Below are 72,089 nucleotides of genomic sequence, written 5' to 3' on the forward strand. Positions count from 1 at the left end.
TTAATTTTCTTTCTGTAATATTATTATCATCAGGCAACATTATAACAGTGGTTCATTTTGATTTTGTAAGCAAATTAACATAATCTATGTTGATTGCCTTTTGATTATTTTTAAACATTTTCTAATTATGTTTTCACCTCATTCTATCTGTCTTGGGAAGGTTTATTAATATCTTAATATCAACTGGTAAGACCATCTCTAGTGAACTACCACAAGCATTAGGCTTTGACCATTGCATAAATGACAAGCTTATCAAATTTACACTTGATATGAAGCTAAAGCAGCTACTTAACATGATGAATAACAGTGAGAACAGTAAAAAAAAAAAAGTCATTAATTTGATAGAATGTTTGGTCAAATAATTACTGAGGTGATATATAATAAAGATAAATGTAATCACTCAAGAATTTGGTCTAAAAATCCACAAAGAAAAAATATTTAAACATAAATAATACCTGTTGTTCAGACTATAATTTCCAAGACCTATTTTAGATGTATATTAGTTCACTTCACTTTAGATGGATATTGATGTTTCTGAGGATTTCAAGTATCTTGCTGAAACAACTTTTTTTCAGCGATATTCCATTAACATAGGGAGAAGTCTGAATAATTGATAGAGCCAACTTTAGAATCAGGAAAACCTAGTTTTATACTTGTTCCACCTCTGACACATAATGGTTTTAGTTGCCTGGTAAAAATATCAATTAGCTTTTCACAGTTAGGAGCAAATCTCTAACTATAAATTGCTGATCACGTGCCAATGTACTTTAATAAAAAGTTTTCTCAATTTGAATGCCCTATGATGATAAAGTCACAAGCTTTGGTCCAATCAAAGAAACAAATAAATGATTCTCCAAACTTATTCTGTGTCTATCTTCTGGTATCAAATATTCCAAAAATTATAATTCCAAATTTCCCAAATAGCAATCAAAAGAGAGATATAATTATAATTTATTGAATGACCAATTTCATTCAAAAGTTGAATAACTGATGTGATTAAAATTTTAAAATAGGAAAAGAGATTGCTAGTTCAAATAGTTTTAACAAAAGTAAGAGTCAATGCATGGGGGAAATGCATATAATATTATTAACCATATAATGAAAAGCACTAGAAGTTGATGCCCAACACAGTGGATGAGTCCTCTATGAAGTAATTATGGGAGTATATGAGGAATAATATTATTGGATCAGAAGTTGTGTATGTGTAAATTTTATATGTTTTTACTTAATTTGTGAAAAGAGCTCTCTTTAAAATTAGAACTGTTATCCATTAAAGAATTAACTATACATTTTTACACTTATATTCAAATAATTAACTATACCCCCCAAAAAGGTGAAGAATGGATATATATATGTATGTATACACATTCATGTATATATATTCACATGTGTGTATATATGTATGTTTGTGTGTGTGCCGGAATCTCAATTTAAACTAAGAATATGGTAGGCTAACTGAAAAAACTAACCATCTGACATTAAATTGAAGAGACAGTGTTCTGAATTGGGGAGATGCACTCTCCCTCAGAAAATGATAACTCAAAATGAGTGTGTGCCATTGTAACTGAGAAATGATAAAAATATGCCATTATGGAACAACCCTGGAATAATCCTGCTGCATCACTTTTAATATGCTCACCAGTGATGTACTTTATGTATATGTACATAATTCTTATAAACACTTTTCTAGAAAGGGAGTAGGCATGTAGATTAAATATTATTGGTATTCTCTTGCTCGTGATTTTTGAGGTAATATTATAAACTGATGCATGTGGGGTGTTTGGTGTTTTGGGATTTGGCATTCTCTCTATTATATTTCTTTCAGAATTTCCAACCCTCAAAATCCCATAGCATGAGCTTCCTCTATGGGTGTATTTGGTCTAGTCTAGATTCTCTTACTGTATTTGTTTAGTGCAATGCCATTTTTATTACCTTCAGCAGTTCCTCCATTAGAGTTTAAAGGAGGTTGCTTCACTGTTCTCAATAAGAGATAGAAAATTTTAAATAAATATCTTTACATATCTTTTCAATTTATTGGCTATCCTTCTTTAATTTGTATTCTAAACATCCTTGGGATGATGATACTTTGTTTCACCATTCGCAAAACTTTATTTTTTTGTGTTTCCTCTATTGCTTTTTAAAATTTTCTAAGGTATTTTGATCTATAATCTACCATGCTTTTTTGTAAGATATTTTGTAAATGAGTTTATGGTTTCCAGGGATGGAATCAAGATGGCAAAATAAAGTAAGGAAGCTGCTCAAGGACTCCCAGTTTTCCTTTAAAACAACATGAAACCAAGACTCTCAACAAAGTCTGTTGGAATGAAACCACTCTCTAGATCAAGATTGACTGAAAAAACATCAAGAAACCTGTCTCATTGGGCTGAAAAAGGTGTTCAACCTAGGTCAAATATACTCTGGGAATGATTATTGACTCTAGCAAATGAGCAACTAAGACCCCCATTTCTGTATCAGTAGAGGAGTGGAGTAGCTTCCAATCCTAGCTCAGAAGTCAAATTCTGGGAAATCAGACTATTTACTGAACAGAACAGTCAAAGTTACTCTCGACAAACACAAAAAGCCCCTGTGCTAAAAGACAGCACAGAACTGCAAAGGAAATTTGGGACTGCATCACCTTTACCCTAGGAGCAGAGTTCAACCTTAAAAATAAAAACAAAGAGGAAATACCAAAAGAAAAGGAAAGAAAATGAGCAAGAAACAGAAGAGAACCTTGAAGATAGAAAGCTACTATTGTGACAGGGCAGACCAAAACACAAATTCAGAGAAGGAAAGAATATCCACAGAAGAATTTCCAACAGATCAATTGGTCTCAAGCCCAAAGAGGCTTCTTAGAAATGCTGGTAAACAATTTCAGAGAAGGGGATTGCATGGACTCAGGGTGTGATTGTGAATGGTACCTGATGTGATGACATCAAAGAAAAAAATATTAAAGAGTGGGAAAAAAAATCTGTTGTGGTGGGCCTGAACTCTGAAAAGGTACTTAAATTAAGGACAGCATTGAGCTTATAGTTAAGCACCTACTCAGTGTGAGATAATAGTTCTCTAAACATGTACTTAATGTGATGGTAATGTAATGTGCGGTAGGCATATGCTCAGTTGTTGTAGTGATATAATCATACTGAAGTATTTAAGGGCTGGAAGAACTGGGAACAAGTCTCTTAGCCACAGGCACAGAAGACTCTCTCAGACAGAGACACAGAAGAAGTCTCTCAGCCACAGATACAGAGAAGACTGGAGACTCCAGATTACAGACTCTGGACTTCATCTTTGACCAGCCTCGTGATGGCTGTCCTGCTTTCATCAATTCTTCACCTAAAGACCAAGGCCTGTCCAGAGATACTTCAGAAAGCTAGAGTATTCACTCAGCCACGGACACAGAAAAGATTCTGGACTTCATCTTTGACCATCCATCCTGGTGTGTCTTCTGCCTCCTTCACACCTCCACTAAGACCAAGCACTCAGGCTGATCCTGAGGTCCTCCAGAGAGCTAATCCAGACATTACAGTCTGTGATGTAAAAAGAGGAAAGGGGGAGGCTTAATGGGACAATTAATTCACATGAAGAGGTGCAAAAGAATTATTGCAATGGAGGGAAAGAAGGAAGGAGGATGAACATTGTCTGAAGCTTGATCTCATCAGTTTTGGCTTTACAAGGAAATAATTTAATCAGTCAGTTGGGTATAAAAATTTATCTAATCCTATAAAGAAGCAGAGGAGAAAGAGGAAAAGAAAAGAAAGGGGAAAATAGAAGGGAAGGCAGAAGCATCAGGGAAAAATAAAACAAGGGAGAGCTATTGAGAGAAGATAAAATAGTGGGTCGAATGGGTTAAGAAAAACACTATTAAAAGTGAGTGGGGTGGTTAAAAATCACAGGACTAAGAACTGAGTAGAAAGAGAGAACAAAAGTACATATAGGGAAGAAAATAGGATGGAGGGAAAAACAGAGCTGGTAATAATAGCTGTTAATGTGAATGGAATAAATTCTCCCACAAAACAGAAGTGAATAGCAGTGGATTAAAATAGAATCCTAAAATATGTTGTTTACAAGAAACACATTTGACACTGAGAGACACATACACAGTAAAAGTATTATGCTGTTTTTTATAAAGCAGGAGTAGCAATTCTGATCTCAGATAAAACAAAAGTAAAAATAGATTTTATTAAAAAAGATAAGGGAGAAAGTACATCTTGATAAAAGGTATTGTAAATAATGCTAGATATGTATTCACCAAGTGGTAGAGCAGGCAAATTCCTAGGTATTTTTTAAGCTAGTTACAGGAAGAAATAGACAGTAAAACTATTCTAGAGGGGCACCTAAACTTTCCCCATTCAGAATCAAACAAACCTAAACAAAAAACAAACAGGAAAGAAACTAGGGAGGTTAATAGGATCATAGAAAACCTAGATATATGGAACTTGGAAAAAATTGAACAGGGACAGAGGAATACACCTTTTTCTCAGCAGTACATGGCACCTCACAAAAACTAACCATGTATTAGGGCATAAAAACCTCACAATCAAATGCAAAAGCAGAAATAATATATGCTTTCTTTGCAAACCACAATGCAATAAAAATCATATTCAATAAAGGTTCAGGGAAAGATGAACTAAAAATTAATTGGAAATTAAATAAGCTAATTCTAAAGAATGAGTAGGTCAAACAACAAATCACAGAAATAACACATAATTTCATTAAAAAGAATGACAATAATGAGAGAACACACCAAAACCAATGGAAAGCAGCCAAAGCAATTCTTAGAAGATATTTTAAATCTCTAAATAGCTACAAAAGTAAAATAGAAAAAGAGATGAATGAATTAGGCATGAAACTAAAAAAGCTAGAAAAAGAACAAATTTAAAACCACCAATTAAATACCAAATTAGAATTTTTGAAACTCAAAGAGAGATTAATAAAATTGAAACTAAGAAAACTATTGAACTAATTTTTAAATAGTTAGCTTTATGAAAAACCTAACAAAATAAATATCTGGTTAATTTTATCAGAAAGAGGAAAGAAAAAAAATCACCAACATCAAAAATAAAAGGGGTAAGCTTATCACCAATGAAAAAGGAATTAAAACAATAATTAGGAGCTATTTTGCCCAACTCTAGAGCAGCAGATCTGATAATGTAAACAAAATGAATGAATATTTACAAAAAAATATGAAATACTTAAATAGTTCCATTTTAGGAAAAGAAATTGAACATGTCATTAATGCACTCCCTAAGAAAAAGTCTGTAGGGCAAGATGGATTCACAAGTGAATTCTCTCAAACATTTAAAGAACAATTGATTCCAATACTATCTAAACTATTTGGAAAAATAGTTAAGAAGTGCTGTTAAATTCCTTCTATGAGACAAATCTGGCATTGATATCTAAACCAGGAAGAACAAAACAGAAAAAGAAAATTACAGACCAATGAATATTGATGGAAAAATTTTAAATAAAATATTAGCAAAGAGATTAAAGCAATTTATCAGCAGGAATTGGGCAAAGAGTGGGTGCCTATCAGTTGGGCAATGGCTAAACAAGCTGTGGTACATGAAGGTAATGGAATATTATTGTTCTATTAAAAAATGATGAACAAGGTAATTATAGAAAGGCCCATAAAGATTTACATGAACTGATGCTGAGCAACACAAACTGAACCAGGAATACATTTTACATAGTAAGAACAACAATGTGTGATGATAAGCTATAAAAGGCTTTTTTTTTTTTCCTCAGTAGGTTAGTGATCCAAACCAATTCCAATAGACTTTGGACAGAAATTGCCATCTGCATTCAGAAAAGGAAATAAGGAGATTGAATGTAAATCAATATATGCTATGTTACCTTCTTTTTTTCTTTTTCTTTTTTTTATCCCTCCCATATTTTTCCCGTTTGCTCTGATTTTTCTCTCCTAACATGATTCATAAAGCAATGTGTATTAAAAGTAAAAAAAATTACTATAATTAAAAAATTAATTTCTGCCCCAAATTTATTTTCTTTTTATACATCTCCATTTGGTCAAGAAATCAAATATTTGCCAGCTCAAATCATCTCCAGACTCTTTCATACTACCTTTTATGGAATGTGATTTACATGAATTTAATTTATTCATACAATTGTTTTAATCACTATTGATGTTCTCTCTACCTTTTTCTACCTTTTAGTATAAATAGCTTATTTAAATAGGTTAGCTTGGAGTAGCTCATTGTATACAGTATCTTTTTTTTTTTTATCATTTTCATTCTTCAGGCTATTTATTTTTCTTTATTTAGTCAATAGTTTGACTAGACATAGTTGAATTAGAAATACCACTCACAACTGATACTTCCTATCTATTAAAATGCAAGTTATTTTGTTATTTTTTATATAATTTTACCAAATCTAGAACTCTGATTCTTTTGATCATATTTGGATGTTTTTGTGTAGTCTATCAGGTGTTGGCTTCATTTAGGTTGTACAAGTCAATCATGCACTTCAACATATCCAGATTTTTAGGGATGCTACTGAAAATCAAATAATATGATGAATTAGTTTATTACGTTTCTTTTGAGATTTTTCTCCTTCCTCATTCTCTGCTTTTAGTAACTGTATAACCTGCACTTGGCAGTATGACAGAAATTGGACATATATCAGTATCTTATGTCATTTACCACAATAAGGTCAAAATTGATACATGATCTAGATATAAAGAAAGATTTTATAAGAAAATTAGAATAAAAATCACATTACTTATCAGACTTATGGGCAGGCAAAAAATTTATGAATAAATAAGAGACAGAGCAAAGTTAGGTATAAAATAAATTGTTTTGACTACATTAAATCAAAAATGTTTTATACAAATAAAACAAATGTAGTCAAATAACAAGACAGCAGAAAATTGGTCAAGAATTATAAATGTTTATCAGTTAATGTTCTCATATCTAAAATATCAGTAAATATCAGATCAGTAAATATAAGATATGTCATTAATATATATATAAAGAACTTTGTGAAATATATAAGATTACAAGTTATTGTACAATTGATAAATGGTCAACAGATAAAAATATGCAATTTTCCAAAAAAGAAATAAAAATTATAACATGAAAAATGCTCTAAATTATTATTGATTAAAGAAATACAAATGAAAACAACTCAAAATATTATTTTAATCAGATTTACCAAAACACTGGAAGAAGGAAGTGACCAATGCTGGAGGGAATACGGAAAATCAGGATGTTAATTCATTGTTGGTGAAACTGTGAATTGATCTAATCATTTGGAGAGCAATCTGGAATTATGTGGAAAAAGGTATGAAACTTCTAATAGCCTTTGAAGAAGCAATATCACTACTTGGTCTATTTCTGAAATTAATTTGGTAAAAAGGAAAAGAACTTATATATTCTAAAATGTTTGCAGCAGTTTTCTTTGTGGTGATAAAAAAAACTGGAAATTACGGGAGTGCCAATCAATTGCAGAATAGTTGAATAAGTTGTGGTAAATTGTATTTAAATACTACTGTGCTATATGAATTTGATGAACTCAATGCTTTCAGGAAAAAAAAAAACATGGAAACACTCGGATTAAATAATGAATAATGAAATGAGCAGAATGAGGAGAATATTGTGCACAGTAACAGCAATATAATATTAAGAACAATTTTGAGTAATTGAACTATTATAAAATCTTAGATTAACTAAAAAGAAAATATGAAGAAAGATGTCTACTGTATCTAGAGAAAGAACTGATAAATTTAAATATGTATGGAACAATTTTACTTCTCTTTGTGTTTTATGGTAACTATCTCTAGGGTGGGGGAAAGGGCTGAAAAAAGAAATTTATGTGATAATTTGGTTAATAGTTTAAAGGAATAGAAAGTTGTATATTGTTAGGGATTCTTACAAGGTGCTAAGTCACTGGACTTCATAGCCACTCTGGGAAATTCACAAGTCAGGATTTAGTAGAAAATATTCACAAGTCACAGCTCCCCCAATCCCACTCTTGGAGGACAATCAACCTTTGAGTTCACACTTTTAAGAGATCATATATAAGGAGCTCTCACAAGCCAACTAGAGACATTTGGGAGATTGAGAAGCCAGGATTCAGCTGGGCAGAATGAAGTTATTCAGAGAGAGTAAGAGGCTGAAGCTGGCAGAGGCAAAAGACTAGCAGCAAGAGCTCTTGGAACCAAGGAGAAAGATAGGCCTCTAAGAAAACTAACCGGCCTGGTTTGAAGGAGACAATAAAGGATCTGAACTTTTAACAGCTGGTTGCATTTGAGGTGATTATTATACTGAACAGAAAGGAAAGCTGCCTCCAGAAGCCCCCCCAAGAGAATGATTATATTTTTATAGAAGAACATTACATTTTGGTGACTGAACATGGGACAGACACAATCCTGATTTCAGTGGAAAAGCCTCCAATCTTGATCTCAGTGGAAAAGCCTCTGATCCTGATCCAGGGGAAAAGTCTCCTCAACCCAGAAATTAGGGTGAGTACAATAAGGAAACTTTGTTAAGAGCTAAAGTAATATTTCAGCTGAAATGGGACAGATGTTTAGAAAACAGCCTTCTCTTCAAGGAAAATGTTTAGAAAGCATTGTCAGAGTTATGAAAAACCAAGTTTGATTATAATTTGGGAGGAAATCACTGAACTTTTAGAAACTGTACAGTACATATCTCCTTGGTTCTCTATGGAAAAAGAATTGAATCTAGAGGAGTGGTAATTAGTAGGAGAGCAACTTTGTTTCCAAAGACACACTTAATACATATAATTTAATACAATTGGCTTTAGGAAATCATATAAGTATTAGAATAATGAAAAAGAAGAAAGAGCAGGAGGGGCAGGTGGCAACTAAACTGGGTGAAAAGGATGATATCAGATAAGAATTCACAGCAAGAGAAATTAGATCATTCCCCATCTCATGAACCTCCCCCCTCAATTAGCCCTTCGTGGAGGGAGAAGGAGGAGGGAGAGAGGCAGTAACACAATCAGTACCTCCTATGAAGCAGCCCGTGACAAGATTAAAAAAGGCATTAGTTAAGGCAAAAAATGAAGGACAGGATGTATCTGATTTTATAAATGCATACCCTGTGATTGAAGAGATTGATTCTTCAGGTCAAAAAAGGAGAAGATACACGCCTTTTGATTTGAAAAAAAAAGTTTCACTCTTTATGGGGCTACATCATCTTATGTTAATATGTTAATAGATAGTTTGGCTTATGAAATCTTAACCCCCGAGTGATTGGAAATCCATAGCTAGGGCATGTTTAGAACCTGGACAAAAGTTGTTGTGGCTTTCAGAATATCATGAATTATATAGGATTCAAGCCAGATGCAATAGGCAAACAGGATTGATGTACAAATCACTTTTGACCAACTAGCTGGTGAAGGTCAGTATGGAGAAAATTCAGAGCAGATTAATTACCTCACAACAGCTTATGAGCAGATCACAACTGTGGCAATAAAAACTTGGAGTTCCCTCCCCGGACAAAAAGATTGAGGGGAAGCCTTCACAAAAATAGAGCAAGGTCCCAATGAATCCTTTGTGGATTTTGTGGGACATTTGCAAACAGCTGTAACAAGAACCATTGGAGAAAATGCAGCTACAGAAATAATGACCAGACATCTGGCTAAGGAAATGCCAACGAGGTTTGCAAAAGATTATATGGGGATTACACAAAGATGCTCCTTTAGAGGAGATTATAAGACACTGTGCCACAGTGGGCACAAATACTTATTATACCCAAAATATGATGGACATGGGAAGACAGAGTCCTTCTTGACAAGGGACTTCTAGAGAAAATCGTCAATGTTTTCAGTGTGGAAAAATAGGACATCTGAGAGCCCATTGCAGATATGGAGACAGAGTGAAAGGATAGGGTGAGAGAAAACCCAAAACCCCATGTTCAAAATGCAACTGAGGCTTCCACTGGACCTCAGAATGTAGATTGACCCAGAGAAATGAGAGGTGGGGCCCAGCTCCAAGACCTCAATCAAAATATAAGCAATCAGATGGCAGAAAGGGATTACAGTTGGGGAGAATACAGGCCTTTTAAACCAACAGGGCAGTGTCCAGTGCAAATAGCTCCAATGCAATTGCCAGATAATGAGAGATTTAGAAAGTGGTAAATAGAAGGGAATTAGATAGGTTAACTGCCTGGGAGAGAGGGTTTGTTTGAATTCCTACAGATGGAGAAGGAAACAGATGGGTGGCAATGAGCATCTGGAAAGAGACAGAAAAGGAGAAAAACCTCAAAACAAAGGAGAAGATCTAAGAAACATCTGACATCTAAGAAAGATCTGACGAAACATGAAAGAGCATGGCTGATAATCAGACTGTTGAACTTTTAAATCTGAGGAATCATTGGATTTCCTAGATGAGACTGTTTCAGGACTTGAAAAACCAGCAGCAATCATTGGATTCCTTGAGATGAAAAATTGTTGATGAGACTATTGCAGGACTTGAAAACCAGCAGGAATTATTAAATTCCTGGCACATGAACTAATGGACAATAGATTACTTTTGGACTATTTCTAGGACTTACAGATATGTATAAATTCTCATGTTGATTCATGTTATTTGTTACATCACTTCTAGCCTGTGTTATATTGCTATGTGCTTATGTAATTTATGTAATTATGTGTAATATCTCCCATATTGATGGATTTATATTTCAAGTGAGGCCCTTCAAAAACTCGCTAATATGATTTGATTTCCCATTTCCTTTGGTGTTTTCATCTCCCTTCCTGAGAAGTCAGGTAGGGTGTGACCACCTTCTTTTTATGGTGTTTTCACTCCTTTTATGATCAGTCAGGAAAGGCATAATAACCTTCTTTTTTGGGGGTTCTCACCTTCTTGAGAAGTCAGGGAGGTCATGACCACCTATGTTCTAAATCAAAAGAAAGTGGAGATGTTAGGATTTTTACAGGGTGCTAAGTCACTGGAATTGATAGGCACTCTAGAAGATTCACAAGTCAGGATTCAGTCGGAAGATTCACAAGTCCAGGAGATTTACAAGTTCAGTGGAGGAGATTAACAAATTGCAGCTCCCACAATCCCACTCTTGGAGAAGGAGTCAAAATTTGAGTTCACACCTTTTAGATATCACATATAAGGAGCTCCCACAAGCCAACTAAAGACTTTTGGGAGATTGAGAAACCAGGATACAGTTGGGCAGAATGAAGGATTCAGAGAGAGTAAGAGGCTGAAGCTGGCAGAAGCAAAAGACTAGCAGCAAGAGCTCTTGGAACCAAGGAGAGAGAGAGGCCTCTAAGAAAACTAATCAGCCTAGTTTGGAAGAGACAATAAAGGACTGAACTTTTAACAGCTGGCTGCATTTGAGGTGATTATGGTCCAATATTCTTTTATAGTAAAAATTTATCCTACTCAATCTACATTGAGATTAATGACTTTGGACATACAAACACATGAATGTGTCACAGAAACATCTTTGCTATTAAAGAGTTAAATTTCCATAAATATTTTGTTGAATAACCCTAATCCAAAAGAAGGTATTTATCCAAAATAGGTTATATTGTCATAAAAAAATTCAATTATAGTAAGATTGCTTTTTAATACTCTCTTATTTGCTGAGAATTCTGATCATCATGTGATGTTCTATTAGATATTATAATCTAATACATAGGCAAAGGAGCTGATATCCTAAACTATATAGTACCTTTTAAATGACAGAAAGCAATATATACAATTGCAATATTATTGACTACTTATATCTGGTTATATTTTTGTAAGTTTAGAAATTTCTGATTAAAATACAAATCCCTTAAGCAGGATGGCTGGACAAAGAATAGTTCCTAACACATTATTACCTTTAACAAATAAAGATAAATATAATAGGGGCCATTTTGTTATTCTTTTTTTTCTTAATTATTGTTGAGTATAAGGAACCATGGTGGCAAAACTCAAGTGATATGAATGTGACCCTTTTTGATCAATAGTATCAGGAGCTAAGATGTGAATGAATAACTGCCGTGATGGAACAGCAATGGGAAGCTGATATGAGAGGAGATATATCCTAAAAAAATGTAGAACAATCCCTGAAAGAGAAGATTTGAAGAGAAATCTTGCAGATTTAACCTTTATTTAGGTAGAAGTGGCTCTACTTTTAAGGTTTTCTTGAGAGCTTGAGAACAAATTATTTTATTTGACTTATAGAATCTATTCTAGGAATTTGAAATACACATCTTAGATTTGCAGATCATTATTTGGTGTGCTTATACTTGGTCTGGTTTTTAGAATGCTTTTAACAATAGGGAATTTCTTTCCTCACTATATAATACACATATAATTGTTGGTATCAAAATTATCATTACCTTTGTTTTGTGACATATTGTAGAAAAAAGAAAGGAATGATCTGAATTTGTGAGAAGCATGAAATAGTGAATATGATAATGTACTTGTAGTGAGAGGTTACTATTAGTACATATGCTTACTAGATAGTTAATACATGTATGTTACTAAACCATTCTATGCCTCCATTTTCTTATATCAAACTGCACTAGAGAAAGAGTACAAAACTCGATGACTTCTAAAGTTCAGCTGTAAATGTATGTGCTTAGAATTTCAATAATCCTTTATTAATATAAAAACTACTCTGAGACAATGCCATACAATCTTTGCAGCATGCAAACTACAGAAATACTAAAAAATTGGAAGAAAATAAAAATATATTCCCAAAGAGAAAGTATGATTAAGCTTTGTATTCAGAAAACCATTGCTTAATGACAGACAGAATCAAACTTTAAGTAAAACATGTATCTTGAACTAAAATTTTAGGTAATGTAATGAAAAGAAGATGAAAGAAAAAGTTAGAGAGACACTGGTGTAGCTTAAATTTGTTTTTTTTCTTCATCTCTCATTTTCAAGGACCAATACTGTGTTTATTGCTGTCAAAACAATTTGTTCTTATCCAGCCATTTTGCTGAGGGAAGTCTTCAACTGCTTGTTTTAAGTACACACCTAACTCACTGATGGGTTTGAGCACTGTTGGTTAGCTACCTTCAACCATTTTTTAACCCATTTCCCAAGGCAGTTTTCCCAGTGTGTGGCTGCTTCTCATTTTACTTATGGTAGTGTCTTATAGCCAGAAAACTGCTTAACAAGCCTTCAAACCAAAGGTGATAGTCCTTGAATATCCTGTATACCTTAAATTTATGGTTACTTAGTGGCCAAAGGAGTTAGTTAGTAATATCCAGCTAATTTTCTTATTTTACAAAGCTTTTTAACTTTTAGGGGGATACTCCTAAAATTAATGTTCAAAATTATACTTTTAAATATATTTTCCCTTTAAGTCTGCTCTTACTTCTTATTTCTTGGATTACACATCCTGTCTTTGAATGAAACTTCAATAATTGCCATTAGTTCTAGGTTAATTCTATGTAATTTTCCATGGTAAGTCTAATTTTATGTACAAGATGTGCTTTAGGGATGATCAGTCTTGAATATTTTGCTAGATGAAGAGTCATTTAAATTCCTCCTTCTATGAATAATCCAACAGTTGGGCAATCCCAAAACATGCATATGCAATATTTCATTGGATGGTTAACTCTCAAAGCATCTAAATTGTTTGTAGAAAATAGGATAAAATAATATTCAAACCTAAGAGTTCCAAATAAAATTATGAAAATAAAAAGAACCTTTTTATTAACTTTCCATCATTACCCTCACCATCATCATCATCATCACCATCATCACCATCGTCTCCACTCATTAGCATCACTATCATCACCATTATTATCTTCACTCATAATCATATAGTTGTTTGATATTTTAAAAGCTCTGTCACTATTACCACTATCATTGCTACTACTACTACTATTATTATTACTGCTACTACTACCATAACTGCTGCTGCTGCTGCGGCTGTGGCTGCTGCTACTACTACTACTAGTTTTCTTCCTCCTCCTTTTATTTACCAAGAACTTACATTTATATAGCATTTTTAAATATTGCAAGTATAGACATGTACTTTCCCATTTGATCCTTACAACAAGCCTTTGAGATGGGTGCTTTTATTATTTCTGTGAGAGATGTAGAAGACCCATACCCAAAATGACTACTCAGAGACTTCTCAAAGTAAAAAGCAAAAAAACTGTTTATTGAAAACCTCTGGAGCATGAGCCATCCTAGAATGAGATAACAAAGAGAAAGCTCGTGGTAGGAGGGCTAAAGAATTAGTAAAGTTACACAGCTTTTATACAAGAGATTACATCACAAGTAAGAGAGAATTGAGAAGAAGAAAGGAGACATCTAATTGGTCGTTGCTATTCGGAGAGATTGGAATGTAAGGTTTCTGTTACAAAGGATTACATCATAAGTTGGGGAGCATTAAGAAATAGGTGCCCTATTCCCTAATTGCATGTTAAACTTGGTGCCAAAGGCAGATTAGAATGGAATGCTTTTTTCACTGATTCCGAGAAGAATCATCAATCAGACTTTCAAACTTCAGATTACTGAGCTGACATCATTTAAACTAATAGGGTAAACATTGATAACATTGAACAAGGATAAATGTCATAATTTCTGGTTAAGTAAATATATCTAAAGTTTTAAGTAAATATTTGTTTATACACACTGTACTTATGTAGGTCACAGAGAGAATTTAAACATTCCTGTAAGTTCTTCACCTTATCTCTCCATACCCCACATCTCAATCTTAAAGATGAAGTCTAAAGTCAGAAATATCATGGGTGACAATTGGTTACATATATTTTGCATCAGTACAATTTCACATATATTAATCTTTCATGTAAGTAAAGTGACAGTATTACTCAAATTCAGAGAAAGAAATCTTAGATTTTCAGAAAGCAGTTTCCAACTGGACTTAATTTGTAAGATGAAGTTCTATTTCATTTATTTAATATTGATCTTGGGAAAACTATAAGCTAACCATCTCCTTAAATATGCATTAAACATTATTTTCTACACATTTTCTAGAATATTACTTTGATGCTTTGATATGTTATCTTGCAGTATCTCATGTGATATTTTTTATTATAATATGCTGCAGGAAATTGAAAGTTACTGTCATTGAAAGATAAAAATATTTTATCCCAATGGGAAATATACAACTTGGAATTTTTAAAATGTTATATTAAAATTAATTAATGCATTTAATCAGTGCATTTATCTTTGAAAACTTTTTTTTCTGCCATCACCTAACAGGAAAAAAGATATTCCAAATGATCCATGCAATAGTTTGTTGTAGATAAGTCAGAAATCAATATGTTTTTCATCAGTTAAAACATTATAAAACTATGACCACTGATAAATTGCATTCCATATTGATCTTCTTTCTCCCATCCTATTCCTTTGTTGCCCTTTCAAAGCAATGTAGAATAAATTTTGCTTATACAGATATTTCAAGACACTGATGCCTTTGTGGCTTCCTATGTTTACCAAGCTATCAAGAACAACAAAGTCTCATAGAAGTAAATAGTCTTAGACAATAGCCATTACCTCAGAGGTATATTGTACAGAGAAGCTATTTTCAAATTCAAATCTGATATATTTAAAGTCAATCTAAAATCTGATATTACTGAATGACAAAGCAAAGAAGAAAAGTGTATGTTCAGAAGAACAATTATTCCTGCTTTACCCTCTTTCACGTCTACCTTTGTTATTTTTTAAAATATGAACTAGAAACATTGATAGATATAGAATGAGAAATTGGAAACTAAAGAAAGATTGAATAAAGATCTAAAAAATATGATGAGAAGGAATAGTACCTACCCTTTGTGAAATTGCTATGAGAATAAAATTAAATAATATTTGGAAAATACTTAATAAAGTTCCTATTTATATTAGATATCACATATGTTAGCAGTTAAAAATAATTTTATAATTAATAATAATAATTGATTAAAGATATTTTAATAATATAATCTGGGGACTATGATAGCACCTCAACTTGAATTAAAGAATTCAAAGTTTGAAAAGAAATCTTTGTAAGACACCTATTATTTCAATACATGTGTAGAAAGGCAGAAAGATTAAAAAAAAAAAACTAAAATGAAACTTAGATTCATGATGCAAAGGAGGTTTAGAGGATGAATCTGAAATATTGGTTTGTGTAAAATACATTAAAGAAGAAAATTTTCATTATCTCAATTATCCATGATTTTATCTCTGTAATTACTCTCTTAAATAACCTTCTCCATATTTTAAGAGGCATTCTCTGAGAGGTGGTGTAATGTAAAAAATTCATCATGTTTATTCAGTCTTCTTATGATAAGTTTCTTTACCTTGAGGTAGGTTGATCATTGTTATTCTATCTAACACAACCCAAAAAGTCTTTTGAACTTTGTAAAATAGGTCAAATTTTATATTCACTTGGCCAGAGCTACACAATTCAAAACCTAAGAGATAAAGAGATAAATGCAAGTGAGGAAATATTGGGAAATATATAGAAACTAATAAATTAAATGAAAACAACTTTTTTCAATAAGGTAAAAAAAAATAAAAGTTTTACTCCTATGAGAGTGTAGTCTAATATCCCAATGCAGGTTAGCAGAAAAGAAGATATACTCAGAGTGTGTGTATGTGTATATGTATGTATGTGTATCCCTTCATGATGCTTTGATTTGTAAGGTTTTACATTAGGTAAACATAAGCCTGAGTTAAGTTAGTTCACAAAATGAGAAAGAATTCTTCCTAGAGAATGAATACCAAGAGATCAATGTTAGCCTAAAGTATATGAGTGCTATTTTAAGGAAGTCAAACTTACCAAGGTTATTAAAGAAGTTAATCAATTACAAAGTTTTATTTATTTATTTATATTTATAAATGAGAGGAATTTCCACCAAATTCAGGTACTGCCAACTACATTCATTATTGTCAACCCAAGTAAAGATAGAATGACAATTAAAAGAGCTGGGAAATTAGTAAATTCATCAGAAAGGAGCATAGGATCAATAATAATAAATATTTCAGTGGAAAGGTGCCAGGCATGAAATCAGGAAGACTCATGTTCCTGAGTTCAAATCTAGCTTTAGTCACTTTTTGTCTGTGTAATCCTTGGCAAATCACTTAACCTTGTTCACCTTAACTTCTTAAACTGTTACATGAATTAGAGAAGTAAATGACAAACAATTTACGTATAATTACTAACAAAATCCTGAATGGGATCACAAAATGTCAAATATGACTAAATGACAACAAAAATATAAAAAAGGGTGGACTTAGGGTAATTTTTTTTGCAAGATAAGCAGTACCCATCTGAATATGGAACCTAATGTTAATGCCATTTTAATCTGGGAAAGGCAGTTATAAATCATCTGGTCTAAACTCCATTTAATGAAGTAGAAAACTGAGATCCAAAGATTGTAAGTGATAAATTTATGGTCCATCAAGTAGTGAGCAATTGATCTGGGATCTAAAATTCCAAATCAAATCCTCTTTCCACTATAACATCTTTCCTTTTCAATTGACAGTCACATAATATCTAATAATAGAAAATGGTGAACCCAATGATTTTAACAAGAGAAATTAAGCTTAAAATTCACTATAAGAGACTAAGCAGGTAATGTTTTTGACAGTGATAAATGCTTAGAATCAGTGTGCAATAAGGGAGAATAAACTATTTTAAGTGTTAGAAAACCCAGGTACTACAAATAATTAGGAAAAAGCACTGACCAGCCCTGTGATTTCATTTGTACCCTGACAAGCAAAGAAATTGGTCTAAATAGTGAAAGTCCTTTTCAGATCCCACATTTTATGATTCTTTTATATAAATGATGTTGTAGCATTTCCTTTGTTGTAATTTTTAAATTTAGTGATGGTTATAATATAAAACCCTTGTAATAATACAAGACCCTTATTAGACAATGACATTCTGAAGCTTATACTTGCTCTCATTAATAATAGCTACTTTCAATCAGAGGATCATACTAACCCTGGAAAAAAACAAAACAGAAATAGTATGGTCTACCCAGATTAAAACTTTCTACTGCATGTTGAATTCATTGAATTAATCCATAAGTACATTACCTAAGGAAAGTGCTAAAAATAGATGATGAGCTGGCTCTGAATTGAATAGAAGATAGTGATTAGACTTGACTTCCTTTGTGAAAATGGACAATGAGTTGAATAATCCCAAGCCTTTTGGTGCTACAAAACACAACTTTGTTCAATATTATTCTCAAAAAGAATTATAAGGTGAAGAAGACAGAGAACTGTGCCTGGAGACAGAAGACTTGAGTTCAAATATAGTCTCAAACACCTATTAGTTGTATGAGCTGGGTATGTCACCTAGCCTTTGTCTGCCTCATCTTCTTCAACTTTTAAATGGACATGATAATAATATCCAATTCCTGATGTTACTAAGATCAAATTAGATAATATTTGTAAAGTAGCATAGTGCTTAACTGTAAATGCTTATTGCCTTCCTTCTTGTGATAAATTTCTATGAACTAGAAAACACAATATACTATTAAAAGAAGGATAATTTTAGGTGACCGAAAGAACTTTAGAAAGATACATAGTAATACTGGAAAAAGAATGCAAATGACCCACTGATGATTTGCATGCAAATTATGCAGTCACCACATCAGTCCACAGGCACATATTATTTACAATGTGCCTGGTATTGTGGCAAGGAGAAAAGGAAAGGCAAAACTTTGTCCTTGCCTCCAAATAGGCAGAGAGACAAAATTTAAATAAGTAGTATATATAAGGTATATACAGAGTTGATGCAGCTAATCTAAAAGCAAAGAACATTGGCACATGGGACAAGTAAAGAAGGGCCCTTAAGAAGGTAATATTTCATCTTTGATTTGAAGCTAGCTAGGAAAATGAGGAGATAAAAGTGTCACAGAGAAGACAGTCCGGGTATGGGAACCATCCTGTGCAAATAAAAAACCAAAAAATAACAAAAACCAGGAGATAGGATGTCATATTTGTGAAAATGAATATAGTTTGGGAGCAGAATCATAGATTTTGTGGAGGAGAGTGAAGTGGGAGAAGACTGGAAAAAGAGGAAGGGGTGATTTTATAAAAAATTTGAAAAGTCAGAATGTGCAATTGATATTTGATGTTGGAGATTATAATGAACCACTAAAGCTCATTAAGTGAGGGTGTGCATAGTCACACCTACAGTTTAGAAAAAAAATCATCTTAATAGATGAATGGATCATGGTATAGAGTGAAGAGAGATTTAGGGCAGGGAGAGCAACTAGAAATTTATTAATATGATGCAGAAACTGATGAATGCCTACACATGGATAATAGTAGAAGAAAAGAGTATATATAAGATATATAAAGTATAAAATATGTATGTATAAGAGATATGAAGAAATAACATCACCACATTTTGGATATGTGTGGTAAATGAGGGTGGAATTATTAAGGATAATTATACTTGTATCTGTATTTATTTACATTTATAGCAATGTTTGTCATGAAGTAAGTGTACAGATACAATATTCAATACTTTGAAAGAGAGCTGGTCATGTACAAGAGCAAGGATTTACAATTAAATAGTTTGAATATGACACTGTTACACATGAACTGTTAAAAGAACCTTTAAAATGCCAACATCCCTTTCTGGATTTTACTTATATTTGTCTTCAGTCATCCATAAAAGAGCTTAAATAATTCCATTTCGTGCAATGCTGACATTATGCAAGTATGGACCCTCTAAGAATCAAATTACTGTTCTTATTTCTTATATATTTTTATAGTTATTATTTTTGTCTAGTCATAGAGATTTCTGGTCCTCAGTAATCATCGTAGGAAATAGAGAACCCACCTTTCTTTTCTCTTGTTTGCTTCTAGAAATAAGTATTTGGGAGGAATAAGAATGGGATATTAGAGGCTTTTTTCACTTAGAAGGAAATATTATTTGTTCCATATTAAGCAATAATAAAAGAAGAAAAGTTTACATTAGGAAATATTGATCTGCTAACCCATGAAAAATTTTTGCCTATAAAGCTGACCTGAAGTGGTTACCTGCTACTCAATTGGAATATAAAAACAGAATAACATAGTTTTTATATTTAAATGTATTTTAATTTATATAATGGGTTTTGCTTTTTGAGATATATTAATATATAATATCTTTGATCCTCATGAGTTTTCTACAAATTTACTCATACATATTTACAGTTCTTTTGTATCATCAAATAAAATTTCAAGAAATAAAACATTTCAATTTCTAATCATCAAAAGCAACTGGTTGCCATTGGTTTCCCTATCCTGTTTATTTTCCCTCTATTCATGTTCTTCCCTCCTTTTTGAGTTTTGCATAAATAGATTAGCATTATTTGCTTACCTCTTATCCCCCAAATTCTATGGGTCTTTGGTCTCTTCTTTCTTTTTTTCCCCTTTTAAATATAACTCCACACATTCCATTCTTTGTTCTCAAATAAGTCCTCTATATTGTATCATATATCTGATTTCTCAAACTTTCTCTTAAGGTAAAAGGGAAAAGTCTCAAAAGAAGCTCCATATTAAAAGTGTACTTAGAGGTCAATTCAAGATAGACCTTTCATTACGGAGGTATCATCCAAATAATCTTATTACATATTCACCACTTACTAGAAAACGGATGTCCTTTCATTGAGGACATCATTCAACACTATGACACAAATAACAGTCAAGGGGTTACTGAAGAAGAATACACTCTCCTGAATTATCGTCATATTGTATACTCCTGAAAGAACTTAAAGAAATTTCCATTTTAGGGACACATACTTGGAACCTCAGTTCCTGGGTCCTTTCAAAGCACTGGAGAGTTATCTCAGTCTGATTCTTGCTCTTTTGATAACACAAGGGTATTAAAAGTGTTACCAAGATAATTATGCACCAGTATATGTAATCTTGCATTATAATTTTTAAATATCCCAATTACTTTATGCCTTTGAGCAAATGACACAAATCCCTGAAATGAACTTCACATGATCCTGCATCCTTGTGTTCTGCATATGATTGTACATATCTGCATATGATGTGATAATTCACAAAAATTATTTTTTCAAACTGGCACATTTAATAATTGTAAAGCTAGGTTTATTTCCTACCAAATCCCAAGTTATTAAAGGTATTGAATTTCTTATCTTTATTATTAACACAAGACAAACTATCCCAAATTATAAAGTTTGGATTTCATATAATACTTAGCAAATTTGAAGTCACAGTGGGGATAGGGGAAATGAACCATTATTATATTATTCTCCCTCTCTTCTCCCCACCCTCTCCTCTAGATAGCAAGGATTATAATAGAGGTTAAACATATGCAATTCTTGTAACTATATTTCCACATTTATAATGCTGCACAAGAAAAAATCAGATCAGAGAAATGCAAATCAAGACAACTCTGAAATACTACTACACACGTCTCAGATTGGCTAAGATGACAGGAAAAGATAATGATGAAAGTTGCAGGGGTTTTGGGAAAAGTGGTACATTGATACATTTTTGGTGGAATTATGAATGAATCCAACCATTCTGGAGAGCAATCGGGAACTATGCTCAAAAAGTTATCAAGCTGTGCATGCCCTTTGACCCAGCAATGTTACTACTGGGCTTATATCCCAAAGAGTTCTTTGAAGGAGGGAAAGGATCCACATGTGCAAAAAGTGTTTGTAGCAAGCCCTCCTTATAGTACCTAGAAACTGGAAACTGAATGGATGCCCATCAATTGGAGAATGGCTGCATAAATTATTGTATATGAATGTTATTAATATTATTGTTCTGTAAGAAATGACCAACAGGATGATTTCAGAGAGGCCTGGAGAAACTTACAAGAACTGATGCTGAGTGAAATGAGCAGAACCAGGAATCATTATACACTGCAACAATAATACTAAACTAAATGGATGTGGCTCTCTTCAACATTGATATAATTCAAACCAGTTCCAATTGTTCATTAATTAAGATTAGTTGATCAGTGGAATAGGTTAGGTTCAAAGAACAAAACAATCAATAACCTTAACACTCTAGTGTTTGACAAACCCAAAGACCCCAGCTTTTGGGATAAGAACTCACTGTTCCATAAAAATTGGTGGGAAAATTGGAAACTAGTATAGCAGAAACTAGGCACTGACCCACACTTAACACCGTACACCAAGATAAGGCCAAAATGCGTTCATGATCTAGGTATAAAGAATGAGATTACAAATAAATTAGAGGAAAACAGCATAGTTTACCTCTCAGACCTGTGGAAGAGGAAGGAATTTATGACCAAAGAAGAATTAGAGATCATTACTGATCACAAAATAGAAAATTTTGACTATATCAAATTGAAAAGTGTTTGTACAAACAAAACTAATGCAGACAAGATTAGAAGGGAAGCAATAAATTTGGAAAACATTTTTATAGTGAAAGGTTCTGATAAAGGCCTCATTTCTAAAATATATAGAGAATTGACTCTAATTTATAAGTAATCAAGCCATTCTCCAACTGATAAATGGTCAAAAGATATGAGCAGACAATTCTCAGACGAAGAAATTGAAACTATTTCTAGCCATATGAAAAGATGCCCTAAGTCATTATTAATCAGAGAAATGCAAATTAAGACAACCCTGAGATACCACTACATACCTGTTAGACTGGCTAGTATGATAGGGAAAGATAAGGCAGAATGTTGGAGGGGATGTGGGAAAACAGGGACACTAATACATTGTTGGTGGAATTGTGAATACATTCAGCCATTCTGGAGAGCAATTTGGAACTACGCTCAAAAAGTTATTAAACTGTGCATACCCTTTGATCCAGCAGTGTTACTACTGGCCTTATATCCCAAAGAGATCTTAAAGAAGGAAAAGGGACCTGTATGTGCACGAATGTTTGTGGTAGGTCTCTTTGTAGTGGCCAGAAACTGGAAACTGAGTGGATGCCCATCCACTGGAGAATGGCTGAATAAATTGTGGTATATGAATATTATGGAATACTATTGTTCCATAAGAAATGACCAACAAGATGATTTCAGAAAAGCCTGGAGAGACTTACATGAACTCATGCTGAGTGAAATGAGCAGAACCAGGAGATCATTATGTAGTTCAATAACAATATTATATGATAATCAATTCTCATGGACCTGACCATCTTCAGCAATGAGATGAACCAAACCAGTTTCAATGGAGCAGAAATGAACTGAACCATCTACACCCAATGAAAGAACTCTGGGAGATGACTAAGAACCATTACATTGAATTCCCAATCTCTATATTTTTGCCTGCCTGCATTTTTTTAATTTCCTTCACAGGCTAATTGTACAATATTTCAGAGTCCAATTCTTTTTGTACAGCAAAATTTGGACATGTAAACTTATTTTGCATTTAATTTATACTTTAATATATTTAACATGTATTGGTCATCCTGCTATCTAGGTGAGGTAGTGGTGGGAAGGAAGGGAAAAATTGGAACAAAAGGTTTGGCAATTGTCAATACAGTAAAATTACCCATGAATATAAAAAGCTATAATAAAAAAAAACTGAAAAAAAGATAAAAATTTTAAAAAATCAATATAACTGAATTTTAGGGGTTGAATATATCTGAAAATGTATGCAATACACAACTTGTTTACTTCCTGCTTCTGCAAATATGTAATTTAGGTTTGTGTTCTCACAAATATTGTTTTGAGCTATATTGTTTTTAATAATTTTTTTCAACATATATTTTTTATTTTAATATGTGTATGGTTGTACTTTCCAAATATAATTCATCTTGAATTAAATTTAACAGTGTAATCAATTCAATTTTTTAATTCTATACCATTCATCAAACTATCCCAGATATTGACAGTTCATATGATATTACAAAAGTATTTCCACTTTCTCCTTTTGTTTTGTAAACTGATAAGCATTTTTATAGTATGCTTTAAGAAAAAAATATTTTGAAAAGCCAAACAAGTGGTATAAGCAGTGTAATTTTTAATTGAGTTTTCAATCCACCAAAAAAAAAATCAATTCATGACTTAGGATGAATTTACAGGCTGGACAAACATGAAATATTCTCAGTTTTTCTAGCTTGACACTACATTTTGTAAAATAATAATAATAATAATAATTAATTAACTAATATAAGGGAAATAACGATATATAGTTCCATAAATCTTTGTTCTTTCTCTTCAATGTTTAAACTTCAATTGGGTTGGTAACATATGAACAAAACTAAGATAAAATATTTAATTCATTTGATATCTTGAAACTATTTTATCTGATTTTAATTGACAATAAAATCTACATAGAAATAAAAATATTTTTGGTATGCATGAGATATTCAAGTAATTCTCTTGACAGATGAGTAAAATAAGGTATGGTTTCATAACTTATTCCATTTTAACATTTTAATGGCTTTTAATACTTTAATATTTATTCAGATTACAATTGTAGCACAGGAGTCATATGCTTTCTGTAATTTGACTGTTGTTACATGGAATCTAGTGAATTTGTCTTACTACACATAATGATTCTCATTTCTTTTATAATTTATAACTTCTTATAAATTATCTTTGATATAATAATACATATATCTTACCAATAAAGTGTACTAGATGTATAGGCTTTACTATATAATAACATAAAATGAAAGTATGATGTAAAAACAAAAAAAAAAAACTTTCTAGTCATAGAACTTACAGCACTATCCATGACCCAGATCACTGTACAATTTGTTAACAATAATAAATCACTTTAGGTGGTACACTTTAACAGTTATCTCAACCATTAGGCATGCTTGAATCAAAGGCCAAGCTAACTTAGAGAACGCTAAGAATTATCACTTGAACTGTCTGGTTTTACAAAATCTAAAGAAAGAAAATGATGCACTTTCTTCCACATATTTATCAACAAAGAATTGTAGATTGTATTAGAAAATGATATTCAATTATGGGCCACCAATATGAGTAAATATATCTTTATATTTTATTGCATGAATGATTAACTTCTAAATTGCTGAAATTAGCTATGAAAATCTAGCAGGCTTTCATAGCTAGGAAGCCTGAACATGTACAATTAAATGGTGGGCCTAATGATGATAATCATTTCAAAGTACTGATGAATATAAATGATATTTGGAGATAACAATATTAACAGTATATGAAAATGTTGATGGTTCCTACTTGTGACAAATTCATGATTGAATGATGATAATCATTTCAAAGTACTGATGAATATAAATGATATTTGGAGATAACAATATTAACAGTATATGAAAATGTTGATGGTTCCTACTTGTGACAAATTCATAATTGATGGATATTCTAAATTGTCTTTAGAGGCTAAAGAAAATGTTTTTATATTTTTTAATCCAAGTTAAGAGATTAACTTAAAAGTATTTATAGTTCCTAGATGCAGAACTCCATTATTAAATATCTCACAAGTACCCTTCATATAAAAATACTATTTATATTCCCATGAATGTTATTAAACAATTCTATCTATGGAGGAGGGCACAACTGTTGAATCTTCCTTTCCAACTGCATTAAAATCATTAGATATCTTTAATTTTACTTGTTTTGTGTTGTTGCTGTTGTTGGTTTATAGTTTGTTGTTTTAAAGTCAATATTTACTTGTTATTATACAACAATATCCTCTATTCAGAATAAAGAAAAAATAATGGGAACCATAAAGTTAAATGAATTTTTCTATACTAACCTAATTATCTTTAGGTCTCCTCACTCCTAAATATTTTTTCAGATATTACATTAACTCTATTAGCTTCACCAATCCTTTGTAGTCATTTGAAGAAACAAATCCCCAGATCCATATATTCTAGAATTTGTCATTGTAGAAAGAAGCAAAATCCAAATCAGTACTTTATTTGTTTCCCCTGTTCTTTGAATAATAGACAATCTTTGGGGAGTCCTAAGTGAGTAAATAGGTGTTAATTAGAGTTACAGAGGTCCTAGGTAGAATTCATTTACACCTTAAAGGAAGAGGAGTTTAGATTGGCAGTCTTCAATTCTTCCTCAAGATCCAGTCAAAAGATCACTTTGGTTCATACTATAAATAAAGCCAGATCATCCTGGCTTAGGGAAAGGTGAGAAGGCTTAAGGAATGTTAATATAAGGTACCAATAAATTATCCAATTATATAGATTATAAAGAATACTTAATCTATATAGAAGAAATGATCAAAGGAAAAAAAAAGAAAAAATTGAGATGAGAAAAAGCACCATTATTAGAGCAAGTTTGGCAGTGTGAAGATTGTGTGATAAAAATAATGATAATAACTAATTATAATAACAACAACTGATAATTATATAGTAATTGAAAGATAGCAAAAGGTTTTACATTCACTATCTCATTCACATCTCAGAATAAATACATAGATTGGAGAAACATTACTTGGGTCAAAATTCTGAATCTGATACCTGTATGATCTGGGTAAGTTACCAAATAGTCGCCTCAGATATATTATGAGGAATTTGGATTAAATTAATTCTGAGCTTCTCTCCATCTCTAAATCTATGATCTCATAAATCTTGTGTGGTGATACTTTGGTTGCTATTGTTGTTGCTATTGTTATTTAGTTGTTTCTCAGTCTTATTTGACTATATCTGATCCCATTTTGGCGGGTTTTCTTGGCAAATATACTGGAATGATTTAATGCTTCCTTCTCTAGCTCATTTAATAGGTGAAGAAACTGAGCTAAACAGGGTTAAGTAATTTGCCCACGGTCATACAACTAGTAAGTGTCTGAGTCTTGAGTATTTGAACTCAAGAAAAGGAGTTTTTCTGATTCCAGGCCTGGCACTGTATCCACCATGCCATCTAGCTGACCCAGGCACTATGATTTTAATATAGCAAATGAAAGGAAACAGGATATGAAAGTTTAAATAACTGCACATGATCAAGCAGCTAGTAAGTGTTTGAGACCAAAAACGTGATTCATGATTGACCAGACTTATATCATGTCCCCTTACCAATCTTAGATATTATGAAAAAGGGTTCATTCTGAATTTACTACACAGACAATGTTCTCAGGTTCCATTCACTTAGCATCAGTTCATATAAGTCTTTCCAAGTTTTTTTCTGAAATCATCCTGCTCATCATTTTTTATAGAACAATACATTAGATTTATGCCACAAATTATTTAGCAATTCCTCAGCTGATGGGCATCCACTCGATTTCTAGTTCCTTGCCTCTACAAAAGGGCTGCTACAAACATTTTTGTATGCATGGGTCCTTTTCCCTCTTTTAAGATTTTTTTGAGATGTTTACTAGGGAGACTGCTGTTTCAAAAGGTATACAGTTTTTATAACATTTTGCATATGGTTCCACATTGCTCTTCAGAATGGGTGTATCATTTTACATTTCCACCAACAATGCATTAGTGTCCTAGTTTTCCTGAAGTCCCTCCTACATTTATCATTATCATTTCCTGTAATTTTAGCCAATTTGAGAAGTGTGAAGTGTTATCTCAGAGTTGTCTTAATTTACATTTTTCTAATCAATAGTGATTTAAAGCATTTTTTCATATGATTAGAAATAACTTTAATTTTGTTACCAAGTGCCTCAAATATATCTTTTCTGAAATCCTGCCTCTCTTAATTTCAGGAAATTGAAAGAAGTAATATCCTTATAAATAAACTATATTTCTGGAATATGTATTAGGATTCTGAAAAGAATTACCAATTATATTGTTCATTACCCACTTCTACTGTTTCATGCCATAACAAATTCTGCTTCCAGAAAGAAAGAAAAAAATCTATTTAATAATTCTAAATGGACATTAAAAGTTATAAAAGGATATTAGTCAGCTATAGTGTCACCTGATTCAAAGGTAGATAGTAAATGTGGTATGAGAACATAACAACAGCCTAGGTTGTCTTAGAGCTTTTGGTTGATGTTTAATAAATATCTCCTGAAATGGAAACATAACTTTATGGAAGGCTCTCTTCTTCTGTGTGTGTGTGTGTGTGTGTGTGTGTATGTGTATGTGTGTGTGTATGTGTATGTGTGTGTGTGTGTCTTTCTTCTCTCTCTCACACACACACAAGATTGAAATTATCTTATATTGCATAGTGAATTAAAGCAGAACTGAGATTTTGCCTACATCTTATCTATATCTATATAAGTATGTTCAGGATATGAGTATCAAAAAGAAGTAGCTATATTCCTATATAATTATCAAAAGGGAAAAGGCCAAACTGACACATAAAATGTAGATCTGAGAGTCTTTCAGAGAAGCACTTCTAATTGTCCATTTTAGTTTCTACTCTGTACCTTCCTTATTATATTTTTCAAGTTAGAAGTTTTAAGATATCTTTGACATTTTAAACTCATTTTTCAGCACCAGAATCACAGGATTTTAAAATAAAAGGAATAATACCTACTTTTCATTAGTTGAGTTCATGCAGTGTATAAATAAGGAAATATACTGAGAAGTAAAAAAGTTACTTACCTAGAATTACATATAGTATTTTAATAGATTCATGATTTGAACCAATCTACTTAGATCCAAACCCATTATTCCTTCTTTATTTCACAATTTTCTTAAATTTTTTTAATTTCTTTTTTATATCCTCTCACTTTCCCCTAACACATTACAGAAGCATGGATATGTATAAACAAATTTACTCATACATTAACATGCATCTACATCTACATATAATGTAGATTTCATTTATTACTAGCCATACTTTTTTATAATAAATTCTACTCCTGATTCTTCTTATTGTGTTTGTGTATATCTCTTTTTTCCTATCCCTGTTATCTTCTACCTTTATTTTACTCCTTAATTTCCTTGCTATTATTTAACCTACCCCTATCCATCTTTGCCAGTCTTTCCCTTCCACTTTTTATTTTCCCCATTAAACTACATACCTTACCCAAGTACCATTAATCTACACACCATTTTATACCCTGTCTTATTCTATTCCCCCTACCTTATTTCTTTAAAGATTTTTGGAGGTTGCTATATTTGGTATATATGTATATTTCTCCCTATTTAACAATTTTGAGTAGGTTTTCAGAACTGCCAGATCTCCCTTATCTAAGGTGCCCATCAGTTTTTTTCCTTTGTACCTCATTTATATAGCATAATTACTATTTTTACTTTTTCTTAGACTATGTTGCTTTTTAGAATCAGATCATACTCTTTCTTTTGAACTATCCAATTACTGATATCAATCTTAGACATATGGTTTTTACTTTCACACATAAAACATAAAAACAATTTGTCCTTCTAGAGTCCCTTGAAATTAGTCTTTGTTGTTGGTTCTTCCATGTTAAATTTTCTATTGATGAGGATTCTGGGAAGATGGTGGAATAGGTCAATATATTCCAAGCTCTCCAAATTTCTCCCAGAAATAGAACAAATATACACCTTAGGGCAAACTGAACATAGAAAACCAAGAAAAACCAAGAAAACTTGGGGCAGAACAGGGATTCTTCTGGGACAAATTTAAAAGATCTGAAGAAAGACCCTGGGCTGGAACTTAACATGTGTGAAATGCAAACATCTCTGGGCTAGCTCTATAGAAACAGGATGTAGAGCGGCCCTGAAGCTACCTGTCTGAAGCATCAATAAGATCCACAAAAACTTTCATCTCCTGGATTTCATGAGGAGTCAGAGATCTGACTCAGGGAAGACTGAGTGAACCTTGGTTAATTAGGAAAGCCAGGACCAGTTGTGCTGCAGAGATGTGGCCCATAGACAGAAAGAACCAGTATGCCCAGTGAATGCAGAAGCAGTAGGGCAGAGACGCTACTGGTTGTGGATACTCAAAGGAGAAGGGAGCTCTTGGTTTGGGGTTCCAGGTAAAAGGGGATAATTTATATCAAGTTAGAGGCACTATTCTGCCTGCATTTCTACAGGTGTTTATGCTAATACTTTTTGCTGAAAAAAAATGAATCAGTAAAGAAGAAAGACTACAAACAAAAAATTTACTGTGGGAAAAGAAAAAAAATCAGGGATCATCTTCAGAGGAGGACTTTGAAATAAAAAAAAAAAAGCTTCTTCTACTCCAAAGAGGCATGTTAAATGACTCCCTGCCCAGAGAGAATTTATATAAGAACTTAAAAAAAAGAATTTCAGAATCAAACAAGAGACACTTAGAAAAAACTGGAAAAAAATCCAAGAAAAAGAGAAAAGATTATGGAAAAAACTTAACCAACTAACTATTGGCCTTACATCCCAAAGAGATATTAAAGAAGGGAAAGGGACCTGTATGTGCAAAATTGTTTGTGGCAGCCCTTTTTGTAGTGGCTAGAAACTGGAAACTGATATACTTATTTTTTCTGATATATTATTTTCAAGTTTTCCCAGCAATTTTTTTCATAGTGACTTCTTATCTTGTGATGTCTGAACTAGCTCTCTAGACACCTCGGGATCGGCCCAAATCCTTGGTCTTAGTGAAACAGTGAAGAAGGCAGAAGGGCCACCATTAGGCTGGTCAAAGACTCCAGAGTCTGAAATCTGGAGTCTGGCATCTTCTCTTGTATCTGTGGCTGAGAGCTGTGGCTAAGAGAGCCTTCCATGTCTAAAACTCCCTTTAAATACCTTAAATACCTAAGTACAATTACATTACTACAGCACACTGAGCATGCACAGTCATTATATCACCATAAGCACTGTGTTGTGCATATTCAAGCACACCTTTTCAGAGTTCAGGCCCTCAACATCTCCCAATTTTTTTTTTTTGTTTTAGAACATAGGTGGTCATACCTTCCCTGGCTTCTTAGGAAGGTGTCTATTACAATATAGATAGAAGACAGACGGCCAAAAGATTTATAATGGGTCACATCTAATTGCCAAATTTCATTGGGTCTCAAACCATGAGGGTTTTTCCCTGGAGGGAGTATAGGACCATGAAAAGGAAGGCAAGCTGTACAAGCCTTTATGCTCCTAGCTTCCTCTTTTGTTATTACAGTTTGCAAATTTAAAGCTCGAGCCGCCTGATGACATTTAGAATGAGATTTTTGGACTGCCTGAAATAAAGGAGTATTTTTAACATGGTTAGAAGACTATCTGGCTTTGAATTTCCATAAAAAATAGACCCTGGAAGTCCACTATGAGAGTGGACATGCAGGATATAAATCTTAACTAGATGCTTTCTCACTTGCTCTTGAAGTTCCTTAAAGAGCTGATATATATTAGAAGCTACAAATTTTATTTGTGCTGTGGCAATTCTTTGCACCACACCTACTGAATAGGCTGAATTAGACGTTATATTTACATCTCCTGGATAATAAGTAAGAGCTAGCATGACTACATACAATTCATTTGACTGAGTGGACTGAAAAGGAGTTCTGACTACTCTCTTTATAGTTAAGTCATGAGAGCATTCATCACAAACGTTATGTTTGGATGTATCTGTAAAGATAGTGGGTTCTTTAAGAGGAACCTTAGAAACATTTTCATCAAAAATCTATTGCCAATTATGTAATAGTCTGGTTTTCTTTCATTGAGACCTGTGTGTAAAATTTGGAGCTGTGACCAATAAAATTTGCCACTCTGGGATGGTTTCACAGCATACATTAATTTGTGAATTAGTAAAAAAGGTATATATCTTGTCAGGTCTTATCCCAGATAATTGTACTGCTTGCTTAATGGCCTTTAATAAAATTCTAGCCACAAACACTGGATAAGGAGTAAGGCTTTGGTCTTTATTCTGGGAGGTTCACCCACTCTATCACACTGTCTCCTTGATGAAGGAAAGATGTGTGTGCCTCTTTTTGTAGCAAAAACTGATATTCCCAAGTGGTTTTGAGTGACTCTTTCAACCACAATGGATGAAGCCAGTTCAACTTCTCTCAAAGCCTTTTGAACTTCTTTTGGAAGCTGGCGTGGTGAATTTAAAGCACTGTTTCCCCTTAAAATGTCATATAGTGGTTATGATTGATAGGCAATTAAGCCTAACACTGGATGCATCCATTGGATATCTCCTATCAATTTCTGAAAGTCATTTCAGGATATACTTCATATATTAATCCTAATCCATATCAAATCCTATATAATGAAAAGGAGCATGTCTAATTTTTTTCTGGAGTTATATGCAATTTATAATTCCTTAGGGTTTCTATGGTCTTTTGCCAACATTTGCTCCTCAGGTGAACACAAGATATCATCCATGTAAGGTAATAACATAACTTTTGGAAATGCTTTTCTTACTGGAGTAAGAGCAGCAGCAACATACATTTGACACATTGTAGGGCTATTTTTCATTCCCTGTGGCAAAGCTGCCCATATTTTTTATAAGTCTCAGCTAAATTAACACTGGGTACTGAAAAGGCAAATGTTTTCAAATCATCCTTATCCAGAGGGATAGAATAGAAACAATCCTTAATGTCTATAACCCAAAGAGGGCATTCTCTAGGCAAATGAGTAGGAGATGGAAGTCTACGCTGAAGAGTTCCCATAGTTTCCATCTGTTCATATACTTTTTTTTAAAAAAAAAATCAGTTAACATCCTCCTTTTCCAGATTTCTTTTTTTACAACAAATACAGGGAAATTCCAAGGACTTAGAGAAGGTTGTAAGTGTCCTTGGTCAAGTTGTTCCTATACTATATCTAATAAAGCCTGAATTTTATCACTTGCTAAGGATTACTTTTCTACCCACACTGGTGTATCAGTTTTACATTGCATGGGAACAAACGAGAGTGCACACCTGCCATGAAGAGCAGCCCTGCTAAAAGGCCCAAGTACTTACTCAATTGGAATCCTAACTGTTGTAAGATATTTTACCCACAGATTGATGGGGATTTTTTCAACTACAAAAGGAATAAAAACTCCTGTTTCACCTTCAAATATCCATTTCAAAGAGATAGCACTAACCTCAGATCCTATTAATCCCCCTATGCCAGACATGTAGGTTTCCCTGAGTCAATCTAAATTCTGATGCCCAGTGGAAGCATTTTTTTTTTGCATGTTGCACATGGGGTTTTGGGTCTTGTTCTCCTACTCTGTTTTCTCATTCTGTCTCTATGCCAACATTGAGCTTTCATATGCCCTACTTTACCATATTGAAAGCATTGATGAGTCTCTCTGGAAGTACCTTGCCAAAGGGACCCTGTTTTCCCATGTTTGGATCTTGGGAAGTCTGCATCATAGCCTGGGTATAAAAAGTATTTGTGCCCACTGTGGCACAGAGTATTATGATCTCCTCTAAAGGAGTATCTTTATGTATAACTAGTATAATTTTTCTATAAACCTCATTAGCATTTTCCTTAGCAAGTTGAGTTATCATAATTTCTGTTGCTACATTTTCACCAATAGTTTGTATGATAGCTGTCTGTAGATGTCCCATGAAATCAGCAAAGGGTTCATTTGGACCTTGTACTATTTTTGTGAAGGCTTCTATGTCGTCTTCCTGGAAGGGTGCCCCATGCTTTGATAGCAGTAGAAGCAATTTGCTCATATTCTGTCAAAGGATAATTATTCTGCTAAAATGTCTCCATAAGGACCTACACCAGTTAGTTCATCAAAGGTGACTGGTATATTGACTCCAGGTTGCCTATTTTATTGGGTTTGTATTCTACAGAGTTCACTATACTCCAAAAGTCACAACAAATTTTGTCCAGGTTCTAAAACGTATCCTTGTTATAGATTTCCAATCATTAGGGGTTAAAATTTCAAAAGTCAAATTCTCCAATATCTTTACATAAGATGATGTAGCCCTCTAAAGAGTGCAAGTCTTTTTCAGATTTTTGACAATTTCCAGATTAAAAGGAATGCATCTTCTTCTTTCTTGACCCGAAGAGTCAAACTCTTCAATCACAGAGTATGCTTCTATTCTCGCATCAGATGCATCCTGTCCTTCCCCTTTAGTTTTAACTAGGGCATGAACAAAGCTGCTGAATGGGTGGTACTGATGGTGTCACTTCCCACTCATCTTCCTCTCTCCATCCACAAAGGTAAAATTGAGGAGAAGGTTAGGAGATGAGGAATGCCCTAAGCCCTAAGGGCACCTGCTCTGTGCTGTGAAAGTTAGAAGCACCACATCTCTTAAATTCATCAGCACTGTACCTAACTCATTTCTTGTCAAATTCTCCATGCTTTTCAGCTGCTTTGTCAGTACCATTCCCCTCCTGCTCTTTCTACTCACACTTCCTTATCTGTCTGTCAACCTTAAAACTTTTCCTTTTTTTAGAACTTGGGGGCTTCTTTAAAGCCAATTTTATTATATTGTATTTAAGGAATATTTCCTCAGGAATTGAATAAGGACCCATAACTTTGTAATATTCAATTAGTTCCTCTCCCACTATTTCTCATATATCTGGCTCTGATTTTTCTTCCTTAGAAAGCCAAGGAGACGTGTACTCTAATATTTCTAAGAGTTCAATGATCTGTTTCCAAGTTACCAACAAATCTTGCTTCTTTATTAACATAACTATGTATGCCACACACTTCCCTTTGGATGGGGGAGGCTCTTTTCTTAGCATTTGCCCCATTTCAGCTGAAAAACAAAAGTGACTAGTTTAGCTCTTACCAAAGTTTCTTCTTTGTCTACTTTTATACTCATCCTATTTCCAGGTCACAAGGACTTCTCCACTGAGCTTATGATTGTGTCAGTCAAACTGCTGAGTGTAAGTCCTTATGTCCAGAGCCTCTTCTTTCAGTGCCCCACATTTAGTGCCCACGTTTAGGGTGCCAAAATGTAGTGTCCAGGCTAGCTTTCTGGAGGATCTCTGAACAGGCTTTGGTTTTTAGGTGGAGAAGTGATGAAGGCCCGAGGGCCACTACAAGACTGATCAAAGATGGAGCCCAGAATTTGGAGTCTGTCATCTTTTCTTGTATCTATGGTTGAGAGCTGTGACTGAGAGAGCCTTCTGTGTCTGAGACTCTCTTAAATCTCAGTATGCTTAAATCACTACAACACACTGAGCATGTGCTACCATTATATCACCATAAGCACCATACTGTCCTTGATTCAGTTATATCTTTTCAGAGTTCTGGCACTCTATCTCAGAAGTTAGAGTCCTTGGGTTTATTAAACACCAGATTACCATAGTCATTGGCTATTGTGTCTTGTGAAAATAACAAATGATTTTGATGACTGCTTTTTAATATAGTTTTATGTCTGGTACAGATAGGCCACATTCATTTGATTTTTAAAAATTATTTCCCTTGAAATTTCTTGACCTTTTGTTCTTTGAGGTGAATTTTGTTATTATTTTTCTAGTTCTATAAAATAATTTTTGGCGGTTTGATTGATATGACATTAACAATTATAATAACTTAGAATAGTCATTTTCAGCATATTAGCTCAGCCTACCCATAAATACTCAGTATTCTTACAATTGTTCTAACTTTGTGTGGACAGTGTTTTGTAACTATATTCATATAGTTACTGATTTTTTCTTGGCAGGTAGAATCCCAAATATTTCATATTATCATTTCTGCCTCTAAAATGGGATTAAGTATTTTATTTTCTTTGTTAATTTCTGCAATCTATACTTTCGTAAATATTCATCCACTTCACTTAGTTTATCATGTTTATTGGCATACAATTGATGTATCTCCTAATTATTATTTTAGTGTCCTCTTCATTGGTGGTAAGTTTACCTTTTTCATTTTTGACACTGATAATTTGATTTTCCTTATTCCTTTTTCTAATGAAAGTAACTAAAAGTTTATCTACTTTGTTGGTTTTTTTTCATAAAACCAACTCATATTTTTGTTTATTAGTTCACTATCTTTACATTCAATTTTATTAACTTTTATTAATTAATTTTAACCTCTCCTTTTATTTTCAGAATTTTAAATTTGTATTTAATTAGAGTTTTTAATTGATTCTTTTTCTTAATTTTTTATTTGTGTGCCTAATTCATTGATCTTTTTCTATTTTATTCATGTGAACATCTAGTGATATAAAATTTCTCCTAAGAATTGCTTTGGCTGCATCCCATAACTTTTGATATGTTGTCTCATTATTGTCATTTTCTTGGTTGAAATTATCGATAGTTTTTATGGTTTGTTGGTTCACCCATTAATTCTTTAAGACAAAAGGATTTAGTGTCCAATTAATTTTTGGTCTATTTTTCCATGACCCCCATTCCATGTAACTTTTATTGCATCATTATCTGAAAAGAATTCGCTTACTATTTCTGCCTTTCTACATTTGATTGTGAGGTTTTTATGCCCCAATATATGGTCAATGTTGTGTAACTTCTATGTACTTCTAAGAAAACAAAAAAAGTATATTCATTTTTATCCCCATTCAGTTTTCTGCAAAAGTTTATCATACCTAACCTTTTCAAAATTTTGTGAACTCCCTTAATTTCTTTCTTATTTATTTTGTACTTGTATTTAACTAATTCTGATAAAGGGAGGCTCAAACTCCCATTAGTATAATTTTGCTGTCTATTATCTCCTGAATCTCACTTAGCTTCTCCTCTAAGAATTTGGATCCTATAATATTTACTGCCTATATGTTTATTGATATTACTTCTTTATGTATGGTACCTTTTAGCAAGATGTAGTTTCCTTCCTTATCTCTTTTAATTAGATATATATTTGCTTTTGATTTATCTGGGATCAGAATCTCAACCCCTGCTTTTTTTTTTTTTTTACTTCAGCTGAACCATAATAGATTCTGTTCCAGCCTTTTACATTTATTCAGTATGTTTTACTCTTCTTCAAAAATATTTCTTATAAACAACATATTGCATGATTCTCATTTTTAATCCATTCTACTATCTGCTTTTGTTTTGTGAGTGAGTTTATCCTATCACATTCACAGTTAAAATTACTAACTCTGTATTTCCTGTCATTCTATTTTCCCCAAATTATTCTTTTTTCTCTCTTTTTACCTTCTTTCTCCTGACCACTGTTTTGCTTCTGAATACCATGTCCTTCAATTTTCTCTCCCTTTTTTATCCCCTCCCCCTTTCTTATTCTTGTCTCCTTCTACTTCTGTAATCCTTCTATTAGCCTTCCCCTTGCTTTTCTCCTTTCCCTTTCTAATTCCCTACAGGGTGAGACAAGTTTCTATACCAAACTAAGTATACATGACATTTCCATTTTGAAACAAATCCACTGTCATTAAGGTGCAAAGAATGTTCATCCACCTCCTTTCTTTCCCTCAAGTGCAATAGATCTTTTGTGCCTCTTCATGTGATGTAATTTATCTCATTTTAACTCACCTTATCTCTTCTCCCAATACAATCCCTTTTCCACCCCAGTTTATTTTTTATATCATCAAAGTCAACTTGTACAAAGGTAGACCTTCTATGTATTCCCTGACAAAAACAGTTCTCAAGAGTTACATGTATGATCTTCCCATGTAGGAATGTAAGCTTTTTAACCTATTAATAGTTTTTCTTTCTTTTTTACCTTCTTATGTTTCCCTTGATTCTTGTATTTGAAGATCAAATTTTCTGTTTGATTCTGGTCTTTTCATAAAAAAAATGATTGAATGTCCATCTATTTCCCTGAAAGACAATGTTTCATTTTTCTGGGTAGTTGATTCTTGATTGTAGTCCAAGATTCTTTACCTTCCAGGATATCATAGGTCCTTTGATCTTTTAAAGTGGAAACTTCTAGGTCCTGATTGTGGTTCCTGGATATTTCAATTTTTTAAAGTTGCTTGCAGGATTTTCTTCTTCATCTGATAATTCTAGAACTTAACTATAATATTCCTAGTAGTTTTCCTTATGTGTTCTCTTTCAGAAGGTGATCGGTGGATTCTTTCAATGACTTTTAAAACCTTCTAGTTCTAGGATATCATGACAGTTTTCTTTGTTGGTTTCTTGAAAGTTGTTGTTGAGGCTCTTTTTTTCATCATGCTTTCAGGTAGTCCAGTAATTCTTAGATTGTTTCTCCTGGATCTATTTTCCAGATCATTTGTTTTTCCAATGAAGTATGTTTTTCATTTTTTTTTTGTTTTGTTTGATTGATTCTTCATGTCTCCTTGAGTAATTCACTTTCATTTGTCCAATTACAAATTTTAGTGAATTTTTTTTCAAAGAGCCTTCTTACCTCCTTTTGCATAATGTCAATTGTACTTTTAAAGGATATTTTTTCATTGCATTTTTCCTATTTCAACAATTTTATTTTTATTTGATTTATTTATTTAATATTTTCCTGCAGTTACATTCAAAACAATATTTATATTTGTTTTTAAATATTTTAAGTTCTAGTTTCTCTTCCTGGTCCCCAACAACAATTAAGAAATGTGTGAAGCTTTGCAAAGCATTTCCATAAAAGTCAAGTTATGAAAGAAAACAGATTCCTCTATATTGATGAAAATAAAAACCCTCAAAAAATTAAGAGAGAGAGAGAGAGAAAGAGAGAGAGAGAGAGAGAGAGAGAGAGAGAGAGAGAGAAGAGAGAGAGAGAGAGAGAGAGAGAGAGAGAGAGAGAGAGAGAGTTTCAATCTGTATTTAGACACAATCAGTCCCCTCTTTGGGTATGGATAGGAATTTTAATCATAAATCTTTTAGAGTAGTAATAGATCATTGTACTACTGGGAATAACAAAGTCATTTATATTTCTTCATCTCAGATCATTGTTTTTATTTCATACACAGTAAGCACATTTCACTTTGCTTGAGTTTATGAGCAGTTTTTCCTGTTCATCCTTTCCCACAGAACAACAGTATTCCATCAAAAACATACACCACAGTTTATTGAGCCATTTCCCTACTGATGAACATTTACTTACTGTCCATTTTTTGGTTCTGAAAAGAGAACTGCTATGAATGTTGTTTGTTCATAGAGATCATTTTCCTTTTTAAAGTTTTTTTGTTGTTGTTGTTTTCATGCCTAATAATGGTGTTGTTAGGTCAAATGATATTCATGAATTTATAGCTGTTTATGCATAGATCAAATCTTTTGATCATTTATCAATTGGTGCATGCCTCTTGTATTTTTATAAATTTTACTCAGTTCCCTCTATATTTGAAAAATGAAGTCTTATCAAAGAAACTTTCTTCAAGATTATTTTTACAATTATTATTGCTAACTATATTTTTACTTTCTTATTCTCTTTCTCCTCTCACCTTGTTCCTCCTAAAAAGTCCACTCCCTTTCCCAATATGCCTTCTCTTTTATCACTCTCTCCCTTTCCCATATTCCATTTGCCTCCTATTTTTCTGAAGGGTAAGATAGATTTCTATACCCAAATTGAGTGTATATTTTATTTCCTCTTTGAGCCAGTTCTGATGAGAGTAAAGTTCACTCAACTCTCCTTCTTCTCTCCCCCTACACTGTAAAAAAATATTTCTTCCTCTTTTTTATTGCAGATAATTTGAACCATTCCACTTCTCCCTTTCCCTTTCTTCCAGTACATTCCTCTCTCATCCTTTGATTTCTTCATTTTTTAAAAAAAGATATGACCTCTTCATAGTCAGCTCACATCTTTATCATCTGTTTATATCACCTTCTAACTGCCATAATAATAAGAATGTTCCAGTGACTTACAAGTATTATTCTCTAGGAATGTAAAACAGACAAACCTTATTATTTCCTTTATATATCAGTTTTCTGATTACCTCCCTTTGCTTCTCCAGAGTCCTCTATTTGAAAATCAAATTTTCCATTCAGCTTTGGTCTTTTCATCACAAATCTTGAAAATCTTCTATTTTATTGAGACTACCTTTTACCCTGAAGAATTATGCTCAGTTTTGCTGGATAGATGATTTTTTATTGTAATTCTAGCTTCATTGCTCTCCAGAATATCACCTTCCAAACCCTCTGGTCCTTTAATGTAGAAGATGCTAAATCTTGGGCTCTCCTGACTGCAGCTCCACTATACTTGAATTGTTTCTTTCTGGATGTTTGCAGTATTTTCTCCTTGATCTGGGAGTTCTGGATAGGCTATAATACTCCCAGCAGAATTTGGGGGCTGGGATTGGGCTGGGTTTGCCCTGGATGTCCTGACTAAGACTACCTGCTGGACTCCCACCCATTACCACAGACGTACCCATTAACATTCCAACTCCTCTGTGGTGTTCTTAGGCCAAGAGGAACAGAAGCCTCTAATACTGTTGCTGATTCAGAGGTGCTATCTCCAGGATGCTGGGTCTGGGTCTGGGTCTGGAATTGGCCTGGCATAGTGTGAGCTGGAATTACAAACTGTGTTCTTATCCTCATTCCATAGACTTTTTCTGCTGACCTTCTAAGTCCTCTTTGATGTCTCAGGCCTGAAGGCCTAGAAGCCCCTAGTACTGTCACTGATTCAGAAGTCCTGCTTAGCTGATGCTGTCAGGCCAGGGCTTAGGGCCAGGGCTGAGCTGGCATAGTCTGTACTAAGACTGCAGGTTGGACTCCCACTCTAGTATACAAACCTTTTATGCTAATCTTAGTTTCTTCAGCTTGAAAATGTTCCACTCCATCTTTTTGAGTATTCTGATGGTCTTTAATTTTTAGAGTCATTATTTAAAGAAATTTTGAGTGGTTTGTTTAAAGGTTGGACTTCCTGCCTTTATTCTACTAGCTTGGCTCTGCTTCCAATTTTTTTAGGGAGTAGTTCTTTTTTTCCATTTCACCAATTCTATTTTTAAGAAATTGTTTCCTTCAGTATATTTTCTCCCATTTCACCAAATGTATTTTTTAATTATAGATTTCTATTAACAAAACATTTGCTTGGGTAATTTTTCAACATTGCCCCTTGCCCTCCTTCCCTCAACCTCCTCTCTTAGATGGCAGGTAGTCCCATATGTGTTAAATATGTTAAAGTATATGTTAAATACAATATATGTATATATATCTTGCTACACAAGTAAAATCAGATTTATAAAGAAGGTAAAAATAACATAGGAAGAACAACAAAAAATGTAAGCAAACAATAACAGAAAGAGTGTAAATATTGTGTTGTGGTTCACACTCATTTCCCAGTGTTCTTTTGCTGAGTGTAGCTGGTTCTGTTCATTGCTGATCAATTGGAACTGATTTGGATCCTCTCATTGTTGAAGACAGCCACTTCCATCATAATTTATCCTCATATAGTATTGTTGTTGAAGGGTATAGTGATCTTCTGGTTCCATTCATTTCACTTAGCATCAGTTCATGTAAGTCTCTCCAACTCTCTCTGTATTCATCCTGCTAATCATTTCTTACAGAACAATAATATTCCATAACATTCATATACCACAATTTACCCAGCCATTCTCCAATTGATGGGCATCCATTCAATTTCCAATTTCTAGCCACTATGAAAAGGGCTGCCACAGACATTTTTGTACATACAGGCTCCTTTCCCTTCTTTAATATTTCTTTGGAATATAAGCCCAGTAGTAACACTGCTAGATCAAAAGGTATGCACAGTTTGATATTTTTTTGAGTATAGTTCCAAATTCCTCTCCAGAATGTTTGGATCCATTCACAACTCCATCAACAATGCATCAGTGTCCCAGTTTTCCCACATCCCCTCCAACATTCGTCATTATATTTTCCTGTTATCTTCGCCAATCTGAGAGGTGTGTAGTCCACAAAACATATTTTAAGGAGTTGTTCTCTCCAGTCAATTTCTGTGTTCCATTTTCCAAACTCTCCTGCAAAGCTCTTTTTTATTTTCCCAATTTTCTTTTCTCTCTTTCAAGATCATATTTGAATTCTTCTAAGAGAGCCTTTTAAATTGGAGACAAGTTAATATTTCCCTTTGAGGCTTCATCTGTAGATATTTTGCTTTTAATGTCCTCTTCTAGGGTTCTATCTCCATAGTAGTTATCTTTGGAGAGAGGTCTTTTATTTCTTTTTTGCTTATTTTTAAAAGTTTGTTTTGTTCTTATGACCCAGGGGAGAGAACCCTGAGTTTCCTCTGCAAGACTAATGGGGTTTCTCACTTACTATCATGGGACCAGTGGTGCTGCAGGCTTTCCCACTGTGCTAAGTGGTCCTGGCCAAGTCCCTTTTGCTATGGTGGAGTTTAGTGGTTCACTATTTGCATTCTGTAGTTAACTTGGAGTTCTCATAAATAGTCTGCTGATCACTGATCTTCTGAACCAGGACAGAGTAGCCAACATTCCTGTATTTCGGCTAAGAGTCTCCCATTAGATTATCCACATGGAGCTTCTCTGTCTTAGAACTCCTAGTGTTGCATCTGCACTGGATTCAGTTTCCCTTTCCCAAATGGGACAAGCTTTTCCTGAAATCCTTCAAAGATATACTTTAAAAAATTACTAAAGTCCAAATATTTGTGGGTTCTGTCACTCCAAACATGTGTTTAGAGGTTTTATCTAGTGTTGATTCTGAGAAAAGCAAGGAATAGCACAGGCAAGTCCTGTCTACTCTCTGTCATCTTGATTCACTTGCTCCCCAAAAATTACTTCTTTAAACAAAAAAATTAATATGCTATAAAAATGACAGATATGGGAAATTCAGGGAAACTTAGGAAGATTTGTATGAACTGATGTACCAGAAAGTAAGATGATTATAGTAAAGGAAAGATACACTAAAAACAAAATCCTCCCCATAAATGTAGTGGTCAATAAGAGTTCTCAAAGACTGAAAATGAAACACAGTCGAATTAGTAGAAATTGCAAGGTTACCTATAGAAAACAAAGTATGTGCTGTCTTGGATAGCTTGTGTGTCAATTTGTTATAAGGGAGTATGCTTAGGAATAAGAGAGATGATTTGTAACTGAAAATGATATATTAATAAAGGAAAAATTGAAATTTCTAGCTTCTGAAGTATTCTCAAAATATTAAACAATCCAACAATTATTTGAATTTTTTCAAACATTCACAGAATCTCTGTGTGTGTGTGTCTCTCTCTTTATTTCTGTCTCTTTGTCTCTGTCTTTCTATCACTGTCTCTGTCGCTGTCTCCATCTGTCAGTCTCTCTTTCTGTCTTTCTCTCTCTCTCTCTCTCTCTGTCTCTCTCTCTCACACACACACACACACATACATGCACACACACACACACACACAACACACCCCACACAAGTTCTATTAAGGCATAACATTTTTACAATTTACATAAATACAATGTACCCACAGTGATAAAATCACAAATCCTTCAAGTTTTGACATATAGACTCCAAAATATGGATCCTAATTCACAGTAGTATTTATTTTTATTTATATGAATAATTTGTTGTATTAGATTATAAGGATAGATGAAAATCTATCCTTTAGTTTATTAAGTTTTTAGGAGATGATAGTTTTGCCACTCTCTGCAAGGACTGCCAATGATCTTGGCATGAAGAAGAAATTAATGATGGAGCACTAGCTTCCATAAAGGATGTCAAACATGTGGGCCATTGTTGTAGCTAAAACATGTGAGCAATTCATTGGCAGTACCACCTCCTATATAATTTTTTTATATATCAGAATATCCCAATTGATCTTCATATTCCAATGTCAAACTATAAAAATAAAAGAATACTAAGCAATATATTTATTTTATTGCTTTATATAATACAGTCACATGATTGGATATTTTTTTCCCCAAGAACTGTACAATGTTAATCACCCTTCACTGTCTTTGTTGCCTGGGGTTTACCAGTTCTTAACTCATGAGATTTTCCTAAAAGAATGCTTTAGATTACATTCATTAAAAAGATGTGAGAATCTTTCCAGCTCTGCCAGCTTTAAGGTTTAGTTTTAATCACCACTAATGAAGGTGATGATTTAGTGGGTGGAAAAAATGACTATTAAAAAGAATGATTAGACTATATGTGTACTTTATAGCTGATCTCCTTAGAAACTTAATCTATGTCTAGAGTGGTCCATTTCATTTCATATTTGGAAATATTTCTGGAGACAAAAATGAAGTTAATGGTTCAAATTTCACCAAACACCTTGTGATTCCAAGCCTAATATTCTTTCTCCTATACTATGCTTTCTATAAAACATTCAGTGTCAAAAAAAGGCAACCAAAGAACCCACAATGTAGTAGAATTCACTCTTTAAGGAATCAGGAGACATAAATTTCTGTCGTTTACTAGCTAAGTAATAAAAGTCATATATCCTAATTAAACCTCAATTTTTCTGATTATAAATTTGTAATGATAATCCCAATACCACATGCTTTATTAGTTTATACACTCAATACATGTTATTGAGTTAATGATTACATAAATGAATTTGCAAATAATGAAGAGTGGAGACTTCTTATACTTAACTTTTATGCATTTCTCTTCCCTATAAATTATATATGTAAACATACTCTAGGTTTTCAATATAACTGAATTTAATTTAATATTTATTAAGCACATGCTATGTATAAAAAAATTGTGCCAACTTCTGGTTATACTTAAGAAAGGTTACTACCCTGACCACTTTTCCCTACTGACTAGCAAAGACATAATAAGTTCCCCTTATTCACAATTCTTCTTCTGATCCCTGTGCTATCATTGTTTATCACTTTATAATATTCCTAATGGCAAACTTGATGAGCTGTATCAATTCTGCCTATAATTCAATTGGTTCCATGAGTTTACTTTAGGTAGGTATATTGTCTTCAGTGATATTTATTAAACTTTGATTTTCTGATTGGTTGAGCCTTGAGGAGGTTAGCTAATGAGAGGCAAAGTAGTTTTGCCTACTTCTAAAGAGACTTTTAGATTTTCTATGTATATTACCTTATAGGATATGATGGTTAGTCTATTAAAGTTACTCTCACACATTCATACTTGACTATGTGTGTGTGTGTGTGTGTGTGTGTATGTATGTTAAAGGATTATTCTGTTTCTGATATCACACTGATATGATAATCTAGCTCATGATAAATTGTGTTCTTTAAGAGATTAAAAAATAATTTTTACTTTGCCATTGAATCATTTAAAAGGTAAATTACCCAAACAAATGCAATTTTATATTCTTTTCATTGATATAATAAGATTTCAATTATTTGAAATAGCAATACTTTGCTAAATTTTTGCCAAAAGTTAAAAATATTCCTTGCTAGTCAAAAGCCTTCCACTGATCAAATTTCTTCTAACTTTAGGAATGCTTAGAACTCCTGAACTTGTGAGATTTCATAAGTTTTAGTGAAAGTGATAAATCTCACCTTGGAAAAAAGACACAATGTTTTTAGATAACTCTACTAACTTTTATTAATGGCATTTATATGTTATGTGCTAGGGAAGATCCAACAGCATCATTGAATATACTGCAGGAATGGAAAACATGTAAGTCAATGAATGGAAGAAGAAAAGGTATTGCTAAAATTAGGTAAATTGTAAGTAATGTGGTTTGACCAAAATATAGATATATGCAGAGGAATAATATAAGTCAGATTGCAAAAGTAAAAGTTACAAGGCCTTGATTGCTTGGCTAAGTAATTTCAATTACATTTGATAGTCAATGAGGAGCTAATGATAAATTTGAGCAGAGTTGTTACATACTGAAAGTTGTTCATTAAGGAGACTTTCATTTTAGAATAGTCTGGAATTAGGAAAGTGTTTAGGTAAGAAAGCGAATAAAAACTTCCTATAACAGAAGACAAGAAATGAGTACTTATGGGGCCTCTACTTTTCACTGATTTCATAATTAATTATTCTCTCTTTTGCATTTTCATTTCCTTGAAGACCATCATTTGTAACTTGAGGTGTACTTCATTCTCTTGATGAATTTCAGAATCCTTTTATTCAAGTCTCAATGTATATCTTACCTCCTTAATAAAATTGTCTTTGATTCCTCCAGTTGAAAGTGATTTCTCCCTCCTCAATATTTCTTAGACTAATGTCACCATATATTTCCTTCTATCCCAATTGCATTAGAGCTAATATGGTACTTATTTCTGTTTTGTTACTGGAAGCACCAAGGTAAAAGGTGAGTTACTTGAGGTAAGTTATATGTTACTCTCATCTTAATATAATATAATGCCTCAAAGGTACTTTGATCCTTGGCTGATTCTGGTATAGCTATCATTACTTCTAATTATGTAAATTATAACCCATTCTCAGCTTCTCAACCTGTTTGACTCTTTTCTTTGTATTTTTTAAAATTGCTGCTTGTGCCCACCATTCTAGGGTCCTTTTCTAGAACTTTTTACATTATATGGATATCAACAGAAGATAAAACCTTTCCAAAAGTTTTCCTTTCTTTCTCAGTCACAATGTTCTCTTATGAAATTTTCAAGCTATTTTTTTCTATAGTTATTTATTGGAAATATGTTGAAGCATACTTAAATATACTCATGTTCTCCAGACACAACATCTCCACTGTTCTTTAAATAATATGCATACAAACACATATGTATATATAAAGGCAAAAAACCACGTGCATATATATATCTGTGTGTGTTTTCTATGCATTATATTTTATGTATATGTTATGTATAAACACACTACATAGGAACTATATACACACATATGTACATATATACATTTATACAGATGTATATTTTATATACATTGCAGAGCTTTCTATAAACAGATTAGACAGAGAGATAATATACAAATCTTGTATATTCATTTGTAATATTGTGTGTGCATAACATTATAGATATAAATATAACTATTTGTAGTTTTTTGGATAGCTTTATCCATGTATCAGTTCTATGATGAATTAAGGCAACTAACTTACACCCACATATAAAACTATAAATTTTAGTCCATCTGCTCCTTCTATATTTTCTTTTAGTTAATTTGTTTTATTTTCTCATCCAGCATACTGGGCATGGTAATGTGAAGGTCCAAATGTGTACCTTTATTGTCATTGATGAGAAAGGGAGTTTTTTCAGAAAATCTTTATAGTTTTTTTCTCCTTTTTTTGTTCTTTTTTTCCCAGTTTTATCATTAAATGTCTTCTTGATGATGTCCCATATCTGAGTTCTCTTCCCAAGGATTGAGGGCAGAGGGAGGAAGGAACAAACAACCTTAAAAAGAAACAAACAAAAAACTTTTTTTTCTCCTGCATCTCACATTTTATTAAAGGTAACAATGCAATAATAATCATCCAACATCTTTCTCTATAAGATTTTATAAGGATATTTATATCTTTAATTGGTGTTACCTTTGGTCATATTAGGCAATAAGATCAAATGTTTACTAAATGAAGTTTTTTTTCTAAACTTAAGGAGTCTTTGTTTTTTGGTTTTTGCTGTTTGACTCACATGTATTTAAGTTCATTTGAAAATGGATTGTGAGCTCTTCCAGGCAGGAACCAGACCATTGGATACTAGGTGAGAGGCCCAGGAAACCTGCGCATGAGGAGCCCAAGGCCTGGCTTGAGCTGGTGCCATAACCTGCTACAGGCCAGAAGCCCACTGTGATCCCATTGACCTAAAGTGTCCTCAATTTGCTCAGCATGTTAGAGAAAACTAAAAGTGCTAATAAAATTCTATCAAGAATGCACTAGTGGAATCTCATCAGATTAGAACCAAGATAGTGGAGTAAAATCAGGAAGCTTCTTGAGATCACCCATTTCCCTCAAAAACTACATGAAACCAAGCATCTGACAGAATGAAGCCACTCTCCAGCTCAAGACAGACAGAAAAAACTCCAAGAAACTGAGACTGAGGTGAAAAGAGGGTTCAGCCCAGCTCAGATAGATTGTGAGAAAGTCAATTTGAGGTTCTTAATCACAGCAAATCAGCAACTAAGACCCTCAGTCCTGGTTCAGAAAAAAAGCAAATAAATTGGCCAATTTTCAGTTCCAGCTCCGAGAAACTCTGGGAAACCAGGCTGTTTCCTGAAAAGAGCAGGCAAAGCTAACACCCACAAAGGCCCCTATGCTCAAAGCCCAGGCTCAGAGCTGCACAAGAAGCTTGGGACAGTGCCCCTTTTACCCCAGGAGCAGAACTACACCTTAAAAGTAAAAAAAGAGGAAATACTAAAAGAAAAGGAAAGAAAATGAGCAAGAAACAGAAAAAAACCTTGACCATAGAAAGCTACTATAATGACAAGACATATCAAAACATAAACTTGGATGAGAACAGAATGTCTACAAAGGAAATCTCAAAGAGTAGTATGAATTGGTCTCAGGCCCAAAGAGGCTTCTTGAAAGTGCCCATAAAAGACTTTAAAAGACAAATAAGAAAGATAGAAGAAAAAAATGAGAAAGGAAATGAGAGATACAAAAAAGCTAATTTAAGAAAGTCACACATTAAAAACTAGAACAGGGTAAATGGAAGCTAATGACTTGGTGAGAGAAAAAATCAGTCAAACAAAATAAAAAGAATCTTAAAATTTGAAGAAAATGTGAAATACTGCATTGGCAAAACAGCTGATCTGGAAAATAAACCAGAAGAGACAATATAAAAATTATTTGCCTACCTGAAGTCCATGACCACAAAAAAGCCTAGAAAGCATTCTATGAGAGGTTATTAAAGAAAATTATCCTAAAATTCTAGAAGTAGAGGGGAGAAATACAGATTGAAAGAAATCCATAAATCAACTCTAGAAGGAGATCCCATGATAAAAACTCCAAGGAATATTGTTTCAAAACTCCAAAACTATAATTTAAAGGGGAAAAAAATACTGCAACCTGCTAGACAAAAACAATTCATAAAACCAAATCTTAGTTTTACTTAATTCAATAGTTTTCTTGCATTCAATTTTATATCTTTAGATGCTTACTTACATTAGAGAAAGAGAAAATCAGTGAATTGGACTTACAACTAAAAAAGCTAGAAAAAGAACAAATTAAAGACCCTCAATTAAATCTACTTATTTAGTGTCACACCAATCAAACTCCCAAGAAATTATTTTATGAAACTAGAAAAAATAATAAGAAAGTTCATCAGGAAGAAAAAAAATGTTGAGAATTTCAAGAGAATTAATGGAAAAAATGCCAGTGAAGATGGTCTAGCTGTGCCAAACCTAAAATTGCATATAAAGCAGTGGTCATCAAAACCATTTGGCACTAGATAAGAAATAGAGTAGTCGATCAGTGGAATAGGGTAGGTAGACTGGATAAAAAGTCAATAACTATAGAAATTTAGTGTTTCACAAACTAGTAGTCGATCAGTGGAATAGGGTAGGTACACTGGATAAAAAGTCAATAACTATAGAAATTTAGTGTTTCACAAACCCAAAGACCTCAGCTTTTGGGATAAGAACTCACTATTTGACAAAAACTGCTGGCAAAATTGGAAACTAGTGTGTTAGAAACTATGGGCACTTATTATGACCCACACCTAATACCATATACCCAGATAAGATCAAAATGGGTTCATGATTGAAACATAAAGATATTATAAGCAAAATAGAAGAACATAGAATAGTTTACCTCTCAGATCTGTGGATAAGGAAGGAATTTATGTCCAAAGAAGAATTGGAACTCATAACTGAACACAAAACAGATAATTTTGATTATATTAAGTTTAAAAGGTTTTGTACAAACAAAACTAGTACAGGAATGATCAGAAGGGAAGCAATAAACTGGGAAAACATTTTTACATTTAAGGATTCTAATAAAGGACTCATTTCTAAAATATATAAAGAAGTGACACAAATTTATAAGAATTCAAACCATTCTCCAATTGATAAGTGGTCAAAGGATATGAACAGATAATTTTCAGATGAAGAAATTAACAATTTCTAATCATATGAAAAGATGCTCTAAATCACTACTGATCAAAGAAATGCATATTAAGACAACTCTAAGATAATACTACACACCTCATAGATTAGATAAGATGACAGGAAAAAACAATGACAAATGTTAGATAGAATGTGGAGAAAGTGGGACACTAATACATTGTTGGTGCAACTGTGAATAGATCAAGCCATTCTGGAGAGCAATCTGGAGCTATGCTCAAAAAGTTATCAAATTGGGCCATACCCTTTGATCCACCAGTGTTTCTACTGGGCTTATATCCCAAAGAAATCTTAAAGGAGGAAAGGGGACTTACATTTGCAAATATGTTTGTGGCAGTCTTTGTCATAGTGGTAAGAAACTGGAAACTGAGTGGATGTTCATCAGTTGGAGAATGGCTGAATATGTTATGGTGTATGAATATTATGGAATATTTTTGTTCTATAAGAAGTGATCAAGAAGATGATTTTGGAGAGGTCTGGAGAGACTTACATGAACTGATGCAAAGTGAAATGAGCAGAACCAGTAGATGATTGTACACAGCAACATCAATATCATACAACAATCAATTCTGATTGTCTAACGTAACTTTCTAACAATGAGATGGTTGATGCCAATTCCAGAGATCTTGTGATGAAGAGAGCCATCTACATCCAGAAAGAGGACTGTGGGAACTAAATGTTTAAATTATTTTTAATGTTTTGCTTGCATTTTGTTTTCTTACTCATTTTCTTTTCTTTTTGATCTGATTTTTCTTGTGCAACAACAGAATTGTATAAATGTTTACACATAGTGGATTTAACATATATTTTGACATATATAACATATATTGGATTGCTTGCCATATAGAGATAGGATGGGGGAAGGAGGGGAAAATCCGAAACACAAGGCTACATAAGGGTCAATGTTGAAATCATCTGTGCATATGTTTTGAAAATAAAAAAGTTTTAAAAAATAAAAATAAGTAAATAAAATAAATATTGTTCTGCAAGAAAGGACCACCAGAATGATTTCAGAGAAGTCTGGAGAGATTTACATAACTGATGCTAATTGAAATGAGCAGAACCAGAAAATCACTGTGCACATCAACAAGATTATAAAATGATCAATTCTGATGGACATGACTCTCTTCAACAATGTGATGATTCAAGCCAGTTCCAATGATCTTGCGATGAAGATAGTCATCTATACTCAGAGAAAGAAGTGTAGGAACTGCATGTGGTTCACAACATAGAGCTTTTGCTCTTTTTGTTGCATTTTATTTTTTTCTCATTTTTTATCTGATTTTTCTTGTACAGCAAGATAATAGTATAAATTTGTATGCATATATTGGATTTAGCATATATTTGTAATATGTTTAACATATATTGAATTACTTGTCATCCAGGAGAGGGTATGGGGGAAGAAGGAGGAAAATTGGAACATAAGGTTTTGCAAGGGTTAATATTGAAAAAAATTATCCATGCATATGTTTTTTTTTAAACTTTAATAAAATAAATTTAAAAAAAAATACAATTCAAATATTGAGGAACAACAGTCAGGATTACCCAGGATCTGGCAGCCTCTACAATAAAGGATTGGAGGGCCTGGACTATTATATCCTAGAAGGCAAGGACCTGCACTAACAACCAGGAATTAACTACCCAGTGAGATTCAGCATTGTCTTTCAGAGGATGCCACTGAGCTTCAATGAAGTAAGAGACATTTAGTCATTTCTTTTGAAAGAAATCAGAACTAAACAGAAAATTTAATCAACAATCCTAGGACTCAAGAGAAACATAGAAATATAAACAGGGGAAAAATATATACTATCTAAAGGTCAAACTGTTTATTTCCCTAGATGGGAAACTGTAACACTTGAGAACTGTATTTGTCAGTAGGGCAGACAGAAAGGGTCATCACATGTACTGAGACTGTAGGTAATGACTAGACTCTGATATGGTGACATAAAAGAAAAGACAGTAAGAAGTAGAAAAAAGGTTTATACTGGAAAAGGAAGAAAGGTGAGGTATAATGGGAAAATGAGTTCACATGAAGAGGCACAAAAGATCTATTACAATCAAGGGAAAGAGGGAAGAGGAATGAGCATTGTTTGAAGCTGGATTTCATCAGTTTTGGCTCTAGCAGAAAATAAATTATTCATTCAGTTGGGTATAGAAATGTATTTAATCCTATAAAGAAGAAGGAGGAGAAAGGAAAAGAAAAGAGAAAGGCAGGATAAAATGGAGGGCAGAAACAATAAGGGAAAAGTTAAGAAAGGAGGGAAGGGTTGATAGAAAATAAGGTAGAGGGTGGAATAGGTTAAAATTCCTAAGTGAAGGGAGCAAGGATGATAGGAGATAAGGTACTAGGTGGGGTGGGTAAAAAAAAAAAAAAAAAAAAAACCAGAAACCAACAAAATAGATAAACCTTTGGCTAATTTGATAAAAGTCTATACACAGGGAGAAAATAGAATGGAAGGACATACAGAGATGGTAATCCTAACTGTGACTGTGAATGGAATGAACTTTTCTATAAAATGGAAATAAATAGCAGAGCAGATTAAAAAACTGAATCCTGCAAAATTCTGTTTATGAAAAACACATTTGACACAGAGATACATTTACATATTAAAGGTAAAAGGTTGGAACAGAATTTATTATGCTTCAGCTGAAGTAAATAAAGCAAGGGATAGTAATTCTTATCTCAGATAAAGAAAAATTAAAAATAGATTTTATTAAAAGAGATAAAGAAGGAAAGTACATCTTGATAGAGAGTACCATAAATATTGAAGTAGTTATGATGACAAATTCCTTCTATGACACAAATATGATACTGATACATAAACCAGAAGAGCCAAAATAGAGAAAGAAAATTACAGACAAATCTCTTTAATGGATATTGATGCAAAAATTTTAAACAAAACATTATCAAAGAGATTAAAGCAATTTATCAGCAGGATAATACACTATGACTAAGTGGAATTTATAACAGGATTACATGGATGGTTCAGTATCAGGGAAACTATTACCATATTAGAACCATATCAATAATTAAACCAACAGAAATCATATGATAATCTCAATACATGCAGAAAAAGCTTTTGATAAAATATAGCATCCATTCCTATTAAAAACAGTAAAGAGCATAAGGATAAAGGGAGCTTTCCTTAAAATAATAAGCAGTATCTATCTAAAAGCTGTATCAAACATTATTGTAATAGAGAGAAGCTGGACACATTCCCAATAATATTGAGGTGAAACAAGGATGCTTTAGTGATAAGAAAAGAAAAAGAAATTAAAGGAATTTGAAAAGACAACGAGGAAATAAAACTATTACTCTTTGTATTTAGATGTATTTAGATATTTAGATGATCCTGGAAAATCATTCAAAAACTGATTGGAAAGAATTCACAGCTGTAGCAAAGTTGTAGGATATAAAATAAATTCACATAAATCATCAACAATTATATATATATATATACATATATATATATATATATATATATATTACTGAAAAAACCCATCAACAAGAGATAAAGAAATTTCATTTAAAATTACTGTAGACAAAATAATATTTGGGGGTCTACCTGCTAAGACAATTCCAAGAACTATATGAAGCCAACCACAAAGCACTCTATAAGAAGAACAAGTAAAATCAGGTCTAAATATTTGGGGCAATATCAATTGTTTGTTCATGGCTAGGCCGAGCTAATATAATAAAAATGACTATTCTGTATAAATTGGTCTACTTGTTCAGTGCCATACCAATCAAATGGCCAAAATATTGTTTTATGGACTATAAAAATAATAAAATTCATCTGGAAGAACAAAAGGTCAAGACTATCAAAGGAATTAATGAAAAACACAAAGGTTGGTGGCTTAGCAATATAAAACTTAAAACTATTGTGAAGCAGCAGTCATCAAAACCATTTGATACTGGCTAAGAAATAGAATGATGGATCAATGGAATAGATTAAATATACACAACACGATAATCAAAAACTATAGCAATCTAGTATTTGATAAACCTCCAAATTCACTATCTGGAATAACAACTCACTATTTGACGAAAATTGCTGGGAAAAATAGAACATAATATGATAGAAACTCAGTTTAGACCTACATTTCATACACCATACCAAAATACGGTCAAAACGGATACATGATTTAGGGATAAAAGATGATGTCATAAACAATTAGGTTAATAAGGGATAATTTTTCTATCAGATCTTTGGAAAAAAGAGGAACTTAAGACCAAAGAACTAGAGAATATTATAAAAGGTAAAATGGACAACTTTGATTACATTAAAAATTTTTGCACCCACAAAACCAAGAGTAAAAAAGGCTAAGTGGAAAGTATGAAGTTGGGGGAAAAAATCTCTATATCCAGTACTTTTGACAAAGGTCTCATTTTCAAAATACATAAAGAACTATGTCAAATTTAGAAGAATATAAGTAATTCCCCAATTGATAAATGGTCAAAGAATATGAACAAACAATTTTCAGATGTTTAAATTAAAGCCATTTATAATCATATGAAAAAAATGCCCTAAAATTTACTGGAAAAAAAAAATTGCATGAACTGACACTGAGTGAAACAAGCAGAATCAGGAATGCATTGTACACAGTAAGAGCAAGAAAGTGTAATGAACAGCTATGAAAGGCTTGGTTCTTCTCAGTGGTTCAGTGATTCAAAGCAATTCCAATAGACTTTGGACAGAATATGCCATCTGCCGCCAGAAAAAGAACTAAGAAGACTGAGTGTAAATCAATATATGCTGCATTCACTTCTTTTTTCTCTTTTTTCAGTCTATCCCTTTGTTTTTCCCTTTTTCTTTGGTTTTTCTCTCCTAACATGATTAATAAAGCAATGCATATTTAAAAAATAATTATTTAATTAATTTTGAAAAAAAGGAATGTGCTACTAGAGGATGACATCTGTGTTCTGAATGATTTAAAGACTCAGGAGATAAACCATGACTCCATTGACAGACTATGAAGGCAATGAGTCTTTGGCTTCCCTAGTTGCCCTTGCTGCTACATATGAGAAAAGTTAAAAGAGAATTAAAGATTCAGAGAAAAAGAATTCCCTCTTAAAGAAAAGAACATAATGTTATAAAAAAAAATGTCTTGAAACCCAGTTATATGAAAAAAAAACATTCAGAAGGATGAGAACAAGCAAATTAGGTCTAAATATATTGGGAAGTCTGCCTATACTAAGATATTTTGAAAACAAATTGGGTAAAATATATAAAGACCACTCTAAATCTTTGAAATATTAAATGAACAGACTAACAAAGTGAAGTTTCTCCAGATCAAGATGAATATGAGACTCAGCAAGTGATGAGGAATCTAAATAAACTTTCATCTAATTGGAAGGTAGAAAAGTTGAGCAGTAATCTGAAAATCTATGGTTTGGAACAGGAAGTGAAATGTACTGTAAAAATCTAAACACAAGGATCTGTCTGAGAAAAACAATTTTAAAAATACACATTTCCAAAAGCCAAGCATTCTAAGTGGTAACATGCAAAATGATTACTTGGAGCTCAAAAGAAAAATATCTGAATTATGTTTCATGACTTAAGTGCAAGTCAAACTACTAAGAAAATTTAATACTCCATCTGAAATCAAGAAAGGCCATGTATTTTCCAAGACTTCTTTTCTCAAATATAAATGTAAGCTCAAAAAATGTATTCTCATCCAGTGAACATGTGGTGAGAATTAGAAATAGAGATTGTGCACCAGTTTAATATATTGAAGACTCAATGAAGAACTGTAACTGCAACCTTCAAAAAGCACCTTGCTCTTTCACTAAATTGCAGTTGTAATGCTATGCATCCTCCTCTGTGATTTTATGTGAGAAACCAAGTCTTCAATCATGGCCAGATAATGAGATCCATCTCTAGTTCTGGTAATAAAATTTAAAAACAAAATTCCTATGGCAGAAATTCTTTAGAAAATAATTCATGGGTATTTCTGAGCCCTCAAAGTCTAGTGAGAGAGCATTTGGGAAAAGTAAAAGTAAAACAACTTCCACAAAGCTGCATCACTTGGATCAGCATAATCCAAATTGCCTTAACTGATAGAACCAACTGTCTATGTAATAACAAAGTGGCAGAAACTATTTCTCATGTGGCTGCCTAGACTGTATATTATTTCTGATCTGTAATATAGCTTTACTGGTATTGCTTTTCCTTAACCAAAATTGAATCTTTTTTTTCTTTTTAAAAATATTAAATTGAGAGAGACACTAGCTTGGATAATATCCTGAACTATACAAAGATGAAATAATACTGTTTCATTTATTTATGTGGATTTTTTATTTAAATAAAAAGAAAATAGACTACTTCAATTTCTGCATCAAAATCTATTATTTATCTATTTTTCTTCATTCTAAATAACTGTCTTAAATAAAACAGATGAACATTATCCCAGATAACAGCCAAGTTTTCTATCTACTCTTATAGTGTATTATTGATCAGTCAATAAACCTATTATAAAAAACAGTTGTTTCCACTCAAGATGTATAACAAATTTGCATTCAATTGTGTTAGTGCTTCACAAATAGTGAGCGTCCAATAAATATTTTTTCATTAAATACTGAAAGTGATTGTTGTTTTGACCAATTACCCTCTTATAGAATAACCAGATATAAAGAACTTTGTTTTTATTTGAATATAATTCAATTGAATGTCAGTCCAGAATCATTTTCTAAAATCTATTTGCTATGCTACCAAACTACACTATCTGTTCTTCAGTTCCTTGGTGGAATTAAGTAAATCAAGACCTAATGAGCCTTCAAAAGAGAACACTTATCAGGTAGCTGAAAAAAAAAGGGAAATGACTTGAAATCTCCTTCATTGGGCTGTGATATTTCTTACCTCTACAGTAAAGGTAGATTATTCCTGCCTTTTTATATTTTGGGGAGAAAATGTAGTAATGAAATTTGTATGACAAAAAGCTCTTTGGCTAACATTTTATTTTCACCTATACAGACACTAAATTTAGTCTTTTTGGATGAAATATTTTCTCAATGCTAAAAACATTAATTGTGCTCATTCATCATTATTATGGTAATGTCTCTTCCATGCTTATATTACAGTATAATGGTTTTCTTTAGGCATTTCTAAATCTTTCCAAGTCATTGCAGGATTGAAATAATACCAAAACTTTCTTTTTTCCTGATTTTATTCTCAATTTTACTCTCAAATTTTCCTATTTTCTTTATTTCATATAATTGCTGCCATGTACTTCATTTTAATTTTTATTCTTTTTTATTATTATCTTCTCTTTTGGATACACTGATTCTATCTCATCCGATTACAAATCTCTTTTCTATTTCAAATATTTCTAAGACTAGGATTTGAATTGAGCACTATAACAAAGAATATCTTTGTCTCTATCTCAGTTTATCTATCTCTCTGTCCAAGTCTGTCTCTCTCTCTGTGTCTCTGTCTGAATGTCTGTCTCTTTCTCCATATGTTCTTTTTCTTTTGTTTTTAAGATTATAGTTATTCCCCCATGTTGCTTACCTTACTACTTCTTTAGGTGTAGAACAAAGACTATTTTTAAAGAATAAAAAAAGGAAAAGAATAAATCAACATAACTGATCAAAAATTATTTAAATCTTGTGGACAACTTCTGTGAAGATATAGGTTAGGGGTGTCTTTACATATCTCTTCATTTGACTTACACTTGACTCATTTAAAAATATTGTATGATTTTTCTATTTATGTTATTGATGCTATTGTGTATATAGTCTTTCTTTCTTTTTTGTTCTACCTACTAATCTTTGCATCAGTTCATCTCTGTATCTCATACTTCTCTGTTTTTATCACATATCATTTCTCATAACAGTAATATTCCATTACATTCATATATCAGAGTTTATTTGGTCATTGTCCAAAAAGCACATTTTTTAACCAATTTCTAAAAAATGAACTTCCTATCTTGCTCCAGAAAATATCCCCCTTTATGGTGTAATCTCCATTGTATTTGCATACTGCAATGAAAAGTAACAAATATAAGGACAAGATCAACCACAAATAATTACAAGATATAAGTAAGAAATTAAATTTGTTGAATAGTTTAACAGAATTGAAATATACATAATTTAGATGAAGTAAAACATCCACTTAATCTAGTTTTTAAAAATATTTTTCAGCCCTTATACTACTGAAATGAGTGCCCAAGATAAAAATTTACACACACACACACACACACACATACACACACACACACACACACACATACTCGTTCTGCTTCTTGATAAGTTAGCCTCTGTCATCACATTAGAAAAGATAAATGCAGATATTGAGACACTGAATGTCAAAGTAGCTATGTTGCATGGGATGATTTTCACCTTTCATGTCACCTCTTCATTTATTCTGGAACCCCAAACTCCCATAATAAACCATAAGTGAAAAAAGTCTTTCATCCCTGCTACAGAAGAGCTGAATTCTCTTTAGATCTTTTTTGTCCAAACTAAGAACTACAAATGCAAGGGTTTGGGGGTCAGCCAACTACTCGCAGGAGGCTGTTAAACACATAAAGTAAAAATCCATATATTCATAATAATGGAGTCATTTATCAAAACTCTTTTTAAAAACATTTACAAAGTGATAAGTACTAGAGACAGGAATTAAGACCTTTCTTAGGTATTCTTTTTGATATTCTCCCAGTGAAGAATTTTCTCAACCACTAGGCACTAAGAACATAAAGACAAAAACAGATATAAAGTCCAACTTTTATCCTACTATGATGATATTGCCTTTATATGGTTAATTATTATTCAAGATAGAGAATGAGGACAAGAAATAGAACAGAAAAGTTTAAAATGAAAATCTAAGGAAGGAAAGAATAGGAGCATTGAATTATATGTTAATGACTAGTATGTGTTAGAAGGTAACAAACATCTTACTGGATCTGGGGGCAAGTATAAAAGCTCTTTTCTATAACAAGTTTTTGAAAGAGTGTATCATTGTTAAGGACAGTATTATCCAATTAAATGAGACAGATAACACAACTTATTATGAGTTATACCACCAAGATAGATGAAGATAGAAAGCAAAGGTAGGGATTAGATAAGAAAGGGGAAACCAAAAGTAATCTCGCCTGTGCTCTCTACTTTAAGGGAGCATATTTTAATGTGTTTATATGTGAGATAAGTAAGGTTTATGACTGGGACAGCTCAAGGTAGAATTCATCTGGAAAAAAAAGGAAAAAAAATTGAAGGAATTGATATTTTACTGGTAAAAGACAAGTTTAGAGGAAGAAAAAAGCAGAGGAGAAGAGGGGAAAAAATCAGAGTGAAGAAGAGATATTACTGTTAGGCATTGCCATAAGATGCTTATCTCAATTATGTACCATCAAAATATTTTTTGCCCAACAATACTATAAGGCAGTTCTAAAATTTCACAGAGGTGAAACTGCTATGATTTCATCTTCCCTAATCATTTAATCTCAGGCATCCCCTATTCCTCCTAATGTAGAAAAATAAGTTCATTGATTTAGAGCTGTGGAAATATCCCTAAAGATACAATTTGAACAACTCATTTCACTAATTGGGTCTGGTAAGGAAGAGTCTGTTTCAAGGCTAAGTAGTAAGAGTAAAAAGTTAAAATAGTACATTATTTCATTCTAAATCAAGGACTTTTCCAATCAACATATACTAACCATACTTCTTCATTACCTTTCCTTATTTTCTCAGCGACAGCCCTGAAGTTTTTACATTTAAGTTTCACAGTTATATATTTTAATTCTCTGGTTGATTATTCCTGCCCCACTCCCCTCCCTCCCCCCCCATAAGGCTTATCCCATGCTTTTTCCTATTGGTTGACTTTTCTCCAATATGGATCTCAATAAAACTGGTATTCATTGATTTAGAACTTGCTGAAAATCTAAAACTAAAGAATGCTAATTATTGGATATGACATGGCAGCTAAGAAACTAATTATCATCTTAGCTTGTGTTTAAAAAAAAAAGCAACATTTTAAGGTGAAGATTGCAGTAGACTAATTCAGACCACAACTGCAATACTGTATTTAGGCTAATTTTGGCCTGATACACAAGGGGAAATTTATAACAATGAGATTTATGTATAAAGAATGCCTTGGTCTGCAATGTCTCCCTAACTAGAGATTTTCATGATAAGGGTAGATGATCACTTGTTAGAGATGTTGTAGAGGAAACTATTTGGGGAACAAATTATGGTGCATGTGAGATGATTTATTAACATACCTTGAAATTATGGATACATTGGATACGCATTTTGAATAGTGTAAAGGGCTGAAACTCTGAGTTTATGCACTGAGGTCAGACAAGTGAGCACTAAAGGCTAATTACCAATTGGACAATACTCTATTAGCATATGCTTGGAAAATGGCCCTTCCCACTGTGGGTTTAATCTTTTGGTGTATATAGAGAATTGTGGGAAGGATTAGGGCATGGAGTAAGACAAGCCAGAGTTACTTTTCACTTCTACCCCTAAAGACCAAGAATAAAGACCAAGGACTTTTGTTTATCCTGACTCCAGCTGATTCTAAGGCATCCAGGGTGCTAACTCAGTTTTCACAGAATAGTACCAATATTCTTTCTTATGGGAAAGGAGGACTAAATGCCATTTAGGATGATGGAAGAAAAACCCAGAACAATAGGCATGACTTGGCAAGACCAAGAATTGATTTGGAAAATATATCTACAAGAAAGAGTTTAAGGATTATTGCACTATGAAAAACAAAAAGAAGGGCCTGGACAACATCTTTCAAGAATTTACCAAGAGAAACTTCCTTGATATCATAGAACCAAAAAGCTAAAAAGCTGAAAAAATTCGTCAATCCCCAAAAAAGATTCCAAAATAAACAAGCAAAGGAATATTATAACCAAATTTTAGAATTATGAGGCTAACAAGAAAACAATACAAGCAGCCAGAAAAAAATGCAAATCAAAAAGCAAGAAGCCACAGGAGCAGTTTCTACCTTAAAGAATCAGAAGGCTTAAAATATAATATTATGAAAATGAAAAGAGCTTGGATTACAACCAAAAATCAAATACCCAGAAAAAATGAACATGATCTTATTAGGAAAAAATTAACATTCAATGAAATAAAGGATATTCAAACTTCCCTGAGGAAAAGACCAGAACTGCACAGAACACTCAGTCTTCAAATAAAAGATCAAAGGAAGCATAAAGAAGCCAAAATAGAAGAAAAAAAAAAACCTGAAATTGTTGATACCTGTAACTCTTGAGAAGTGAAACTCTATCAAGGCAATTAGAAGCATACATGAACTAAGGGTGTTGGAATAAACTGACTTTGATGTAATAGTTTAAAAATATTACGATGTTGAAAATATTCCACTTGGAGAAGAGGAAAGGGGAAAGTAGAATAAGGTAAATTATCACATAAAGAGGTGCAAAAGACTTATTGCAGGAGAGGGAAAGAATGGAAAGGGTGAGCAGTGTTTGAGTTTTATTTTTTTATTTTTTTACTTTTTAAAATTTTTATATTATACCTTTTTATTTACAAGATATAAGCAGGGGTAAGGTTACAGCATTGACAATTACAAATACAAAACCTTTTCCGACTTTTCCCCTCCTGCCCCCCACCCCTTCCCTAAGATGGCAGGTTGACCAATACATGTTAAATATGTTAAAGTATAAGTTAAATACAATGCATATATACATGCCCAAACAGTTATTTTGCTGTACAAAAAATAATCAGACTTTGAAATGATGTGCAATTAGTCTGAGAAGGAAATCAAAAATGTAGGCAGACAAAAATAGAGGGATTGGGAATTCTATGTAGTACTTCATAGTCATCTCCCAGAGCTCTTTCGCTGGGTGTAGCTGATTCAATTCATTACTGCTCTATTGGAACTGGTTTCATTCATCTCATTGTTGAAAAGGTCCATGTCCATCAGAATTGATCATCATAGAGTAGTGCTGTTGAAGTATATAAAGATCTCCTGGTCCTGCTCATTTCACTCAGCATCGGTTCATGTAAGTCTCTCCAGGCCTTTCTGAAATCATCTGCTGCTCATTTCTTATAGAACAATAATATTCCATAATATTCATATACCACAATTTCTTCAGCCATTCTTCAATTGATGGGCATCTCAGTTTCAAGTTTCTGGAGACTACAAAGAGGGCTGCCACAAACATTCTTCCAAATACAGGATCCTTTCCCTTGTTTTAAATCTCTTTGTGATATAAGCCCATAGTAACATTGCTGGATCAAAAGGTATGAACACGTTGCTAACTTTTTGAGCATAGTTACAAATTGCTATCCAGAATGCCTGGATGTGTTCACAATTCCACCAACAATGTATCAGTGTCACAGTTTTCCTACATCCCCTCCAACATTCCACATTATCTTTCCCTGTCATTCTAGCCAATCTGACAGGTGCGTAATGGTATCTCAGAGTTGTCTTAATTTGCATTTCTCTGATTAATAATAACTTGGAGCATCTTTTCATGTAGCAAGAAATAGTTTCAATTCCTTTAGCTGAGAATTGTCTGTTCATATCCTTTGACCATTTATCAATTGGAGAATGACTTGATTTCTTATAAATAAGAGTCAATTTTCTATTTTGGAAATGAGGCCTTTATCAAAACCTTTGATTGTAAAAATGTTTTCCCAGTTTGTTTCTTCCCTTCTAATCTTGTCTACATTACTTTTGTTTGTACAAAAATTTTTCAATTTGATATAATCAAAAATTTCTATTTTGTAATCAATAATGATCTCTAGTTCTTTTTTGGTCATAAATTCCTTCATCTTCTATAGGTCTGAGAGGTAAACTATCCTGTGTTCCTCTAATTTATTTATAATCTCATTCTTTATGCCTAGGTCATGAACCCATTTTGACCTTACCTTGGTATATGGTATGAAATGTGGGTCAATGCCTAGTTTCTGCCATACTAATTTCCAATTTTCCCAGCAATTTTTGTCAAATAGTGAGTTCTTATTGCAAAAACTGGGGTCTTTGCATTTGTCAAACACTATATTATTAAAGTTATTGGCTGTTTCGTCCTTTGAACCTAACCTATTCCACTGATCAAATAGTCTATTTCTTAGCCAACACCAAATGGTTTTGGTAACTGCTGCTTTATAATATAATTTTAGATCTGGTACAGCTAGGCTACCTTCATTTGATTTTTTTTTCATTAATTCCCTTTAAATTCTTGACCTTTTGTTTTTTTCCATATGAACTGTATTGTTATTTTTTCTAGGTCATTAAAATAGTTTTTTGGGAGTCTGATTGGTATAGCGCTAAATAAATAGATTAGTTTAGGTAGTATTGTCATCTTCATGACATTTGCTCACCCTATCCAAGAGCAAGTAATAGCATTTGGTTAGATCTGACTTTATTTGTGATGAAAGTGTTTTGTGCTCATATAGTTTCTGATTTTCCCTTAGCAGATAGATTCCTAAATATTTTATACTATCAGTAGTTACTTTAAAAGGAATTTCTTGGGGGGGCGGAGCCAAGATGGTGGAGAAGGCACATGCAACTTTCTAAGCTCTTCTCTTACCCTCTCTATCAATATTATATTGAGCCTCAAAAATAGTCTTGACTACTACAATTCGTAAAGATAAGAAGTAGAACAACTCACCAGCCGAAGAAAATCTGCAGTCTTGCCAAAAAAGGTTGGTTCTGGGGCCAGGGAGTAGATCAGCGCAGACTGGGACAGAAATTAGGTTCCGAGGAGAGCCTCAAACCAAAAGTGAAAGCACAGATCTCAGCACAAGCTCACAGCCCCAACCAGCAGTATGGGGCTTTTCCTTGGGGCAGTTGTGATCCTGCACGGCAGGAGGACACAGCCCAGGTTAGCCTCCAATCTGTGCAGTGGGGGGCTCGGCTTGGGGCCATAGAGCTTTCCCAGGGTTGATTTGTCGGGCAAAGACACTGGGGCAGAGTTCCAGGCAGAGTTCAGTAGAATGGGCGGTCTGCGGTCAGCTGCTAATACTCACAGTCCCACAAGAGGCTCCGGCCTGGGGCAGTGACACTTTCACCCCTTAGTCTCTAGCCGAGGGCAATCGCTAACCCACACGGCCCAACTGGGCACTTTGATAGCTCGGCCAGTGCTGAATCTACCTCCTGTTGGGGGAAGGGAAAACTCTCACTCAGAGCACTCCCATACCTCGGAGCTGGAAATCAGTTTACATTTCTCCCTGTTCTGCAGAGGAAGCTGGTAACCCCCTTTCCTAGGAGACATACCCTAAAGGCTTTAAAACATGAAAAAAAAAGATGAAAAGAACAATCGACAGCTTCTATGCAGAAAAAGAGCAGGTCAGCAAACCTGAAGAGACAGCAAACAGCAAAAATGCACCAGACTGTCCTCCTTTACATGATGCTCTCATAAAAGAGACCATTAAAAGTCTCAAAAGAGAGTTAGAAGATAAATGGGGAAAGGAAAGAGAAGCCTTACAAGAGAGCAACAACTTCATGAAATACAAATTGGAAAAGATAAAACATTCTCAGTAAGTGCATGGAGACAAAATTTGTGAATTGGAAAAAATAAAAAAATCTCGGGAAAGTAAGAATTGTGAATTGGAAAAAATAAAGAATTCACTAGAAAGTAGGATTTGTGAATTGGAAAAGACAAAGAACTCACAAGAAAGTAGGATCTGTGAATTGGAAAAGAAAATAATTCACTAAAAAAAAAATTAGTGAAATGGAAAAAAATTCTACAGAACAAAGCAATACATTTAAAAACTCAATTGGACATATACAGAAAAAGTAAAAAAAGCTAATGAAGAAAATAATTCTTTAAAAATTAGAACTAAACAAATAGAAACTAATGATTCATTAGACGCAAAGAATCAGTCAAGCAAAACAAAAAAATGACAAACTGGAAAAAAAAACCATGAATTATCTACTTGCAAAAACGACAGACTTGGAAAATAGATCTAGGAGAGATAATCTGAGGATTATTGGACTTTCCGAAAACTATGATGAGAAAAAGATCCTAGATACTATTTTACAAGAAATCATCAAAGAGAACTGCCCAGATGTAATAGAATCAGAAGGTAAAATAAGCATTGAAAGAATTCATCGAACACCTTCTGAAAGAAACCCTAAAATAAAAACCCTAAGGAATATTGTGGCCAAATTTCAGAACTATCAGATTAAGGAAAAAATTTTACAAGCAGCCAAAAATAAAACAATTTAAATACCGAGGTGCCACAATAAAGATCACCCAAGATCTGGCTGCCTCTACCTTAAAGGAGCGAAGGGCCTGGAATCTGATATTCTGAAAGGCACAAGAACTTGGGATGCAGCCAAGAATAAACTACCCAGCTAAGCTGAGCATTTTCTTCCAGGGAAGAAGATGGACATTTAATGAAACAAATGAATTCCATTTGTTTCTAAGGAAAAAACCAGAACTAAACAAAAATTTGATCTCAACCGTAGAACTCAAGAATGCAAAAAAGGTAAAATAATTCTTGAAATTATATTTCTGTTAGTGGATATACAAAAAGAATACATGTATAATTTGATTTTACTCATATAACATAAAAAGGAAGTAGATATGGAAAGGGATGATGGCAGAATAAAGGTGGGAAGATGAGATAAAGAGGAAACCATATCCACAAGAGGCAAAGGAAACTTATCATATCTGAGGGAATTTAGAGAGGGAGGAACATTGTGTGAATCTTACTCTCATCAGAGTTACTCAAAGAAAAATAATTGACATTTGTTTTAGAAAAATTCTCTCTTGCCTCATTAAAAGGGGGAGAGGAAAGGGGAAAAGGTAAGAAGGAAGAGGAAAAAAGATTCAAAGGGAGGAGTGATTCTAAAGAGGGTAAGCATCGTGATACAAGTGGGGTACATAAGTTCAAAAAGGGGAAAGAGTGTTGGGGGAGGCAAGAAAAAGTAAAGCGTAATCTAGGGTTATTAGGATGGAAGGAAATACAATTTTAGTAATTCTAACCGTAAATGTGAATGGGATGAACTCCCCCATAAAGAGGAGGCAGATAGCAAACTGGATCAAAAGTCAGAATGCTACAATATGTTGTTTACAAAACACATTTAAAGCAGGGAGAACATATAAGAAAGGTAAAAGGCTGGAGCAAAATCTATTATGCTTCAGGTGAAGTAAAAAAAGCAGGGGTAGCCATCCTTATTTCAGATCAAGTAAAAGCAAAAGTTGATCTAATTATTAGAGATAAGGAAGGTAACCACATCCTGCTAAAGGACAGCATAAACAATGAAGCAATATCAATATTAAACATATATGCACCAAGTGGTATGACACCCAACTTCTAAAGGAAGTTAAGAGAGTTGCAAAAATGAACAACAAAACTGTAATAGTGGGAGATCTCAACCTTGCACTCTCAGAATTAACAAATCAAACTACAAAACAAATAAGAAAGAAATTAAAAGTAAATAGAATATTAGAAAAATTAGGTATGTTAGATCTTTGGAAAATTGAATGGAGATAGAAAGAATATACTTTCTTCTCAGCAGTTCATGGAACCTATTCAAAAACTGACCATATATTAGGACATAAAGACCTCAAAATTAAATGCAAAGAAAGCAGAAATAGTAAATGCTTTCTTTTCAAGATCATGATACAGTAAAACTACATTCAACAAAAAGTTAAGGAAAATACACCAAAAGTAATTGGAAACTAAACAATCTCATCTTAAAGAATGATTGGGTGAAGCAGCAAATTATAGATACAATTAATATTTCACCTAAGATAATGACAATGTTGAGACGTCATACCAAAATTTGTAGGGATGCAGCAAAGCAGTAATAAGAGAATTTTATATCCTTAGAGGCTTACTTAAATAACAAGACAGAAAAGATTAATAATTGAGAGCTTGCAACTAAAAAACTAAAAAAGACCAAGTAAAACTCCCAATCAAATACAAATTTGAAATTCTAATATTAAAGGAGAAATTAAAATATTGAAAGTAAAAAAACTTTGAACTAATTAATAAACTAAAGTTGGTTCTATGAAAAAGCCAATAAAATAGATAAGCCTTTGGTAAATCAGTTAGAAAGGAGGGAGGAAAATGAAATCAGTAGTCTTAAAATGAAAGGAGAACTTTCCACGAATGAAGAGGAAATTAGAAAATAATAAGGAGTTATTTTGCTCAACTTTATGCCAATAAATTTGATAACTATTGAAATGGATGACTACCTCCAAAATATAGACTTCCCAGACTAACAGGAAGAAGTAAATTGCTTGAATAGTCCCATTTCAGAAAAAGAAATAGAACACAATTAAACAACTCCTAAGAAAAATCCCAGGACAGATGGTTACATGTGAATTTTACCAAACATTTAAAGAACAATTGGCCCCAATGCTATATAAGATTATTTGATAAAATGAGGGAATGAAGGAGTCCTACTAATTCCTTCTATGACACAGACATGGTACTGATACCTAAACAGGTAGGTTGAAAACAGGAAAGAAATTATAGACCAATCTCTAATGAATATTGATGCTAAAATCTTAAATAAGATATTAGCAAAAAAGACACTAGAATAATCATCTCAGGATAATACACTATGATCAAGTAAGATTTATACCAGAATGCAGGGCTGGTTCAATATTAGGAAAACTATCAATATAATTGCCATGTTAATAACCAAATTAACAAAACCATATGATCATCTCAATAGATGCAGAAAAAGCATTTGACAAAATCAACATCCATTCTATAAAAAACCTTGGAGTATAGGAATAAATGGACTTCCTTAAAATAATCAGCAGCATCTATTTAAAACCATCAGTAAGCATCATATGTAATGGAGACAAACTGCAACCATTCCATAAGATGTGGAGTGAAACAAGGTTACCCACTATCACGCCGTTACTATTTAATATTGTATGAAATGCTAGCTTTGGCAATAAGAGCTGAGAAAGAGATTAAGGAATAAGAATAGGCAATGAAACCAAATTATCACTCTTTGCCGATGACACGATGAGTATATTTAGAGAACCCCAAGAATTCTACTAAAATTATTAGAAATAATCCACAACTTTAGCAAAGTTGCTGGTTATAAAATAAACCACATAAGTCATCAGCATTCTATATATCACTAACAAAATCCAACAGTCAGAGTTACAAGAGAAATTCCATTTAAAGTAACTACTGATAATATAAAATATTTGGAATCTATCTGCCAAGGGAAAATCAGAACTTTATGAGCAAAATTACAGACCACTTTTCACACAAATTAAGTCTGATCTAACCAATTGGAAAAATATTAAATGCTCTTGGATAGGGCGAGCAAATATAATAAAGATGACAATATTACATAAACTAATCTATTTATTTAGCGCTATACCAATCAGACTCCCAAAAAACTATTTTAATGACCTAGAAAAAATAACAACAAAATTTATATAGAAAAACAAAAGGTCAAGAATTTCAAGGGAATTAATGAAAACAAAATCAAATGAAGGTGACTTAGCTGTACCAGATCTAAAATTATATTATAGAGCAGCAGTTACCAAAACCATTTGGTATTGGCTAAGGAATAGATTAGTTGATCAGTGGAATAGGTTAGGTTCAAGGGATAAAACAGTCAACAAATATAGCAACCTAGTCTTTGACAAACCCAAAGACCCCAGCTTTTGGGATAAGAACTTACTGTTTGATAAAAAGTGCTGGGAAAATTGGAAAATAATATGGCAGAGACTAGGCATTGATCCACACTTAACACCATACACCAAGATAAGGTCAAAATGGGTTCATGACCTAAGCATAAAGAATGAAATTATTAATAAATTAGAGGAACACAGGATAGTTTACCTCTCAGACTTGTGGAAGAGGAAGGAATTTATGACCAAAGAAGAACTAGAGATCATTACTGATCACAAAATAGAAAAATTTCGATTATACCAAACTGAAAAGCTTTTGTACAAACAAAACTAATGCAGACAAGATTAGAAGGGAAGCAATAAACTGGGAAAATATTTTTACAGTCAAAGGTTCTGATAAAGGCCTCATTTCCAAAATATAGAGAATTAACTCTAATTTATAAAAAATCAAGCCATTCTCCAGTTGAAAAATGGTCAAAGGATATGAACAGACAATTCTCAGACAAAGAAATTGAAACTATTTCTAGTCATATGAAAAGGTGTTCCAAGTCATTATTAATCAGAGAAATGCAAATTAAAACAACTCTAAGATAACACTACACACCTGTCAGATTGGCTAAGATGACAGGAAAAAATAATGATGATTGTTGGAGGGGATGAGGGAAAACTGGGACATTGATACATTGTTGGTGGAGTTGTGAACGAATCCAACCATTTTGGAGAGTAGTTTGGAACTATGCTCAAAAAGTTATCAAACTGTGCATACCCTTTGATCCAGCAGTGTTATTACTGGGCTTATATACCAAAGAGATTATAAAGAAGGGAAAGGGACCTTTATGTGCATGAATGTTTGTGGCAGCCCTTTTTGTAGTGGCTAGAAACTGGAAACTGAATGGATATCCATCAGTTGGAGAATGGCTGAATAAATTGTGGTATATGAATATTATGGAATATTACTGTTCTGTAAGAAATGACCAACAGGATGATTTCAGAAGGCCTGGAGAGACTTACACGAACTGATGCTGGTGAAATGAGCAGGACCAGGAGATCATTATATACTTCAACAACAATACTATATGATGACCAGTTCTGATGGACCTGCCCATCCTCAGCAACGAGATCAACCAAATCATTTCCAGTGGAGCAGTAATGAACTGAACCAGCTATGCCCAGAGAAACAACTCTGGGAGATGACTAAAAACCATTACATTGAACTCCCAATCCCTATATTTATGCCCACCTGCATTTTTGATTTCCTTCACAAGCTAATTTTACAATATCTCTATCTGTTTCTTTTTGTACAGCAAAATAACGTTTTGGTCATGTATACTTATTGTGTATCTAATTTATATTTTAATGTATTTAACATCTACTGGTCATCCTGCCATCTAGGGGAGGGGGTGGGGGGTAAGAGGTGAAAAATTGGAACAAGAGACTTGGCAGTTGTTAATGCTGTAAAGTTACCCATGCATATAATCTGTAAATAAAAGGCTATTAAATTAAAAAAAATAAAATAAAAATAAAAAATAATGTATTTCCCAATGTAAAAAAAAAAAAGGAATTTCTCTTTGTAACTCTGTTGGATTTTGTTAGTTATATATAAGAATGCTGATGACTTATGTGGGTTTATTTTGTATCCTGCAACTTTGCTAAAATGTGAATTATTTCTAATAGTTTTTTAGTAGAATCTCCGGGGTTCTCTATGTGTACCATCACATCATCAGCAAAAAGTGACAATTTCCTTTCCTCATTAACTACTCTAATTCCTTTAATCTCTTTCTCAACTCTTGTTACCAAAGCTAGCATTTCTAATACAATATTGAATAGTAATGGTGATAGTGGGCAACTTTGTTTCACTCTTGATTTTATTGGGAATGCTTGCAGTTTATCCCCACTACATATGAGGTTTACTGATGGTTATAAATAGATGCTACTGATTATTTTAAGGAAAAGTCCATTTATTCCTATATTCTCAAGTGTTTTTAATAGGAATGGATGTTGGATTTTATCAAATGCTTTTTCTAAATCTATTGAGATGATCATTTGTTTCTTTGTTAATTTGCTTATTAATATGACCAATTATACTGATAATTTTCCTAATATTGATCCAGCCCTATATTCCTGTTATAAATCCTACTTGATCATAGTGTATTATCCTGGGGATGATTTTCTGTAGTCTTTTTGCTAATATCTTAAGATTTTAGCATCAATATTCACTGAGATCGGTCTATACTTTCTCTGTTTGCAACCTACCTGATTTAGGTATCAGTACCGTATCTGTGTCATAAAAGGAATTTGGTAGGACTCCTTCATTCCCTATTTTTTTCAAATAGTTTACATAGCATTGGGCTAATTGTTCTTTAAATGTTTGGTAGAATTCACATGTCAATCAATCTGACCCTGGGGATTTTTTTTTAATAGCCTTTTATTTACAGGATATATACATGGGTAACTTTACAGCATTAACAATTGCCAAACCTCTTGTTCCAATTTTTCACCTCTTACCCCCCCCCCCTAGATGGGGAATGAATGATGTTAAATATATTAAAAATAAATTAGTACACAAAAGTATTGCCAAACGTTTTTTTGTACAAAAGAATCAATCTAAAATTTTACAATTAGCTTGTGAAAGGAAAAAAAGGGAAAATTTTCAATGTAATGGTTTTATATTCCCAGGTTCTTTTCTGGGCATAGCTAGTTTGTTCATTACTGCTCCATTAAAATGTTTGGTTGATCTCGTTGCTGGGATGGCCTGGTCCATCAGAACTGGTCATCATATAGTATTGTTGTTGAAGTTTAATATCTCCTGGTCCTGCTCATTTCCTCAGCATCAGTTCGGTAAAGTCTCCAGGCCTTTCAAATTATCCTGTTGGTCATTTCTTACAGAACAGTAATACCATAATATTATACCACAATTTATTCAGCCATTCTCCCTGATGGACTCCATTCAGTTTTTAGTTTTACCACTATGAAAGGGCTGCCAAAACATTGTAATACAGGTCCCTTTCCCTTCTTTATAATCTTTTGGGATATAATCCCAGTAGTAACCCTCTGGATCAAAGGGGTATCACAGTTTGATAACGAGCATAGTTCAAACTACTCTCCAAAATGGTTGGACATTCAGGCTCCCCAAACAATGCATCAATGTCCCGTTTTTCCTCACCCCTCAACAATCACGTTATTTTTTCCTGTCATCTTAGCCAATCTGACAGGTGTGTAGTGTATCTTAGAGTTGTTTAATTTTTTTGATTAATAATGACTTGGGCATCTTTTTCTTATGACTAGAAATAGTTTCAATTTCTTCATCTGGGGAATTGTTTTCATATCCTTTGCCACTTTCAACTGGAGAAAAGGCGATTTTTATAAATTAGATTAATTCTCTATATATTTTTAAAGGGCCTTTATAGAACCGACTGTAAAATATTTTCCCATTTATTCTTCCCTAATCTTTCCTTGTTTTGTTTGTACAAAAACTTTTCAGTTTGGTATAATCGAAATTTTCTATTTTGTGATCAGTAATGATCTCTAGTTCTGCTTTGGTCGGGATTTTTTCTTTCTTTTTTTTTTTTTTTTTTTTTTTTTTTTTTTATTTAATGCCTTTTTATTTACAGGTTTTCATGGGTAACTTTACAGCATTAAAATTGCCAAACCTCTTTTTAATTTTTCACCTCTTACCCCCCACCCCCTCCCCTAGATGGCGGGATGACCAGTAGATGTTAAATATATTAAAATATAAATTAGATACACAATAAGTATACCTGACCAAAACGTTATTTTTTGGAAAAAAAATCAGACTCTGAAATATTGCAATTGCTTGGAAGGAAATCAAAAATGCAGGTGGGCAAAATAGAGGGTTGGGAAATTCAATGAATGGTTTTTAGTCATCTGGTTTTTTTCTGGGCATACTGGTTCAGTTTGGTTTTATTTGGTCTTTTCTAGCTTTTTAAGTTTAAGAATTCTTGATCTTCTCTTTCTCTATTTTTATTCAAGTAAGCCCTTAAAGATAAAATGTCCCTTATTACCGCTTTGACTGCATTCCACAAATTTTGGTATGTTCCCTCGTCATTATCTTGGTGAAATTATTAATTGTGTCATGATTTTTTTCACCCAATCATTCTTTAAGATGAGATTATTTAGTTTCCAATTACTTTTTGGCCTATTTACACCTAACTTTTTGTTGAATTTAGTTTTTATTGCATTGTGATCTGAAAAGAAAGCA

The 72,089-nt window shown here is 33.0% G+C and overlaps 1 pseudogene; it reads left to right on the forward strand.

Moving 5' to 3' along the window:
- Positions 1-46,924: 46,924 nt before the first annotated feature.
- On the forward strand, positions 46,925-55,016 carry LOC111718867 (annotated as a pseudogene).
- Positions 55,017-72,089: the final 17,073 nt, after the last annotated feature.

This window comes from Sarcophilus harrisii, chromosome 2, assembly GCF_902635505.1.
Source record: "Sarcophilus harrisii chromosome 2, mSarHar1.11, whole genome shotgun sequence".
Classification (NCBI taxonomy): domain Eukaryota; kingdom Metazoa; phylum Chordata; class Mammalia; order Dasyuromorphia; family Dasyuridae; genus Sarcophilus; species Sarcophilus harrisii.